Source organism: Idiotropiscis lumnitzeri, unplaced genomic scaffold (assembly GCF_059441095.1).
Source record: "Idiotropiscis lumnitzeri isolate Australia: NSW breed Sydney's pygmy pipehorse unplaced genomic scaffold, RoL_Ilum_1.0 HiC_scaffold_66, whole genome shotgun sequence".
Taxonomy (NCBI): domain Eukaryota; kingdom Metazoa; phylum Chordata; class Actinopteri; order Syngnathiformes; family Syngnathidae; genus Idiotropiscis; species Idiotropiscis lumnitzeri.
This window is the reverse complement of record NW_028283604.1, coordinates 85640-157728: the sequence shown is the minus strand read 5'-3', so window position 1 is coordinate 157728 and position 72089 is coordinate 85640. Positions and strand designations below refer to the sequence as shown.

Genomic DNA, 72089 nt, shown 5'->3' with positions numbered 1-72089 from the left:
CGTATTATTTTTTTATTCCCCAGCCATTCTTTTTGTATTTATTTAATTACTCCGACTTTTACCTGCTGGTACGCCGTCCGGTGTGCCCTGTGAAATGAAAGGTGGCATTCTTTATTTATTTATTCATTTATTCATTCATAACTGACAGCCTCGCGCTCCGCTCGTGCCCGGGCGGAAGAGGTGCTCCAATTCGGCTTAACTGTGACACACGCCCGCCCTCCTCCCCCGGAACTTCCATTCGGTTAAACTTAGGGTCCGCTTGGCACCGCCCGTGCCCGGGGAAGGTGCTCCTCTTCGGCTTACTGTGACGCGAGCATGCCCTCCTCCTCCGGAGCTTCCATTCAGTTAAACTTAGGGGCCGCTTGGAACCGCCCGTGCCCGGGGAAGGTGCTCCTCTTCGGCTTACTGTGACGCGAGCATGCCCTCCTCCTCCGGAGCTTCCATTCGGTTAAACTTAGGGGCCGCTTGGAACCGCCCGTGCCCGGGGAAGGTGCTCCTCTTCGGCTTACTGTGACGCGAGCATGCCCTCCTCCTCCGGAGCTTCCATTCGGTTAAACTTAGGGGCTGCTTGGCACCGCCCGTGCCCGGGGAAGGTGCTCCTCTACGGCTTAACTGCCACGCACGCCGGCCGGAGCTCTGGTACGGTCCGAACCGCGCGAAACGTCGCCACCGATCGTGTCCGGGAGAACGTGCTCTTCTTCGTCCACTCTCCTCTTCGCCCACGCTCTTCTTCGGCGCACGCCGGCCGTCTAACCGCTCCAGCGCCCCGTCGTGCCGCTCGGCGAAACTACAATGCCCCCGAATATTTTTTAGACCCGCGAAGCACTGAACCCGCGAAAGGTGAACCGCGAAGTAGCGAGGGTTCACTGTATGTATAAGACCAAGACCTACAAAAAAGTCTCTTGGAGCAATGAGCTAGGTTTTACAGGAAGTCGGCCATTTTGAATTTACTTAAAAGGGGGCGGGTCACCACAATGGACTTTGTGTAGAAATTATTATTGGGGCCCGAGCAGTGACGGCGGCGAGGTCCCTATTGTTTTTGTAGAAATTATTATTAGGGCCTGAGCAGCGACCGCTACGAGGTCCCCATTGTTTTTGTGGAAATTATTATTATTTTTATTATTATTATTATTAGGGCCCGAGCAGTGACCGCTGCGAGGTCCCTATTGTTTTTCTAGAAATTGTTATTAGGGCCCGAGCTGCGACGGCTGCGAGGTCCCTATTGTTTTTGTAGAAAATATTATTACTTTTATTATTATTAATATTATTATTATTATTATTAGGGCCTGAGCAGCGACCGCTGCGAAGTCCCTATTGTTTTTGTAGAAATTATTATTATTATTATTTTTCCGATTGTTCGATCGCATTTTTGACCCCCGAAACATGCACAAAAACTCACAAAACTTGGCAGTCTCATCGGGAATGGCGAAAAATTTGATATTTTAACGTCTAATATGAACAGGAAGTGAGTTATGAATTTTTGAAAGTCCGACTTTTGCCCTTTTTTGCATGTTTACAGGGGTCATTCTTTTGCACCCTGATCCTAAAGGCTTCATCTGATTGCCTTAAAATTCTGTCTGTAGCATCTGAAGACCTGGGACAAACACTGGGGCTAAAATTTTTTGTTTCCGAAATACTATATGACGGGGGCGGGGCTTCAAAGTTTTCACTTAAGATTTCCTTCGCCGCAATGGACAAAATGCTTAATAACTCTCCTGCACATGCTGCTAAAAATCCAAAACTTCACATGTACATAAAAAGTCTGTACCTGAAGACATCTATATGTTTATATTCAGTTATACACCTTGCGCCAATCAATATCATTTTTTACATTTTGACGTACTGCACGGTGCCCTTTTAACGAATCTGATTGAAAATTGGCTAGAAAAGACTCAAGACATTGATCTTACTCTATCCCTATTTTTGTGACTTTCCTTCGAAGGGCGTGGCTATTACGGTGCCGCAGAGTCTGATTATTCTCCGTGGCAACAAAAGTTCCTGCAAAATGATTCAGATGATCCATCTTCTCGAAATTTTTCACATTTGAGGATATTCAGGCCCTGAAGACGGCTGCCAACTTATTTTTGATCGCAGTGGTAGCGCCACCAACTGGTTAAAACAAATACAAATTATTTTCGTTGATGTTTTTCTCCGGGCAGGTGAACAAAATCTACCTTATATTTGCTTGGATGAGTGTTTAGGCCTTGAGCATGTCACAATACGAAAGTCTTTCGCCTTCTTCAGAGTGTCACATGATGCTGTCTTGTGACCCGTCTTTATCAGCTGATGTTCCATGAGGGCGTGACTTACCTGTCACAAGAATGAAGGCAAGTCACGCCCCCCGCTGTCCGTTCACTCCGCCAAGATGCTGGTCCAGGTGGTAGAGAGGATGAAGGCTCCCTTGTCTCTGTTCATGGTTTTTATGCCTCGCTTGCAGATCTCAATGGCCTCTCTGATCCAGCGCTGTTGTTTGTTCTCTTCTGTGCGGATGACCCTGCCCTTCTCCCGGTCCATGATGTGGTTTTCCCTTTTGCAGTGGTCAGTGATTGCTGATTTGTAATGTTCATGTTGTGCTTGTTCTTTTACTGCTCTGATTTTTCATTTTTTTGACAGGTAAGTCACACCCTCATGGAACATCAGCTGATAAAGACGGGTCTCAAGACACCATCATGCGACACTCTGAAGAAGGCGAAAGACTCGCCGAAACATGTCAGGTAAAAAATTAACCTAAAACATAATTGTCTGCTTTTAATGAATCAGTCAAATATCAATAATAAGAAGACAAAATGAACCTAATACAAATAAATGAATGCTTAATAACTCCCCTGCACATGCTCCTAAAAATCCAAACCTTCACCTGTAAATAAAACGTCCCGACCTGAAGACATCTTAATGTTATTATTTTGTTATACACACAGTGCCGCCAAGTGGAATCAAAAATTTGTTTTTATTTTAATTTTCACGTACTGCACGGTGCCCTTTTGACGAATCCGACTGAAAATTTGTCAGAAAAGACTCAAGACAATGATCTTACTCTCTGCCGAATTTTGTGACGTTTTGGCAAAAGGCGTGGCTATTAAGGTGCTGAAAAGTCCGATTGTACTTTGTGGCAACAAAAGCTCCGGCAACATGACTCAGATGATCCTATCTTCTCGAAGTTGTACACATTTGAGGATACTTCAGCCCTGAAGACATCTACCAACTTATTTTACATCGTAGTAGTAGCGCCACCAACTGGTAAAAGCTAATACAAGTTATTTTCTTGGATGTTTTTCTCCGTGCAACTCAACAAGGTCGCCCTCATATATGCTCGGATGACTGTTTCGGCCATGAGGATGTCACAATACGAAATTCGTGATTTTTCGTGAAAAGTTGTGGGAGTGGCATTGCACTGTTCGGCAATAAAACAAAGCTGATTATGAGGTTCTAAATATGAACGACAACTCGTAAAACTTTACACACACATCAGGCCGAGCAAATTTATCAATATTTTATAAGTTAGTTGTGCAGCTTTTTTGAAATGGCTCGCCATGGCCCTCGAGAAATGTTAAAAAAAAGCAGCTCTGGTTGAGTGTTTCACCTCGCTTTTTGTAAATTTTATGGAGTACAGTGAACCCTCGGTTATCGCGGTTAATGGGGACCGAGACCACCCGCGAAAACTGAAAATCCGCGAAGTAGCGGCGCACCTTCAAAAATGCTTAAAAAAAATATACAATATATATAATAAATATATATATATATATATATATATATATATATATATATATATATATATATATACGGGGAGAGAGAGAGTGAAATTCATTTTCCAACAAAAAAACCAAATTATTATTAAAACGTATTATTTTTTTATTCCCCAGCCATTCTTTTAGTATTTATTTAATTACTCCGACTTTTACCTGCTGGTACGCCGTCCGGTGTGCCCTGTTAAATGAAAGGTGGCATTCTTTATTTATTTATTCATTTATTCATTCATAACTGACAGCCTCGCGCTCCGCTCGTGCCCGGGCGGAAGAGGTGCTCCAATTCGGCTTAACTGTGACACACGCCCGCCCTCCTCCCCCGGAACTTCCATTCGGTTAAACTTAGGGGCCGCTTGGCACCGCCCGTGCCCGGGGAAGGTGCTCCTCTTCGGCTTACTGTGACGCGAGCATGCCCTCCTCCTCCGGAGCTTCCATTCAGTTAAACTTAGGGGCCGCTTGGAACCGCCCGTGCCCGGGGAAGGTGCTCCTCTTCGGCTTACTGTGACGCGAGCATGCCCTCCTCCTCCGGAGCTTCCATTCGGTTAACCTTAGGGGCCGCTTGGAACCGCCCGTGCCCGGGGAAGGTGCTCCTCTTCGGCTTACTGTGACGCGAGCATGCCCTCCTCCTCCGGAGCTTCCATTCGGTTAAACTTAGGGGCCGCTTGGCACCGCCCGTGCCCGGGGAAGGTGCTCCTCTACGGCTTAACTGCCAAGCACGCCGGCCGGAGCTCTGGTACGGTCCGAACCGCGCGAAACGTCGCCACCGATCGTGTCCGGGAGAACGTGCTCTTCTTCGTCCACTCTCCTCTTCGCCCACGCTCTTCTTCGGCGCACGCCGGCCGTCTAACCGCTCCAGCGCCCCGTCGCACCGCTCGGCGAAACTACAATGCCCCCGAATATTTTTTAGACCCGCGAAGCACTGAACCCGCGAAAGGTGAACCGCGAAGTAGCGAGGGTTCACTGTATGTATAAGACCAAGACCTACAAAAAAGTCTCTTGGAGCAATGAGCTAGGTTTTACAGGAAGTCGGCCATTTTGAATTTACTTAAAAGGGGGCGGGTCACCACAATGGACTTTGTGTAGAAATTATTATTGGGGCCCGAGCAGCGACGGCGGCGAGGTCCCTATTGTTTTTGTAGAAATTATTATTAGGGCCTGAGCAGCGACCGCTACGAGGTCCCCATTGTTTTTGTGGAAATTATTATTATTTTTATTATTATTATTATTAGGGCCCGAGCAGTGACCGCTGCGAGGTCCCTATTGTTTTTCTAGAAATTGTTATTAGGGCCCGAGCTGCGACGGCTGCGAGGTCCCTATTGTTTTTGTAGAAAATATTATTACTTTTATTATTATTAATATTATTATTATTATTATTAGGGCCTGAGCAGCGACCGCTGCGAAGTCCCTATTGTTTTTGTAGAAATTATTATTATTATTATTTTTCCGATTGTTCGATCGCATTTTTGACCCCGAAACATGCACAAAAACTCACCAAACTTGGCAGTCTCATCGGGCATGGCGAAAAATTTGATATTTTAACGTCTAATATGAACAGGAAGTGAGTTATGAATTTTTGAAAGTCCGACTTTTGCCCTTTTTTGCATGTTTACAGGGGTCATTCTTTTGCACCCTGATCCTAAAGGCTTCATCTGATTGCCTTAAAATTCTGTCTGTAGCATCTGAAGACCTGGGACAAACACTGGGGCTAAAATTTTTTGTTTCCGAAATACTATATGACGGGGGCGGGGCTTCAAAGTTTTCACTTAAGATTTCCTTCGCCGCAATGGACAAAATGCTTAATAACTCTCCTGCACATGCTGCTAAAAATCCAAAACTTCACATGTACATAAAAAGTCTGTACCTGAAGACATCTATATGTTTATATTCAGTTATACACCTTGCGCCAATCAATATCATTTTTTACATTTTGACGTACTGCACGGTGCCCTTTTAACGAATCTGATTGAAAATTGGCTACAAAAGACTCAAGACATTGATCTTACTCTATCCCTATTTTTGTGACTTTCCTTCGAAGGGCGTGGCTATTACGGTGCCGCAGAGTCTGATTATTCTCCGTGGCAACAAAAGTTCCTGCAAAATGATTCAGATGATCCATCTTCTCGAAATTTTTCACATTTGAGGATATTCAGGCCCTGAAGACGGCTGCCAACTTATTTTTGATCGCAGTGGTAGCGCCACCAACTGGTTAAAACAAATACAAATTATTTTCGTTGATGTTTTTCTCCGGGCAGGTGAACAAAATCTACCTTATATTTGCTCGGATGAGTGTTTAGGCCTTGAGCATGTCACAATACGAAAGTCTTTCGCCTTCTTCAGAGTGTCACATGATGCTGTCTTGTGACCCGTCTTTATCAGCTGATGTTCCATGAGGGCGTGACTTACCTGTCACAAGAATGAAGGCAAGTCACGCCCCCCGCTGTCCGTTCACTCCGCCAAGATGCTGGTCCAGGTGGTAGAGAGGATGAAGGCTCCCTTGTCTCTGTTCATGGTTTTTATGCCTCGCTTGCAGATCTCAATGGCCTCTCTGATCCAGCGCTGTTGTTTGTTCTCTTCTGTGCGGATGACCCTGCCCTTCTCCCGGTCCATGATGTGGTTTTCCCTTTTGCAGTGGTCAGTGATTGCTGATTTGTAATGTTCATGTTGTGCTTGTTCTTTTACTGCTCTGATTTTTTTCATTTTTTTGACAGGTAAGTCACACCCTCATGGAACATCAGCTCAAGACACCATCATGCGACACTCTGAAGAAGGCGAAAGACTCGCCGAAACATGTCAGGTAAAAAATTAACCTAAAACATAATTGTCTGCTTTTAATGAATCAGTCAAATATCAATAATAAGAAGACAAAATGAACCTAATACAAATAAATGAATGCTTAATAACTCCCCTGCACATGCTCCTAAAAATCCAAACCTTCACCTGTAAATAAAACGTCCCGACCTGAAGACATCGTAATGTTATTATTTTGTTATACACACAGTGCCGCCAAGTGGAATCAAAAATTTGTTTTTATTTTAATTTTCACGTACTGCACGGTGCCCTTTTGACGAATCCGACTGAAAATTAGTCAGAAAAGACTCAAGACAATGATCTTACTCTCTGCCGAATTTCTTGACGTTTTGGCAAAAGGCGTGGCTATTAAGGTGCTGAAAAGTCCGATTGTACTCTGTGGCAACAAAAGCTCCGGCAACATGACTCAGATGATCCTATCTTCTCGAAGTTGTACACATTTGAGGATACTTCAGCCCTGAAGACATCTACCAACTTATTTTACATCGTAGTAGTAGCGCCACCAACTGGTAAAAGCTAATACAAGTTATTTTCTTGGATGTTTTTCTCCGTGCAACTCAACAAGGTCGCCCTCATATATGCTCGGATGACTGTTTCGGCCATGAGGATGTCACAATACGAAATTCGTCCTTTTTCGTGAAAAGTTGTGGGAGTGGCATTACACTGTTCGGCAATAAAACAAAGCTGATTATGAGGTTCTAAATATGAACGACAACTCGTAAAACTTTACACACACATCAGGCCGAGCAAATTTATCAATATTTTATACGTTAGTTGTGCAGCTTTTTTGAAATGGCTCGCCATGGCCCTCGAGAAATGTTAAAAAAAGCAGCTCTGGTTGAGTGTTTCACCTCGCTTTTTGTAAATTTTATGGAGTACAGTGAACCCTCGGTTATCGCGGTTAATGGGGACCGAGACCACCCGCGAAAACTGAAAATCCGCGAAGTAGCGGCGCACCTTCAAAAATGCTAAAAAAAAATATACAATATATATAATAAATAATATATATATATATATATATATATATATATATATATATATATACGGGGAGAGAGAGAGTGAAATTCATGTTATAACAAAAAAAACAAATTATTATTAAAACGTATTATTTTTTTATTCCCCAGCCATTCTTTTAGTATTTATTTAATTACTCCGACTTTTACCTGCTGGTACGCCGTCCGGTGTGCCCTGTGAAATGAAAGGTGGCATTCTTTATTTATTTATTCATTTATTCATTCATAACTGACAGCCTCGCGCTCCGCTCGTGCCCGGGCAGAAGAGGTGCTCCAATTTGGCTTAACTGTGACACACGCCCGCCCTCCTCCCCCGGAGCTTCCATTCGGTTAAACTTAGGGGCCGCTTGGCACCGCCCGTGCCGGGGGAAGGTGCTCCTCTTCGGCTTACTGTGACGCGAGCATGCCCTCCTCCTCCGGAGCTTCCATTCGGTTAAACTTAGGGGCCGCTTGGAACCGCCCGTGCCCGGGGAAGGTGCTCCTCTACGGCTTAACTGCCACGCACGCCTGCCGGAGCTCTGGTACGGTCCGAACCGCGCGAAACGTCGCCACCGATCGTGTCCGGGGGAACGTGCTCTTCTTCGTCCACTCTCCTCTTCGCCCACGCTCTTCTTCGGCGCACGCCGGCCGTCTAACCGCTCCAGCGCCCCGTCGTGCCGCTCTGCGAAACTACAATGCCCCCGAATATTTTTTAGACCCGCGAAGCACTGAACCCGCGAAAGGTGAACCGCGAAGTAGCGAGGGTTCACTGTATGTATAAGACCAAGACCTACAAAAAAGTCTCTTGGAGCAATGAGCTAGGTTTTACAGGAAGTCGGCCATTTTGAATTTACTTAAAAGGGGGCGGGTCACCACAATGGACTTTGTGTAGAAATTATTATTGGGGCCCGAGCAGCGACCGCGGCGAGGTCCCTATTGTTTTTGTAGAAAACATTATTACTTTTATTATTATTATTATTATTATTATTAGGGCCTGAGCAGCGACCGCTGCGAAGTCCCTATTGTTTTTGTAGAAATTATTATTATTATTATTTTTCCGATTGTTCGATCGCATTTTTGACCCCCGAAACATGCACAAAAACTCACCAAACTTGGCAGTCTCATCGGGCATGGCGAAAAATTTGATATTTTAACGTCTAATATGAACAGGAAGTGAGTTATGAATTTTTGAAAGTCCGACTTTTGCCCTTTTTTGCATGTTTACAGGGGTCATTCTTTTGCACCCTGATCCTAAAGGCTTCATCTGATTGCCTTAAAATTCTGTCTGGAGCATCTTAAGACCTGGGACAAACACTGGGGCTAAAAATTTTTGTTTCCGAAATACTATATGACGGGGGCGGGGCTTCAAAGTTTTCACTTAAGATTTCCTTCGCCGCAATGGACAAAATGCTTAATAACTCTCCTTCACATGCTGCTAAAAATCCAAAACTTCACATGTACATAAAGAGTCTGTACCTGAAGACATCGATATGTTTATATTCAGTTATACACCTTGCGCCAATCAATATCATTTTTTACATTTTGACGTACTGCATGGTACCCTTTTAACGAATCCGATTGAAAATTGGCTAGAAAAGACTCAAGACATTGATCTTACTCTATCCCTATTTTTATGACTTTCCTTCAAAGGGCGTGGCTATTACGGTGCCGCAGAGTCTGATTATTCTCCGTGGCAACAAAAGTTCCTGCAAAATGATTCAGATGATCCATCTTCTGGAAATCTTTCACATTTGAGGATATTCAGGCCCTGAAGACGGCTGCCAACTTATTTTTGATCGCAGTGGTAGCGCCACCAACTGGTTAAAACAAATACAAATTATTTTCGTTGATGTTTTTCTCCGGGCAGGTGAACAAAATCTACCTTATATTTGCTCGGATGAGTGTTTAGGCCTTGAGCATGTCACAATACAAAAGTCTTTCGCCTTCTTCAGAGTGTCACATGATGCTGTCTTGTGACCCGTCTTTATCAGCTGATGTTCCATGAGGGCGTGACTTACCTGTCACAAGAATGAAGGCAAGTCACGCCCCCCGCTGTCCGTTCACTCCGCCAAGATGCTGGTCCAGGTGGTAGAGAGGATGAAGGCTCCCTTGTCTCTGTTCATGGTTTTTATGCCTCGCTTGCAGATCTCAATGGCCTCTCTGATCCAGCGCTGTTGTTTGTTCTCTTCTGTGCGGATGACCCTGCCCTTCTCCCGGTCCATGATGTGGTTTTCCCTTTTGCAGTGGTCAGTGATTGCTGATTTGTAATGTTCATGTTGTGCTTGTTCTTTTACTGCTCTGATTTTTTCATTTTTTTGACAGGTAAGTCACACCCTCATGGAACATCAGCTGATAAAGACGGGTCTCAAGACACCATCATGCGACACTCTGAAGAAGGCGAAAGACTCGCCGAAACATGTCAGGTAAAAAATTAACCTAAAACATAATTGTCTGCTTTTAATGAATCAGTCAAATATCAATAATAAGAAGACAAAATGAACCTAATACAAATAAATGAATGCTTAATAACTCCCCTGCACATGCTCCTAAAAATCCAAACCTTCACCTGTAAATAAAACGTCCCGACCTGAAGACATCTTAATGTTATTATTTTGTTATACACACAGTGCCGCCAAGTGGAATCAAAAATTTTTTTTTATTTTAATTTTCACGTACTGCACGGTGCCCTTTTGACGAATCCGACTGAAAATTAGTCAGAAAAGACTCAAGACAATGATCTTACTCTCTGCCGAATTTTGTGACGTTTTGGCAAAAGGCGTGGCTATTAAGGTGCTGAAAAGTCCGATTGTACTCTGTGGCAACAAAAGCTCCGGCAACATGACTCAGATGATCCTATCTTCTCGAAGTTGTACACATTTGAGGATACTTCAGCCCTGAAGACATCTACCAACTTATTTTACATCGTAGTAGTAGCGCCACCAACTGGTAAAAGCTAATACAAGTTATTTTCTTGGATGTTTTTCTCCGTGCAACTCAACAAGGTCGCCCTCATATATGCTCGGATGACTGTTTCGGCCATGAGGATGTCACAATACGAAATTAGTCCTTTTTCGTGAAAAGTTGTGGGAGTGGCATTGCACTGTTCGGCAATAAAACAACGCTGATTATGAGGTTCTAAATATGAACGACAACTCGTGAAACTTTACACACACATCAGGCCGAGCAAATTTATCAATATTTTATACGTTAGTTGTGCAGCTTTTTTGAAATGGCTCGCCATGGCCCTCGAGAAATGTTTTAAAAAAAGCAGCTCTGGTTGAGTGTTTCACCTCGCTTTTTGTAAATTTTATGGAGTACAGTGAACCCTCGGTTATCGCGGTTAATGGGGACCGAGACCACCCGCGAAAACTGAAAATCCGCGAAGTAGCGGCGCACCTTCAAAAATGCTTAAAAAAAATATACAATATATATAATAAATATATATATATATATATATATATATATATATATATATATATATATACGGGAAGAGAGAGAGTGAAATTCATGTTATAACAAAAAAAACTAATTATTATTAAAACGTATTATTTTTTTATTCCCCAGCCATTCTTTTTGTATTTATTTAATTACTCCGACTTTTACCTGCTGGTACGCCGTCCGGTGTGCCCTGTGAAATGAAAGGTGGCATTCTTTATTTATTTATTCATTTATTCATTCATAACTGACAGCCTCGCGCTCCGCTCGTGCCCGGGCAGAAGAGGTGCTCCAATTTGGCTTAACTGTGACACACGCCCGCCCTCCTCCCCCGGAGCTTCCATTCGGTTAAACTTAGGGGCCGCTTGGCACCGCCCGTGCCGGGGGAAGGTGCTCCTCTTCGGCTTACTGTGACGCGAGCATGCCCTCCTCCTCCGGAGCTTCCATTCGGTTAAACTTAGGGGCCGCTTGGAACCGCCCGTGCCCGGGGAAGGTGCTCCTCTACGGCTTAACTGCCACGCACGCCGGCCGGAGCTCTGGTACGGTCCGAACCGCGCGAAACGTCGCCACCGATCGTGTCCGGGGGAACGTGCTCTTCTTCGTCCACTCTCCTCTTCGCCCACGCTCTTCTTCGGCGCACGCCGGCCGTCTAACCGCTCCAGCGCCCCGTCGTGCCGCTCTGCGAAACTACAATGCCCCCGAATATTTTTTAGACCCGCGAAGCACTGAACCCGCGAAAGGTGAACCGCGAAGTAGCGAGGGTTCACTGTATGTATAAGACCAAGACCTACAAAAAAGTCTCTTGGAGCAATGAGCTAGGTTTTACAGGAAGTCGGCCATTTTGAATTTACTTAAAAGGGGGCGGGTCACCACAATGGACTTTGTGTAGAAATTATTATTGGGGCCCGAGCAGCGACCGCGGCGAGGTCCCTATTGTTTTTGTAGAAAACATTATTACTTTTATTATTATTATTATTATTATTATTAGGGCCTGAGCAGCGACCGCTGCGAAGTCCCTATTGTTTTTGTAGAAATTATTATTATTATTATTTTTCCGATTGTTCGATCGCATTTTTGACCCCCGAAACATGCACAAAAACTCACCAAACTTGGCAGTCTCATCGGGCATGGCGAAAAATTTGATATTTTAACGTCTAATATGAACAGGAAGTGAGTTATGAATTTTTGAAAGTCCGACTTTTGCCCTTTTTTGCATGTTTACAGGGGTCATTCTTTTGCACCCTGATCCTAAAGGCTTCATCTGATTGCCTTAAAATTCTGTCTGTAGCATCTGAAGACCTGGGACCAAACACTGGGGCTAAAACTTTTTGTTTCCGAAATACTATATGACGGGGGCGGGGCTTCAAAGTTTTCACTTAAAATTTCCTTCGCCGCAATGGACAAAATGCTTAATAACTCTCCTTCACATGCTGCTAAAAATCCAAAACTTCACATGTACATAAAGAGTCTGTACCTGAAGACATCGATATGTTTATATTCAGTTATACACCTTGCGCCAATCAATATCATTTTTTACATTTTGACGTACTGCATGGTACCCTTTTAACGAATCCGATTGAAAATTGGCTAGAAAAGACTCAAGACATTGATCTTACTCTATCCCTATTTTTATGACTTTCCTTCAAAGGGCGTGGCTATTACGGTGCCGCAGAGTCTGATTATTCTCCGTGGCAACAAAAGTTCCAGCAAAATGATTCAGATGATCCATCTTCTGGAAATCTTTCACATTTGAGGATATTCAGGCCCTGAAGACGGCTGCCAACTTATTTTTGATCGCAGTGGTAGCGCCACCAACTGGTTAAAACAAATACAAATTATTTTCGTTGATGTTTTTCTCCGGGCAGGTGAACAAAATCTACCTTATATTTGCTCGGATGAGTGTTTAGGCCTTGAGCATGTCACAATACAAAAGTCTTTCGCCTTCTTCAGAGTGTCACATGATGCTGTCTTGTGACCCGTCTTTATCAGCTGATGTTCCATGAGGGCGTGACTTACCTGTCACAAGAATGAAGGCAAGTCACGCCCCCCGCTGTCCGTTCACTCCGCCAAGATGCTGGTCCAGGTGGTAGAGAGGATGAAGGCTCCCTTGTCTCTGTTCATGGTTTTTATGCCTCGCTTGCAGATCTCAATGGCCTCTCTGATCCAGCGCTGTTGTTTGTTCTCTTCTGTGCGGATGACCCTGCCCTTCTCCCGGTCCATGATGTGGTTTTCCCTTTTGCAGTGGTCAGTGATTGCTGATTTGTAATGTTCATGTTGTGCTTGTTCTTTTACTGCTCTGATTTTTTCATTTTTTTGACAGGTAAGTCACACCCTCATGGAACATCAGCTGATAAAGACGGGTCTCAAGACACCATCATGCGACACTCTGAAGAAGGCGAAAGACTCGCCGAAACATGTCAGGTAAAAAATTAACCTAAAACATAATTGTCTGCTTTTAATGAATCAGTCAAATATCAATAATAAGAAGACAAAATGAACCTAATACAAATAAATGAATGCTTAATAACTCCCCTGCACATGCTCCTAAAAATCCAAACCTTCACCTGTAAATAAAACGTCCCGACCTGAAGACATCTTAATGTTATTATTTTGTTATACACACAGTGCCGCCAAGTGGAATCAAAAATTTTTTTTTATTTTAATTTTCACGTACTGCACGGTGCCCTTTTGACGAATCCGACTGAAAATTAGTCAGAAAAGACTCAAGACAATGATCTTACTCTCTGCCGAATTTTGTGACGTTTTGGCAAAAGGCGTGGCTATTAAGGTGCTGAAAAGTCCGATTGTACTCTGTGGCAACAAAAGCTCCGGCAACATGACTCAGATGATCCTATCTTCTCGAAGTTGTACACATTTGAGGATACTTCAGCCCTGAAGACATCTACCAACTTATTTTACATCGTAGTAGTAGCGCCACCAACTGGTAAAAGCTAATACAAGTTATTTTCTTGGATGTTTTTCTCCGTGCAACTCAACAAGGTCGCCCTCATATATGCTCGGATGACTGTTTCGGCCATGAGGATGTCACAATACGAAATTAGTCCTTTTTCGTGAAAAGTTGTGGGAGTGGCATTGCACTGTTCGGCAATAAAACAACGCTGATTATGAGGTTCTAAATATGAACGACAACTCGTGAAACTTTACACACACATCAGGCCGAGCAAATTTATCAATATTTTATACGTTAGTTGTGCAGCTTTTTTGAAATGGCTCGCCATGGCCCTCGAGAAATGTTTTAAAAAAAGCAGCTCTGGTTGAGTGTTTCACCTCGCTTTTTGTAAATTTTATGGAGTACAGTGAACCCTCGGTTATCGCGGTTAATGGGGACCGAGACCACCCGCGAAAACTGAAAATCCGCGAAGTAGCGGCGCACCTTCAAAAATGCTTAAAAAAAATATACAATATATATAATAAATATATATATATATATATATATATATATATATATATATATATATATACGGGAAGAGAGAGAGTGAAATTCATGTTATAACAAAAAAAACTAATTATTATTAAAACGTATTATTTTTTTATTCCCCAGCCATTCTTTTTGTATTTATTTAATTACTCCGACTTTTACCTGCTGGTACGCCGTCCGGTGTGCCCTGTGAAATGAAAGGTGGCATTCTTTATTTATTTATTCATTTATTCATTCATAACTGACAGCCTCGCGCTCCGCTCGTGCCCGGGCAGAAGAGGTGCTCCAATTTGGCTTAACTGTGACACACGCCCGCCCTCCTCCCCCGGAGCTTCCATTCGGTTAAACTTAGGGGCCGCTTGGCACCGCCCGTGCCCGGGGAAGGTGCTCCTCTTCGGCTTACTGTGACGCGAGCATGCCCTCCTCCTCCGGAGCTTCCATTCGGTTAAACTTAGGGGCCGCTTGGAACCGCCCGTGCCCGGGGAAGGTGCTCCTCTTCGGCTTACTGTGACGCGAGCATGCCCTCCTCCTCCGGAGCTTCCATTCGGTTAAAGTTAGGGGCCGCTTGGCACCGCCCGTGCCCGGGGAAGGTGCTCCTCTACGGCTTAACTGCCACGCACGCTGGCCGGAGCTCTGGTACGGTCCGAACCGCGCGAAACGTCGCCACCGATCGTGTCCGGGGGAACGTGCTCTTCTTCGTCCACTCTCCTCTTCGCCCACGCTCTTCTTCGGCGCACGCCGGCCGTCTAACCGCTCCAGCGCCCCGTCGTGCCGCTCGGCGAAACTACAATGCCCCCGAATATTTTTTAGACCCGCGAAGCACTGAACCCGCGAAAGGTGAACCGCGAAGTAGCGAGGGTTCACTGTATGTATAAGACCAAGACCTACAAAAAAGTCTCTTGGAGCAATGAGCTAGGTTTTACAGGAAGTCGGCCATTTTGAATTTACTTAAAAGGGGGCGGGTCACCACAATGGACTTTGTGTAGAAATTATTATTGGGGCCCGAGCAGCGACCGCGGCGAGGTCCCTATTGTTTTTGTAGAAAATATTATTACTTTTATTATTATTATTATTATTATTATTCGGGCCTGAGCAGCGACCGCTGCGAAGTCCCTATTGTTTTTGTAGAAATTATTATTATTATTATTTTTCCGATTGTTCGATCGCATTTTTGACCCCCGAAACATGCACAAAAACTCACCAAACTTGGCAGTCTCATCGGGCATGGCGAAAAATTTGATATTTTAACGTCTAATATGAACAGGAAGTGAGTTATGAAATTTTGAAAGTCCGACTTTTGCCCTTTTTTGCATGTTTACAGGGGTCATTCTTTTGCACCCTGTTCCTAAAGGCTTCATCTGATTGCCTTAAAATTCTGTCTGTAGCATCTGAAGACCTGGCACAAACACTGGGGCTAAAATTTTTTGTTTCCGAAATACTATATGACGGGGGCGGGGCATCAAAGTTTTCACTTAAGATTTCCTTCGCCGCAATGGACAAAATGCTTAATAACTCTCCTGCACATGCTGCTAAAAATCCAAAACTTCACATGTACATAAAGAGTCTGTACCTGAAGACATCTATATGTTTATATTCAGTTATACACCTTGCGCCAATCAATATCATTTTTTACATTTTGACGTACTGCACGGTGCCCTTTTAACGAATCTGATTGAAAATTGGCTAGAAAAGACTCAAGACATTGATCTTACTCTATCCCTATTTTTGTGACTTTCCTTCGAAGGGCGTGGCTATTACGGTGCCGCAGAGTCTGATTATTCTCCGTGGCAACAAAAGTTCCTGCAAAATGATTCAGATGATCCATCTTCTCGAAATTTTTCACATTTGAGGATATTCAGGCCCTGAAGACGGCTGCCAACTTATTTTTGATCGCAGTGGTAGCGCCACCAACTGGTTAAAACAAATACAAATTATTTTCGTTGATTTTTTTCTCCGGGCAGGTTAACAAAATCTACCTTACATTTGCTCGGATGAGTGTTTAGGCCTTGAGGATGTCACAATACGAAAGTCTTTCGCCTTCTTCAGAGTGTCACATGATGGTGTCTTGTGGCCCGTCTTTATCAGCTGATGTTCCATGAGGGCGTGACTTACCTGTCACAAGAACGAAGGCAAGTCACGCCCCCCGCTGTCCGTTCACTCCGCCAAAATGCTGCTCCAGGTGGTAGAGAGGATGAAGGCTCCCTTGTCTCTGTTCATGGTTTTTATGCCTCGCTTGCAGATCTCAATGGCCTCTCTGATCCAGCGCTGTTGTTTGTTCTCTTCGGTGCGGATGACCCTGCCCTTCTCCCGGTCCATGATGTGGTTTTCCCTTTTGCAGTGGTCAGTGATTGCTGATTTGTAATGTTCATGTTGTGCTTGTTCTTTTACTGCTCTGATTTTTCATTTTTTTGACAGGTAAGTCACACCCTCATGGAACATCAGCTGATAAAGACGGGTCTCAAGACACCATCATGCGACACTCTGAAGAAGGCGAAAGACTCGCCGAAACATGTCAGGTAAAAAATTAACCTAAAACATAATTGTCTGCTTTTAATGAATCAGTCAAATATCAATAATAAGAAGACAAAATGAACCTAATACAAATAAATGAATGCTTAATAATTCCCCTGCACATGCTCCTAAAAATCCAAACCTTCACCTGTAAATAAAACGTCCCGACCTGAAGACATCTTAATGTTATTATTTTGTTATACACACAGTGCCGCCAAGTGGAATCAAAAATGTGTTTTTATTTTAATTTTCACGTACTGCACGGTGCCCTTTTGACGAATCCGACTGAAAATTAGTCAGAAAAGACTCAAGACAATGATCTTACTCTCTGCCGAATTTTGTGACGTTTTGGCAAAAGGCGTGGCTATTAAGGTGCTGAAAAGTCCGATTGTACTCTGTGGCAACAAAAGCTCCGGCAACATGACTCAGATGATCCTATCTTCTCGAAGTTGTACACATTTGAGGATACTTCAGCCCTGAAGACATCTACCAACTTATTTTACATCGTAGTAGTAGCGCCACCAACTGGTAAAAGCTAATACAAGTTATTTTCTTGGATGTTTTTCTCCGTGCAACTCAACAAGGTCGCCCTCATATATGCTCGGATGACTGTTTCGGCCATGAGGATGTCACAATACGAAATTCGTGATTTTTCGTGAAAAGTTGTGGGAGTGGCATTGCACTGTTCGGCAATAAAACAAAGCTGATTATGAGGTTCTAAATATGAACGACATCTCGTAAAACTTTACACACACATCAGGCCGAGCAAATTTATCAATATTTTATACGTTAGTTGTGCAGCTTTTTTGAAATGGCTCGCCATGGCCCTCGAGAAATGTTAAAAAAAAGCAGCTCTGGTTGAGTGTTTCACCTCGCTTTTTGTAAATTTTATGGAGTACAGTGAACCCTCGGTTATCGCGGTTAATGGGGACCGAGACCACCCGCGAAAACTGAAAATCCGCGAAGTAGCGGCGCACCTTCAAAAATGCTTAAAAAAAATATACAATATATATAATAAATATATAAATATATATATATATATATATATATATATATATATATATATATATATATATATATATATATATACGGGGAGAGAGAGAGTGAAATTCATGTTATAACAAAAAAACCAAATTATTATTAAAACGTATTATTTTTTTATTCCCCAGCCATTCTTTTTGTATTTATGTAATTACTCCGACTTTTACCTGCTGGTACGCCGTCCGGTGTGCCCTGTGAAATGAAAGGTGGCATTCTTTATTTATTTATTCATTCATAACTGACAGCCTCGCGCTCCGCTCGTGCCCGGGCAGAAGAGGTGCTCCAATTTGGCTTAACTGTGACACACGCCCGTCCTCCTCCCCCGGAGATTCCATTCGGTTAAACTTAGGGGCCGCTTGGCACCGCCCGTGCCCGGGGAAGGTGCTCCTCTTCGGCTTACTGTGACGCGAGCATGCCCTCCTCCTCCGGAGCTTCCATTTGGTTAAACTTAGGGGCCGCTTGGAACCGCCCGTGCCCGGGGAAGGTGCTCCTCTTTGGCTTACTGTGACGCGAGCATGCCCTCCTCCTCCGGAGCTTCCATTCGGTTAAACTTAGGGGCCGCTTGGCACCGCCCGTGCCCGGGGAAGGTGCTCCTCTACGGCTTAACTGCCACGCACGCTGGCCGGAGCTCTGGTACGGTCCGAACCGCGCGAAACGTCGCCACCGATCGTGTCCGGGGGAACGTGCTCTTCTTCGTCCACTCTCCTCTTCGCCCACGCTCTTCTTCGGCGCACGCCGGCCGTCTAACCGCTCCAGCGCCCCGTCGTGCCGCTCGGCGAAACTACAATGCCCCCGAATATTTTTTAGACCCGCGAAGCACTGAACCCGCGAAAGGTGAACCGCGAAGTAGCGAGGGTTCACTGTATGTATAAGACCAAGACCTACAAAAAAGTCTCTTGGAGCAATGAGCTAGGTTTTACAGGAAGTCGGCCATTTTGAATTTACTTAAAAGGGGGCGGGTCACCACAATGGACTTTGTGTAGAAATTATTATTGGGGCCCGAGCAGCGACGGCGGCGAGGTCCCTATTGTTTTTCTAGAAATTGTTATTAGGGCCCGAGCTGCGACGGCTGCGAGGTCCCTATTGTTTTTGTAGAAAATATTATTACTTTTATTATTATTATTATTATTATTATTAGGGCCTGAGCAGCGACCGCTGCGAAGTCCCTATTGTTTTTGTAGAAATTATTATTATTATTATTTTTCCGATTGTTCGATCGCATTTTTGACCCCCGAAACATGCACAAAAACTCACCAAACTTGGCAGTCTCATCGGGCATGGCGAAAAATTTGATATTTTAACGTCTAATATGAACAGGAAGTGAGTTATGAATTTTTGAAAGTCCGACTTTTGCCCTTTTTTGCATGTTTACAGGGGTCATTCTTTTGCACCCTGATCCTAAAGGCTTCATCTGATTGCCTTAAAATTCTGTCTGTAGCATCTGAAGACCTGGCACAAACACTGGGGCTAAAATTTTTTGTTTCCGAAATACTATATGACGGGGGCGGGGCATCAAAGTTTTCACTTAAGATTTCCTTCGCCGCAATGGACAAAATGCTTAATAACTCTCCTGCACATGCTGCTAAAAATCCAAAACTTCACATGTACATAAAGAGTCTGGACCTGAAGACATCTATATGTTTATATTCAGTTATACACCTTGCGCCAATCAATATCATTTTTTACATTTTGACGTACTGCACGGTGCCCTTTTAACGAATCTGATTGAAAATTGGCTAGAAAAGACTCAAGACATTGATCTTACTCTATCCCTATTTTTGTGACTTTCCTTCGAAGGACGTGGGTATTACGGTGCCGCAGAGTCTGATTATTCTCCGTGGCAACAAAAGTTCCTGCAAAATGATTCAGATGATCCATCTTCTCAAAATTTTTCACATTTGAGGATATTCAGGCCCTGAAGACGGCTGCCAACTTATTTTTGATCGCAGTGGTAGCACCACCAACTGGTTAAAACAAATACAAATTATTTTCGTTGATTTTTTTCTCCGGGCAGGTTAACAAAATCTACCTTACATTTGCTCGGATGAGTGTTTAGGCCTTGAGGATGTCACAATACGAAAGTCTTTCGCCTTCTTCAGAGTGTCACATGATGGTGTCTTGTGGCCCGTCTTTATCAGCTGATGTTCCATGAGGGCGTGACTTACCTGTCACAAGAACGAAGGCAAGTCACGCCCCCCGCTGTCCGTTCACTCCGCCAAAATGCTGCTCCAGGTGGTAGAGAGGATGAAGGTTCCCTTGTCTCTGTTCATGGTTTTTATGCCTCGCTTGCAGATCTCAATGGCCTCTCTGATCCAGCGCTGTTGTTTGTTCTCTTCTGTGCGGATGACCCTGCCCTTCTCCCGGTCCATGATGTGGTTTTCCCTTTTGCAGTGGTCAGTGATTGCTGATTTGTAATGTTCATGTTGTGCTTGTTCTTTTACTGCTCTGATTTTTTAATTTTTTTGACAGGTAAGTCACACCCTCATGGAACATCAGCTGATAAAGACTGGTCTCAAGACACCATCATGCGACACTCTGAAGAAGGCGAAAGACTCGCCGAAACATGTCAGGTAAAAAATTAACCTAAAACATAAATGTCTGCTTTTAATGAATCAGTCAAATATCAATAATAAGAAGACAAAATGAACCTAATACAAATAAATGAATGCTTAATAACTCCCCTGCACATGCTCCTAAAAATCCAAACCTTCACCTGTAAATAAAACGTCCCGACCTGAAGACATCTTAATGTTATTATTTTGTTATACACACAGTGCCGCCAAGTGGAATAAAAAATTTGTTTTTATTTTAATTTTCACGTACTGCACGGTGCCCTTTTGACGAATCCGACTGAAAATTAGTCAGAAAAGACTCAAGACAATGATCTTACTCTCTGCCGAATTTTGTGACGTTTTGGCAAAAGGCGTGGCTATTAAGGTGCTGAAAAGTCCGATTGTACTTTGTGGCAACAAAAGCTCCGGCAACATGACTCAGATGATCCTATCTTCTCGAAGTTGTACACATTTGAGGATACTTCAGCCCTGAAGACATCTACCAACTTATTTTACATCGTAGTAGTAGCGCCACCAACTGGTAAAAGCTAATACAAGTTATTTTCTTGGATGTTTTTCTCCGTGCAACTCAACATGGTCGCCCTCATATATGCTCGGATGACTGTTTCGGCCATGAGGATGTCACAATACGAAATTCATGATTTTTCGTGAAAAGTTGTGGGAGTGGCATTGCACTGTTCGGCAATAAAACAAAGCTGATTATGAGGTTCTAAATATGAACGACAACTCGTAAAACTTTACACACACATCAGGCCGAGCAAATTTATCAATATTTTATAAGTTAGTTGTGCAGCTTTTTTGAAATGGCTCGCCATGGCCCTCGAGAAATGTTAAAAAAAAGCAGCTCTGGTTGAGTGTTTCACCTCGCTTTTTGTAAATTTTATGGAGTACAGTGAACCCTCGGTTATCGCGGTTAATGGGGACCGAGACCACCCGCGAAAACTGAAAATCCGCGAAGTAGCGCCGCACCTTCAAAAATGCTTAAAAAAAATATACAATATATATAATAAATATATATATATATATATATATATATATATATATATATATACGGGGAGAGAGAGAGTGAAATTCATTTTAGAACAAAAAAACCAAATTATTATTAAAACGTATTATTTTTTTATTCCCCAGCCATTCTTTTTGTATTTATTTAATTACTCCGACTTTTACCTGCTGGTACGCCGTCCGGTGTGCCCTGTGAAATGAAAGGTGGCATTCTTTATTTATTTATTCATTTATTCATTCATAACTGACAGCCTCGCGCTCCGCTCGTGCCCGGGCGGAAGAGGTGCTCCAATTCGGCTTAACTGTGACACACGCCCGCCCTCCTCCCCCGGAACTTCCATTCGGTTAAACTTAGGGGCCGCTTGGCACCGCCCGTGCCCGGGGAAGGTGCTCCTCTTCGGCTTACTGTGACGCGAGCATGCCCTCCTCCTCCGGAGCTTCCATTCAGTTAAACTTAGGGGCCGCTTGGAACCGCCCGTGCCCGGGGAAGGTGCTCCTCTTCGGCTTACTGTGACGCGAGCATGCCCTCCTCCTCCGGAGCTTCCATTCGGTTAAACTTAGGGGCCGCTTGGAACCGCCCGTGCCCGGGGAAGGTGCTCCTCTTCGGCTTACTGTGACGCGAGCATGCCCTCCTCCTCCGGAGCTTCCATTCGGTTAAACTTAGGGGCCGCTTGGCACCGCCCGTGCCCGGGGAAGGTGCTCCTCTACGGCTTAACTGCCACGCACGCCGGCCGGAGCTCTGGTACGGTCCGAACCGCGCGAAACGTCGCCACCGATCGTGTCCGGGAGAACGTGCTCTTCTTCGTCCACTCTCCTCTTCGCCCACGCTCTTCTTCGGCGCACGCCGGCCGTCTAACCGCTCCAGCGCCCCGTCGTGCCGCTCGGCGAAACTACAATGCCCCCGAATATTTTTTAGACCCGCGAAGCACTGAACCCGCGAAAGGTGAACCGCGAAGTAGCGAGGGTTCACTGTATGTATAAGACCAAGACCTACAAAAAAGTCTCTTGGAGCAATGAGCTAGGTTTTACAGGAAGTCGGCCATTTTGAATTTACTTAAAAGGGGGCGAGTCACCACAATGGACTTTGTGTAGAAATTATTATTGGGGCCCGAGCAGCGACGGCGGCGAGGTCCCTATTGTTTTTGTAGAAATTATTATTAGGGCCTGAGCAGCGACCGCTACGAGGTCCCCATTGTTTTTGTGGAAATTATTATTATTTTTATTATTATTATTATTAGGGCCCGAGCAGTGACCGCTGCGAGGTCCCTATTGTTTTTCTAGAAATTGTTATTAGGGCCCGAGCTGCGACGGCTGCGAGGTCCCTATTGTTTTTGTAGAAAATATTATTACTTTTATTATTATTAATATTATTATTATTATTATTAGGGCCTGAGCAGCGACCGCTGCAAAGTCCCTATTGTTTTTGTAGAAATTATTATTATTATTATTTTTCCGATTGTTCGATCGCATTTTTGACCCCCGAAACATGCACAAAAACTCACCAAACTTGGCAGTCTCATCGGGCATGGCGAAAAATTTGATATTTTAACGTCTAATATGAACAGGAAGTGAGTTATGAATTTTTGAAAGTCCGACTTTTGCCCTTTTTTGCATGTTTACAGGGGTCATTCTTTTGCACCCTTATCCTAAAGGCTTCATCTGATTGCCTTAAAATTCTGTCTGTAGCATCTGAAGACCTGGGACAAACACTGGGGCTAAAATTTTTTGTTTCCGAAATACTATATGACGGGGGCGGGGCTTCAAAGTTTTCACTTAAGATTTCCTTCGCCGCAATGGACAAAATGCTTAATAACTCTCCTGCACATGCTGCTAAAAATCCAAAACTTCACATGTACATAAAAAGTCTGTACCTGAAGACATCTATATGTTTATATTCAGTTATACACCTTGCGCCAATCAATATCATTTTTTACATTTTGACGTACTGCACGGTGCCCTTTTAACGAATCTGATTGAAAATTGGCTAGAAAAGACTCAAGACATTGATCTTACTCTATCCCTATTTTTGTGACTTTCCTTCGAAGGGCGTGGCTATTACGGTGCCGCAGAGTCTGATTATTCTCCGTGGCAACAAAAGTTCCTGCAAAATGATTCAGATGATCCATCTTCTCGAAATTTTTCACATTTGAGGATATTCAGGCCCTGAAGACGGCTGCCAATTTATTTTTGATCGCAGTGGTAGCGCCACCAACTGGTTAAAACAAATACAAATTATTTTCGTTGATGTTTTTCTCCGGGCAGGTGAACAAAATCTACCTTATATTTGCTCGGATGACTGTTTCGGCCATGAGGATGTCACAATACGAAATTCGTCCTTTTTCGTGAAAAGTTGTGGGAGTGGCATTGCACTGTTCGGCAATAAAACAAAGCTGATTATGAGGTTCTAAATATGAACGACAACTCGTAAAACTTTACACACACATCAGGCCGAGCAAATTTATCAATATTTTATACGTTAGTTGTGCAGCTTTTTTGAAATGGCTCGCCATGGCCCTCGAGAAATGTTAAAAAAAGCAGCTCTGGTTGAGTGTTTCACCTCGCTTTTTGTAAATTTTATGGAGTACAGTGAACCCTCGGTTATCGCGGTTAACGGGGACCGAGACCACCCGCGAAAACTGAAAATCCGCGAAGTAGCGGCGCCCCTTCAAAAATGCTTAAAAAAAATAAACAATATATATAATAAATATATATATATTTATATATATATATATATATATATATATATATATATATACGGGGAGAGAGAGAGTGAAATTCATGTTATAACAAAAAAACCAAATTATTATTAAAACGTATTATTTTTTTATTCCCCAGCCATTCTTTTAGTATTTATTTAATTACTCCGACTTTTACCTGCTGGTACGCCGTCCGGTGTGCCCTGTGAAATGAAAGGTGGCATTCTTTATTTATTTATTCATTTATTCATTCATAACTGACAGCCTCGCGCTCCGCTCGTGCCCGGGCAGAAGAGGTGCTCCAATTTGGCTTAACTGTGACACACGCCCGCCCTCCGCCCCCGGAGCTTCCATTCGGTTAAACTTAGGGGCCGCTTGGAACCGCCCGTGCCCGGGGAAGGTGCTCCTCTTCGGCTTATTGTGACGCGAGCATGCCCTCCTCCTCCGGAGCTTCCATTCGGTTAAACTTAGGGGCCGCTTGGCACCGCCCGTGCCCGGGGAAGGTGCTCCTCTACGGCTTAACTGCCACGCACGCTGGCCGGAGCTCTGGTACGGTCCGAACCGCGCGAAACGTCGCCACCGATCGTGTCCGGGAGAACGTGCTCTTCTTCGTCCACTCTCCTCTTCGCCCACGCTCTTCTTCGGCGCACGCCGGCCGTCTAACCGCTCCAGCGCCCCGTCGTGCCGCTCGGCGAAACTACAATGCCCCCGAATATTTTTTAGACCCGCGAAGCACTGAACCCGCGAAAGGTGAACCGCGAAGTAGCGAGGATTCACTGTATGTATAAGACCAAGACCTACAAAAAAGTCTCTTGGAGCAATGAGCTAGGTTTTACAGGAAGTCGGCCATTTTGAATTTACTTAAAAGGTGGCGGGTCACCACAATGGACTTTGTGTAGAAATTATTATTGGGGCCCGAGCCGCGACCGCGGCGAGGTCCCTATTGTTTTTGTAGAAAATATTATTACTTTTATTATTATTATTATTATTATTATTAGGGCCTGAGCAGCGACCGCTGCGAAGTCCCTATTGTTTTTGTAGAAATTATTATTATTATTATTTTTCCGATTGTTCGATCGCATTTTTGACCCCCGAAACATGCACAAAAACTCACCAAACTTGGCAGTCTCATCGGGCATGGCGAAAAATTTGATATTTTAACGTCTAATATGAACAGGAAGTGAGTTATGAATTTTTGAAAGTCCGACTTTTGCCCTTTTTTGCATGTTTACAGGGGTCATTCTTTTGCACCCTGATCCTAAAGGCTTCATCTGATTGCCTTAAAATTCTGTCTGTAGCATCTGAAGACCTGGGACAAACACTGGGGCTAAAATTTTTTGTTTCCGAAATACTATATGACGGGGGCGGGGCTTCAAAGTTTTCACTTAAGATTTCCTTCGCCGCAATGGACAAAATGCTTAATAACTCTCCTGCACATGCTGCTAAAAATCCAAAACTTCACATGTACATAAAGAGTCTGTACCTGAAGACATCTATATGTTTATATTCAGTTATACACCTTGCGCCAATCAATATCATTTTTTACATTTTGACGTACTGCATGGTGCCCTTTTAACGAATCCGATTGAAAATTGGCTAGAAAAGACTCAAGACATTGATCTTACTCTATCCCTATTTTTATGACTTTCCTTCAAAGGGCGTGGCTATTACGGTGCCGCAGAGTCTGATTATTCTCCGTGGCAACAAAAGTTCCTGCAAAATGATTCAGATGATCCATCTTCTGGAAATCTTTCACATTTCAGGATATTCAGGCCCTGAAGACGGCTGCCAACTTATTTTTGATCGCAGTGGTAGCGCCACCAACTGGTTAAAACAAATACAAATTATTTTCGTTGATGTTTTTCTCCGGGCAGGTGAACAAAATCTACCTTATATTTGCTCGGATGAGTGTTTAGGCCTTGAGCATGTCACAATACAAAAGTCTTTCGCCTTCTTCAGAGTGTCACATGATGCTGTCTTGTGACCCGTCTTTATCAGCTGATGTTCCATGAGGGCGTGACTTACCTGTCACAAGAATGAAGGCAAGTCACGCCCCCCGCTGTCCGTTCACTCCGCCAAGATGCTGGTCCAGGTGGTAGAGAGGATGAAGGCTCCCTTGTCTCTGTTCATGGTTTTTATGCCTCGCTTGCAGATCTCAATGGCCTCTCTGATCCAGCGCTGTTGTTTGTTCTCTTCTGTGCGGATGACCCTGCCCTTCTCCCGGTCCATGATGTGGTTTTCCCTTTTGCAGTGGTCAGTGATTGCTGATTTGTAATGTTCATGTTGTGCTTGTTCTTTTACTGCTCTGATTTTTTCATTTTTTTGACAGGTAAGTCACACCCTCATGGAACATCAGCTGATAAAGACGGGTCTCAAGACACCATCATGCGACACTCTGAAGAAGGCGAAAGACTCGCCGAAACATGTCAGGTAAAAAATTAACCTAAAACATAATTGTCTGCTTTTAATGAATCAGTCAAATATCAATAATAAGAAGACAAAATGAACCTAATACAAATAAATGAATGCTTAATAACTCCCCTGCACATGCTCCTAAAAATCCAAACCTTCACCTGTAAATAAAACGTCCCGACCTGAAGACATCTTAATGTTATTATTTTGTTATACACACAGTGCCGCCAAGTGGAATCAAAAATTAGTTTTTATTTTAATTTTCACGTACTGCACGGTGCCCTTTTGACGAATCCGACTGAAAATGAGTCAGAAAAGACTCAAGACAATGATCTTACTCTCTGCCGAATTTTGTGACGTTTTGGCAAAAGGCGTGGCTATTAAGGTGCTGAAAAGTCCGATTGTACTCTGTGGCAACAAAAGCTCCGGCAACATGACTCAGATGATCCTATCTTCTCGAAGTTGTACACATTTGAGGATACTTCAGCCCTGAAGACATCTACCAACTTATTTTCCATCGTAGTAGTAGCGCCACCAACTGGTAAAAGCTAATACAAGTTATTTTCTTGGATGTTTTTCTCCGTGCAACTCAACAAGGTCGCCCTCATATATGCTCGGATGACTGTTTCGGCCATGAGGATGTCACAATACGAAATTCGTCCTTTTTCATGAAAAGTTGTGGGAGTGGCATTGCACTGTTCGGCAATAAAACAAAGCTGATTATGAGGTTCTAAATATGAACGACAACTCGTATAACTTTACACACACATCAGGCCGAGCAAATTTATCAATATTTTATACGTTAGTTGTGCAGCTTTTTTTAAATGGCTCGCCATGGCCCTCGAGAAATGTTAAAAAAAGCAGCTCTGGTTGAGTGTTTCACCTCGCTTTTTGTAAATTTTATGGAGTACAGTGAACCCTCGGTTATCGCGGTTAACGGGGACCGAGACCACCCGCGAAAACTGAAAATCCGCGAAGTAGCGGCGCACCTTCAAAAATGCTTAAAAAAAATAAACAATATATATAATAAATATATATATATATATATATATATATATATATATATATATATATATACGGGGAGAGAGAGAGTGAAATTCATGTTATAACAAAAAAACCAAATTATTATTAAAACGTATTATTTTTTTATTCCCCAGCCATTCTTTTAGTATTTATTTAATTACTCCGACTTTTACCTGCTGGTACGCCGTCCGGTGTGCCCTGTGAAATGAAAGGTGGCATTCTTTATTTATTTATTCATTTATTCATTCATAACTGACAGCCTCGCGCTCCGCTCGTGCCCGGGCAGAAGAGGTGCTCCAATTTGGCTTAACTGTGACACACGCCCGCCCTCCTCCCCCGGAGCTTCCATTCGGTTAAACTTAGGGGCCGCTTGGCACCGCCCGTGCCCGGGGAAGGTGCTCCTCTTCGGCTTACTGTGACGCGAGCATGCCCTCCTCCTCCGGAGCTTCCATTCGGTTAAACTTAGGGGCCGCTTGGAACCGCCCGTGCCCGGGGAAGGTGCTCCTCTACGGCTTAACTGCCACGCACGCCGGCCGGAGCTCTGGTACGGTCCGAACCGCGCGAAACGTCGCCACCGATCGTGTCCGGGGGAACGTGCTCTTCTTCGTCCACTCTCCTCTTCGCCCACGCTCTTCTTCGGCGCACGCCGGCCGTCTAACCGCTCCAGCGCCCCGTCGTGCCGCTCGGCGAAACTACAATGCCCCCGAATATTTTTTAGACCCGCGAAGCACTGAACCCGCGAAAGGTGAACCGCGAAGTAGCGAGGGTTCACTGTATGTATAAGACCAAGACCTACAAAAAAGTCTCTTGGAGCAATGAGCTAGGTTTTACAGGAAGTCGGCCATTTTGAATTTACTTAAAAGGGGGCGGGTCACCACAATGGACTTTGTGTAGAAATTATTATTGGGCCCCGAGCAGCGACCGCGGCGAGGTCCCTATTGTTTTTGTAGAAAACATTATTACTTTTATTATTATTATTATTATTATTATTAGGGCCTGAGCAGCGACCGCTGCGAAGTCCCTATTGTTTTTGTAGAAATTATTATTATTATTATTTTTCCGATTGTTCGATCGCATTTTTGACCCCCGAAACATGCACAAAAACTCACCAAACTTGGCAGTCTCATCGGGCATGGCGAAAAATTTGATATTTTAACGTCTAATATGAACAGGAAGTGAGTTATGAATTTTTGAAAGTCCGACTTTTGCCCTTTTTTGCATGTTTACAGGGGTCATTCTTTTGCACCCTGATCCTAAAGGCTTCATCTGATTGCCTTAAAATTCTGTCTGTAGCATCTGAAGACCTGGGACAAACACTGGGGCTAAAATTTTTTGTTTCCGAAATACTATATGACGGGGGCGGGGCTTCAAAGTTTTCACTTAAGATTTCCTTCGCCGCAATGGACAAAATGCTTAGTAACATTCCTGCACATGCTGCTAAAAATCCAAAACTTCACATGTACATAAAGAGTCTGTACCTGAAGACATCTATATGTTTATATTCAGTTATACACCTTGCGCCAATCAATATCAATTTTTACATTTTGACGTACTGCACGGTGCCCTTTTAACGAATCTGATTGAAAATTGGCTAGAAAAGACTCAAGACATTGATCTTACTCTATCCCTATTTTTGTGACTTTCCTTCGAAGGGCGTGGCTATTACGGTGCCGCAGAGTCTGATTATTCTCCGTGGCAACAAAAGTTCCTGCAAAATGATTCAGATGATCCATCTTCTCGAAATTTTTCACATTTGAGGATATTCAGGCCCTGAAGACGGCTGCCAACTTATTTTTGATCGCAGTGGTAGCGCCACCAACTGGTTAAAACAAATACAAATTATTTTCGTTGATTTTTTTCTCCGGGCAGGTTTACAAAATCTACCTTACATTTGCTCGGATGAGTGTTTAGGCCTTGAGGATGTCACAATACGAAAGTCTTTCGCCTTCTTCAGAGTGTCACATGATGGTGTCTTGTGGCCCGTCTTTATCAGCTGATGTTCCATGAGGGCGTGACTTACCTGTCACAAGAATGAAGGCAAGTCACGCCCCCCGCTGTCCGTTCACTCCGCCAAAATGCTGCTACAGGTGGTAGAGAGGATGAAGGCTCCCTTGTCTCTGTTCATGGTTTTTATGCCTCGCTTGCAGATCTCAATGGCCTCTCTGATCCAGCGCTGTTGTTTGTTCTCTTCGGTGCGGATGACCCTGCCCTTCTCCCGGTCCATGATGTGGTTTTCCCTTTTGCAGTGGTCAGTGATTGCTGATTTGTAATGTTCATGTTGTGCTTGTTCTTTTACTGCTCTGATTTTTTCATTTTTTTGACAGGTAAGTCACACCCTCATGGAACATCAGCTGATAAAGACGGGTCTCAAGACACCATCATGCGACACTCTGAAGAAGGCAAAAGACTCGCCGAAACATGTCAGGTAAAAAATTAACCTAAAACATAATTGTCTGCTTTTAATGAATCAGTCAAATATCAATAATAAGAAGACAAAATGAACCTAATACAAATAAATGAATGCTTAATAACTCCCCTGCACATGCTCCTAAAAATCCAAACCTTCACCTGTAAATAAAACGTCCCGACCTGAAGACATCTTAATGTTATTATTTTGTTATACACACAGCGCCGCCAAGTGGAATCAAAAATTTGTTTTTATTTTAATTTTCACGTACTGCACGGTGCCCTTTTGACGAATCCGACTGAAAATTAGTCAGAAAAGACTCAAGACAATGATCTTACTCTCTGCCGAATTTTGTGACGTTTTGGCAAAAGGCGTGGCTATTACGGTGCTGAAAAGTCCGATTGTACTCTGTGGCAACAAAAGCTCCGGCAACATGACTCAGATGATCCTATCTTCTCGAAGTTGTACACATTTGAGGATACTTCAGCCCAGAAGACATCTACCAACTTATTTTACATCGTAGTAGTAGCGCCACCAACTGGTAAAAGCTAATACAAGTTATTTTCTTGGATGTTTTTCTCCGTGCAACTCAACAAGGTCGCCCTCATATATGCTCGGATGACTGTTTCGGCCATGAGGATGTCACAATACGAAATTAGTCCTTTTTCGTGAAAAGTTGTGGGAGTGGCATTGCACTGTTCGGAAATAAAACAACGCTGATTATGAGGTTCTAAATATGAACGACAACTCGTGAAACTTTACACACACATCAGGCCGAGCAAATTTATCAATATTTTATACGTTAGTTGTGCAGCTTTTTTGAAATGGCTCGCCATGGCCCTCGAGAAATGTTCAAAAAAGCAGCCCTGATTGAGTGTTTCACCTCGCTTTTTGTAAATTTTATGGAGTACAGTGAACCCTCGGTTATCGCGGTTAATGGGGACCGAGACCACCCGCGAAAACTGAAAATCCGCGAAGTAGCGGCGCACCTTCAAAAATGCTTAAAAAAAATATACAATATATATATATATAGATATATATATATATATATATATATATATATATACGGGGAGAGAGAGAGTGAAATTCATTTTATAACAAAAAAACCAAATTATTATTAAAACGTATTATTTTTTTATTCCCCAGCCATTCTTTTTGTATTTATTTAATTACTCCGACTTTTACCTGCTGGTACGCCGTCCGGTGTGCCCTGTGAAATGAAAGGTGGCATTCTTTATTTATTTATTCATTTATTCATTCATAACTGACAGCCTCGCGCTCCGCTCGTGCCCGGGCGGAAGAGGTGCTCCAATTCGGCTTAACTGTGACACACGCCCGCCCTCCTCCCCCGGAACTTCCATTCTGTTAAACTTAGGGGCCGCTTGGCACCGCCCGTGCCCGGGGAAGGTGCTCCTCTTCGGCTTACTGTGACGCGAGCATGCCCTCCTCCTCCGGAGCTTCCATTCAGTTAAACTTAGGGGCCGCTTGGAACCGCCCGTGCCCGGGGAAGGTGCTCCTCTTCGGCTTACTGTGACGCGAGCTTGCCCTCCTCCTCCGGAGCTTCCATTCGGTTAAACTTAGGGGCCGCTTGGAACCGCCCGTGCCCGGGGAAGGTGCTCCTCTTCGGCTTACTGTGACGCGAGCATGCCCTCCTCCTCCGGAGCTTCCATTCGGTTAAACTTAGGGGCCGCTTGGCACCGCCCGTGCCCGGGGAAGGTGCTCCTCTACGGCTTAACTGCCACGCACGCCGGCCGGAGCTCTGGTACGGTCCGAACCGCGCGAAACGTCGCCACCGATCGTGTCCGGGAGAACGTGCTCTTCTTCGTCCACTCTCCTCTTCGCCCACGCTCTTCTTCGGCGCACGCCGGCCGTCTAGCCGCTCCAGCGCCCCATTTGAGGATATTCAGGCCCTGAAGACGGCTGCCAACTTATTTTTGATCGCAGTGGTAGCGCCACCAACTGGTTAAAACAAATACAAATTATTTTCGCTCGGCGAAACTACAATGCCCCCGAATATTTTTTAGACCCGCGAAGCACTGAACCCGCGAAAGGTGAACCGCGAAGTAGCGAGGGTTCACTGTATGTATAAGACCAAGACCTACAAAAAAGTCTCTTGGAGCAATGAGCTAGGTTTTACAGGAAGTCGGCCATTTTGAATTTATTTAAAAGGGGGCGGGTCACCACAATGGACTTTGTGTAGAAATTATTATTGGGGCCCGAGCAGCGACGGCGGCGAGGTCCCTATTGTTTTTGTAGAAATTATTATTAGGGCCTGAGCAGCGACCGCTACGAGGTCCCCATTGTTTTTGTGGAAATTATTATTATTTTTATTATTATTATTATTAGGGCCCGAGCAGTGACCGCTGCGAGGTCCCTATTGTTTTTCTAGAAATTGTTATTAGGGCCCGAGCTGCGACGGCTGCGAGGTCCCTATTGTTTTTGTAGAAAATATTATTACTTTTATTATTATTAATATTATTATTATTATTATTAGGGCCTGAGCAGCGACCGCTGCGAAGTCCCTATTGTTTTTGTAGAAATTATTATTATTATTATTTTTCCGATTGTTCGATCGCATTTTTGACCCCCGAAACATGCACAAAAACTCACCAAACTTGGCAGTCTCATCGGGCATGGCGAAAAATTTGATATTTTAACGTCTAATATGAACAGGAAGTGAGTTATGAATTTTTGAAAGTCCGACTTTTGCCCTTTTTTGCATGTTTACAGGGGTCATTCTTTTGCACCCTGATCCTAAAGGCTTCATCTGATTGCCTTAAAATTCTGTCTGTAGCATCTGAAGACCTGGGACAAACACTGGGGCTAAAATTTTTTGTTTCCGAAATACTATATGACGGGGGCGGGTCTTCAAAGTTTTCACTTAAGATTTCCTTCGCCGCAATGGACAAAATGCTTAATAACTCTCCTGCACATGCTGCTAAAAATCCAAAACTTCACATGTACATAAAAAGTCTGTACCTGAAGACATCTATATGTTTATATTCAGTTATACACCTTGCGCCAATCAATATCATTTTTTACATTTTGACGTACTGCACGGTGCCCTTTTAACGAATCTGATTGAAAATTGGCTAGAAAAGACTCAAGACATTGATCTTACTCTATCCCTATTTTTGTGACTTTCCTTCGAAGGGCGTGGCTATTACGGTGCCGCAGAGTCTGATTATTCTCAGTGGCAACAAAAGTTCCTGCAAAATGATTCAGATGATCCATCTTCTCGAAATTTTTCACATTTGAGGATATTCAGGCCCTGAAGACGGCTGCCAACTTATTTTTGATCGCAGTGGTAGCGCCACCAACTGGTTAAAACAAATACAAATTATTTTCGTTGATGTTTTTCTCCGGGCAGGTGAACAAAATCTACCTTATATTTGCTCGGATGAGTGTTTAGGCCTTGAGCATGTCACAATACGAAAGTCTTTCGCCTTCTTCAGAGTGTCACATGATGCTGTCTTGTGACCCGTCTTTATCAGCTGATGTTCCATGAGGGCGTGACTTACCTGTCACAAGAATGAAGGCAAGTCACGCCCCCCGCTGTCCGTTCACTCCGCCAAAATGCTGCTCCAGGTGGTAGAGAGGATGAAGGCTCCCTTGTCTCTGTTCATGGTTTTTATGCCTCGCTTGCAGATCTCAATGGCCTCTCTGATCCAGCGCTGTTGTTTGTTCTCTTCGGTGCGGATGACCCTGCCCTTCTCCCGGTCCATGATGTGGTTTTCCCTTTTGCAGTGGTCAGTGATTGCTGATTTGTAATGTTCATGTTGTGCTTGTTCTTTTACTGCTCTGATTTTTTCATTTTTTTGACAGGTAAGTCACACCCTCATGGAACATCAGCTGATAAAGACGGGTCTCAAGACACCATCATGCGACACTCTGAAGAAGGCAAAAGACTCGCCGAAACATGTCAGGTAAAAAATTAACCTAAAACATAATTGTCTGCTTTTAATGAATCAGTCAAATATCAATAATAAGAAGACAAAATGAACCTAATACAAATAAATGAATGCTTAATAACTCCCCTGCACATGCTCCTAAAAATCCAAACCTTCACCTGTAAATAAAACGTCCCGACCTGAAGACATCTTAATGTTATTATTTTGTTATACACACAGCGCCGCCAAGTGGAATCAAAAATTTGTTTTTATTTTAATTTTCACGTACTGCACGGTGCCCTTTTGACGAATCCGACTGAAAATTAGTCAGAAAAGACTCAAGACAATGATCTTACTTTCTGCCGAATTTTGTGACGTTTTGGCAAAAGGCGTGGCTATTACGGTGCTGAAAAGTCCGATTGTACTCTGTGGCAACAAAAGCTCCGGCAACATGACTCAGATGATCCTATCTTCTCGAAGTTGTACACATTTGAGGATACTTCAGCCCAGAAGACATCTACCAACTTATTTTACATCGTAGTAGTAGCGCCACCAACTGGTAAAAGCTAATACAAGTTATTTTCTTGGATGTTTTTCTCCGTGCAACTCAACAAGGTCGCCCTCATATATGCTCGGATGACTGTTTCGGCCATGAGGATGTCACAATACGAAATTAGTCCTTTTTCGTGAAAAGTTGTGGGAGTGGCATTGCACTGTTCGGCAATAAAACAACGCTGATTATGAGGTTCTAAATATGAACGACAACTCGTGAAACTTTACAGACACATCAGGCCGAGCAAATTTATCAATATTTTATACGTTAGTTGTGCAGCTTTTTTGAAATGGCTCGCCATGGCCCTCGAGAAATGTTCAAAAAAGCAGCCCTGATTGAGTGTTTCACCTCGCTTTTTGTAAATTTTATGGAGTACAGTGAACCCTCGGTTATCGCGGTTAATGGGGACCGAGACCACCCGCGAAAACTGAAAATCCGCGAAGTAGCGGCGCACCTTCAAAAATGCTTAAAAAAAATATACAATATATATATATATAGATATATATATATATATATATATATATATATATATATATACGGGGAGAGAGAGAGTGAAATTCATTTTATAACAAAAAAACCAAATTATTATTAAAACGTATTATTTTTTTATTCCCCAGCCATTCTTTTTGTATTTATTTAATTACTCCGACTTTTACCTGCTGGTACGCCGTCCGGTGTGCCCTGTGAAATGAAAGGTGGCATTCTTTATTTATTTATTCATTTATTCATTCATAACTGACAGCCTCGCGCTCCGCTCGTGCCCGGGCGGAAGAGGTGCTCCAATTCGGCTTAACTGTGACACACGCCCGCCCTCCTCCCCCGGAACTTCCATTCTGTTAAACTTAGGGGCCGCTTGGCACCGCCCGTGCCCGGGGAAGGTGCTCCTCTTCGGCTTACTGTGACGCGAGCATGCCCTCCTCCTCCGGAGCTTCCATTCAGTTAAACTTAGGGGCCGCTTGGAACCGCCCGTGCCCGGGGAAGGTGCTCCTCTTCGGCTTACTGTGACGCGAGCATGCCCTCCTCCTCCGGAGCTTCCATTCGGTTAAACTTAGGGGCCGCTTGGAACCGCCCGTGCCCGGGGAAGGTGCTCCTCTTCGGCTTACTGTGACGCGAGCATGCCCTCCTCCTCCGGAGCTTCCATTCGGTTAAACTTAGGGGCCGCTTGGCACCGCCCGTGCCCGGGGAAGGTGCTCCTCTACGGCTTAACTGCCACGCACGCCGGCCGGAGCTCTGGTACGGTCCGAACCGCGCGAAACGTCGCCACCGATCGTGTCCGGGAGAACGTGCTCTTCTTCGTCCACTCTCCTCTTCGCCCACGCTCTTCTTCGGCGCACGCCGGCCGTCTAACCGCTCCAGCGCCCCGTCGTGCCGCTCGGCGAAACTACAATGCCCCCGAATATTTTTTAGACCCGCGAAGCACTGAACCCGCGAAAGGTGAACCGCGAAGTAGCGAGGGTTCACTGTATGTATAAGACCAAGACCTACAAAAAAGTCTCTTGGAGCAATGAGCTAGGTTTTACAGGAAGTCGGCCATTTTGAATTTACTTAAAAGGGGGCGGGTCACCACAATGGACTTTGTGTAGAAATTATTATTGGGGCCCGAGCAGCGACGGCGGCGAGGTCCCTATTGTTTTTGTAGAAATTATTAATAGGGCCTGAGCAGCGACCGCTACGAGGTCCCCATTGTTTTTGTGGAAATTATTATTATTTTTATTATTATTATTATTAGGGCCCGAGCAGTGACCGCTGCGAGGTCCCTATTGTTTTTCTAGAAATTGTTATTAGGGCCCGAGCTGCGACGGCTGCGAGGTCCCTATTGTTTTTGTAGAAAATATTATTACTTTTATTATTATTAATATTATTATTATTATTATTAGGGCCTGAGCAGCGACCGCTGCGAAGTCCCTATTGTTTTTGTAGAAATTATTATTATTATTATTTTTCCGATTGTTCGATCGCATTTTTGACCCCCGAAACATGCACAAAAACTCACCAAACTTGGCAGTCTCATCGGGCATGGCGAAAAATTTGATATTTTAACGTCTAATATGAACAGGAAGTGAGTTATGAATTTTTGAAAGTCCGACTTTTGCCCTTTTTTGCATGTTTACAGGGGTCATTCTTTTGCACCCTGATCCTAAAGGCTTCATCTGATTGCCTTAAAGTTCTGTCTGGAGCATCTGAAGACCTGGGACAAACACTGGGGCTAAAATTTTTTGTTTCCGAAATACTATATGACGGGGGCGGGGCTTCAAAGTTTTCACTTAAGATTTCCTTCGCCGCAATGGACAAAATGCTTAATAACTCTCCTGCACGTGCTGCTAAAAATCCAAAACTTCACATGTACATAAAGAGTCGGTACCTGAAGACATCTATATGTTTATATTCAGTTATACACCTTGCGCCAATCAATATAAATTTTTACATTTTGACGTACTGCACGGTGCCCTTTTAACGAATCCGATTGAAAATTGGCTAGAAAAGACTCAAGACATTGATCTTACTCTATCCCTATTTTTATGACTTTCCTTCAAAGGGCGTGGCTATTACGGTGCCGCAGAGTCTGATTATTCTCCGTGGCAACAAAAGTTCCTGCAAAATGATTCAGATGATCCATCTTCTGGAAATCTTTCACATTTGAGGATATTCAGGCCCTGAAGACGGCTGCCAACTTATTTTTGATCGCAGTGGTAGCGCCACCAACTGGTTAAAACAAATACAAATTATTTTCGTTGATGTTTTTCTCCGGGCAGGTTAACAAAATCTACCTTATATTTGCTCGGATGAGTGTTTAGGCCTTGAGCATGTCACAATACGAAAGTCTTTCGCCTTCTTCAGAGTGTCACATGATGGTGTCTTGTGACCCGTCTTTATCAGTTGATGTTCCATGAGGGCGTGACTTACCTGTCACAAGAATGAAGGCAAGTCACGCCCCCCGCTGTCCGTTCACTCCGCCAAGATGCTGGTCCAGGTGGTAGAGAGGATGAAGGCTCCCTTGTCTCTGTTCATGGTTTTTATGCCTCGCTTGCAGATCTCAATGGCCTCTCTGATCCAGCGCTGTTGTTTGTTCTCTTCTGTGCGGATGACCCTGCCCTTCTCCCGGTCCATGATGTGGTTTTCCCTTTTGCAGTGGTCAGTGATTGCTGATTTGTAATGTTCATGTTGTGCTTGTTCTTTTACTGCTCTGATTTTTTCATTTTTTTGACAGGTAAGTCACACCCTCATGGAACATCAGCTCAAGACACCATCATGCGACACTCTGAAGAAGGCGAAAGACTCGCCGAAACATGTCAGGTAAAAAATTAACCTAAAACATAATTGTCTGCTTTTAATGAATCAGTCAAATATCAATAATAAGAAGACAAAATGAACCTAATACAAATAAATGAATGCTTAATAACTCCCCTGCACATGCTCCTAAAAATCCAAACCTTCACCTGTAAATAAAACGTCCCGACCTGAAGACATCTTAATGTTATTATTTTGTTATACACACAGTGCCGCCAAGTGGAATCAAAAATGTGTTTTTATTTTAATTTTCACGTACTGCACGGTGCCCTTTTGACGAATCCGACTGAAAATTAGTCAGAAAAGACTCAAGACAATGATCTTACTCTCTGCCGAATTTTGTGACGTTTTGGCAAAAGGCGTGGCTATTAAGGTGCTGAAAAGTCCGATTGTACTCTGTGGCAACAAAAGCTCCGGCAACATGACTCAGATGATCCTATCTTCTCGAAGTTGTACACATTTGAGGATACTTCAGCCCTGAAGACATCTACCAACTTATTTTACATCGTAGTAGTAGCGCCACCAACTGGTAAAAGCTAATACAAGTTATTTTCTTGGATGTTTTTCTCCGTGCAACTCAACAAGGTCGCCCTCATATATGCTCGGATGACTGTTTCGGCCATGAGGATGTCACAATACGAAATTCGTCCTTTTTCGTGAAAAGTTGTGGGAGTGGCATTGCACTGTTCGGCAATAAAACAAAGCTGATTATGAGGTTCTAAATATGAACGACAACTCGTAAAACTTTACACACACATCAGGCCGAGCAAATTTATCAATATTTTATACGTTAGTTGTGCAGCTTTTTTGAAATGGCTCGCCATGGCCCTCGAGAAATGTTAAAAAAAAGCAGCTCTGGTTGAGTGTTTCACCTCGCTTTTTGTAAATTTTATGGAGTACAGTGAACCCTCGGTTATCGCGGTTAATGGGGACCGAGACCACCCGCGAAAACTGAAAATCCGCGAAGTAGCGGCGCACCTTCAAAAATGCTTAAAAAAAATATACAATATATATAATAAATATATATATATATAATAAATATATATATATATATATATATATATATATATATATATATATATATACGGGGAGAGAGAGAGTGAAATTCATGTTATAACAAAAAAAACAAATTATTATTAAAACGTATTATTTTTTTATTCCCCAGCCATTCTTTTTGTATTTATTTAATTACTCCGACTTTTACCTGCTGGTACGCCGTCCGGTGTGCCCTGTGAAATGAAAGGTGGCATTCTTTATTTATTTATTCATTTATTCATTCATAACTGACAGCCTCGCGCTCCGCTCGTGCCCGGGCAGAAGAGGTGCTCCAATTTGGCTTAACTGTGACACACGCCCGCCCTCCTCCCCCGGAGCTTCCATTCGGTTAAACTTAGGGGCCGCTTGGCACCGCCCGTGCCCGGGGAAGGTGCTCCTCTTCGGCTTACTGTGACGCGAGCATGCCCTCCTCCTGCGGAGCTTCCATTCGGTTAAACTTAGGGGCCGCTTGGAACCGCCCGTGCCCGGGGAAGGTGCTCCTCTTCGGCTTACTGTGACGCGAGCATGCCCTCCTCCTCCGGAGCTTCCATTCGGTTAAACTTAGGGGCCGCTTGGCACCGCCCGTGCCCGGGGAAGGTGCTCCTCTACGGCTTAACTGCCACGCACGCCGGCCGGAGCTCTGGTACGGTCCGAACCGCGCGAAACGTCGCCACCGATCGTGTCCGGGGGAACGTGCTCTTCTTCGTCCACTCTCCTCTTCGCCCACGCTCTTCTTCGGCGCACGCCGGCCGTCTAACCGCTCCAGCGCCCCGTCGTGCCGCTCGGCGAAACTACAATGCCCCCGAATATTTTTTAGACCCGCGAAGCACTGAACCCGCGAAAGGTGAACCGCGAAGTAGCGAGGGTTCACTGTATGTATAAGACCAAGACCTACAAAAAAGTCTCTTGGAGCAATGAGCTAGGTTTTACAGGAAGTCGGCCATTTTGAATTTACTTAAAAGGGGGCGGGTCACCACAATGGACTTTGTGTAGAAATTATTATTGGGGCCCGAGCAGCGACCGCGGCGAGGTCCCTATTGTTTTTGTAGAAAATATTATTACTTTTATTATTATTATTATTAGGGCCTGAGCAGCGACCGCTGCGAAGTCCCTATTGTTTTTGTAGAAATTATTATTATTATTATTTTTCCGATTGTTCGATCGCATTTTTGACCCCCGAAACATGCACAAAAACTCACCAAACTTGGCAGTCTCATCGGGCATGGCGAAAATTTTTTTATTTTAACGTCTAATATGAACAGGAAGTGAGTTATGAATTTTTGAAAGTCCGACTTTTGCCCTTTTTTGCATGTTTACAGGGGTCATTCTTTTGCACCCTGATCCTAAAGGCTTCATCTGATTGCCTTAAAATTCTGTCTGTAGCATCTGAAGACCTGGGACAAACACTGGGGCTAAAATATTTTGTTTCCGAAATACTATATGACGGGGGCGGGGCTTCAAAGTTTTCACTTAAGATTTCCTTCGCCGCAATGGACAAAATGCTTAATAACTCTCCTGCACATGCTGCTAAAAATCCAAAACTTCACATGTACATAAAAAGTCTGTACCTGAAGACATCTATATGTTTATATTCAGTTATACACCTTGCGCCAATCAATATCATTTTTTACATTTTGACTTACTGCACGGTGCCCTTTTAACGAATCTGATTGAAAATTGGCTAGAAAAGACTCAAGACATTGATCTTACTCTATCCCTATTTTTGTGACTTTCCTTCGAAGGGCGTGGCTATTACGGTGCCGCAGAGTCTGATTATTCTCCGTGGCAACAAAAGTTCCTGCAAAATGATTCAGATGATCCATCTTCTCGAAATTTTTCACATTTGAGGATATTCAGGCCCTGAAGACGGCTGCCAACTTATTTTTGATCGCAGTGGTAGCGCCACCAACTGGTTAAAACAAATACAAATTATTTTCGTTGATGTTTTTCTCCGGGCAGGTGAACAAAATCTACCTTATATTTGCTCGGATGAGTGTTTAGGCCTTGAGCATGTCACAATACGAAAGTCTTTCGCCTTCTTCAGAGTGTCACATGATGCTGTCTTGTGACCCGTCTTTATCAGCTGATGTTCCATGAGGGCGTGACTTACCTGTCACAAGAATGAAGGCAAGTCACGCCCCCGCTGTCCGTTCACTCCGCCAAGATGCTGGTCCAGGTGGTAGAGAGGATGAAGGCTCCCTTGTCTCTGTTCATGGTTTTTATGCCTCGCTTGCAGATCTCAATGGCCTCTCTGATCCAGCGCTGTTGTTTGTTCTCTTCTGTGCGGATGACCCTGCCCTTCTCCCGGTCCATGATGTAGTTTTCCCTTTTGCAGTGGTCAGTGATTGCTGATTTGTAATGTTCATGTTGTGCTTGTTCTTTTACTGCTCTGATTTTTTTCATTTTTTTGACAGGTAAGTCACACCCTCATGGAACATCAGCTCAAGACACCATCATGCGACACTCTGAAGAAGGCGAAAGACTCGCCGAAAGATGTCAGGTAAAAAATTTACCTAAAACATAATTGTCTGCTTTTAATGAATCAGTCAAATATCAATAATAAGAAGACAAAATGAACCTAATACAAATAAATGAATGCTTAATAACTCCCCTGCACATGCTCCTAAAAATCCAAACCTTCACCTGTAAATAAAACGTCCCGACCTGAAGACATCGTAATGTTATTATTTTGTTATACACACAGTGCCGCCAAGTGGAATCAAAAATTTGTTTTTATTTTAATTTTCACGTACTGCACGGTGCCCTTTTGACGAATCCGACTGAAAATTAGTCAGAAAAGACTCAAGACAATGATCTTACTCTCTGCCGAATTTTGTGACGTTTTGGCAAAAGGCGTGGCTATTAAGGTGCTGAAAAGTCCGATTGTACTCTGTGGCAACAAAAGCTCCGGCAACATGATTCAGATGATCCTATCTTCTCGAAGTTGTACACATTTGAGGATACTTCAGCCCTGAAGACATCTACCAACTTATTTTACATCGTAGTAGTAGCGCCACCAACTGGTAAAAGCTAATACAAGTTATTTTCTTGGATGTTTTTCTCCGTGCAACTCAACAAGGTCGCCCTCATATATGCTCGGATGACTGTTTCGGCCATGAGGATGTCACAATACGAAATTCGTCCTTTTTCGTGAAAAGTTGTGGGAGTGGCATTGCACTGTTCGGCAATAAAACAAAGCTGATTATGAGGTTCTAAATATGAACGACAACTCGTAAAACTTTACACACACATCAGGCCGAGCAAATTTATCAATATTTTATACGTTAGTTGTGCAGCTTTTTTGAAATGGCTCGCCATGGCCCTCGAGAAATGTTAAAAAAAGCAGCTCTGGTTGAGTGTTTCACCTCGCTTTTTGTAAATTTTATGGAGTACAGTGAACCCTCGGTTATCGCGGTTAATGGGGACCGAGACCACCCGCGAAAACTGAAAATCCGCGAAGTAGCGGCGCACCTTCAAAAATGCTTAAAAAAAATATACAATATATATAATAAATATATATATATATATATATATACGGGGAGAGAGAGAGTGAAATTCATGTTATAACAAAAAAACCAAATTATTATTAAAACGTATTATTTTTTTATTCCCCAGCCATTCTTTTTGTATTTATTTAATTACTCCGACTTTTACCTGCTGGTACGCCGTCCGGTGTGCCCTGTGAAATGAAAGGTGGCATTCTTTATTTATTTATTCATTTATTCATTCATAACTGACAGCCTCGCGCTCCGCTCGTGCCCGGGCAGAAGAGGTGCTCCAATTTGGCTTAACTGTGACACACGCCCGCCCTCCTCCCCCGGAGCTTCCATTCGGTTAAACTTAGGGGCCGCTTGGCACCGCCCGTGCCCGGGGAAGGTGCTCCTCTTCGGCTTACTGTGACGCGAGCATGCCCTCCTCCTGCGGAGCTTCCATTCGGTTAAACTTAGGGGCCGCTTGGAACCGCCCGTGCCCGGGGAAGGTGCTCCTCTACGGCTTAACTGCCACGCACGCTGGCTGGAGCTCTGGTACGGTCCGAACCGCGCGAAACGTCGCCACCGATCGTGTCCGGGGGAACGTGCTCTTCTTCGTCCACTCTCCTCTTCGCCCACGCTCTTCTTCGGCGCACGCCGGCCGTCTAACCGCTCCAGCGCCCCGTTGTGTCGCTCGGCGAAACTACAATGCCCCCGAATATTTTTTAGACCCGCGAAGCACTGAACCCGCGAAAGGTGAACCGCGAAGTAGCGAGGGTTCACTGTATGTATAAGACCAAGACCTACAAAATAGTCTCTTGGAGCAATGAGCTAGGTTTTACAGGAAGTCGGCCATTTTGAATTTACTTAAAAGGGGGCGGGTCACCACAATGGACTTTGTGTAGAAATTATTATTGGGGCCCGAGCAGCGACCGCGGCGAGGTCCCTATTGTTTTTGTAGAAATTGTTATTAGGGCCCGAGCTGCGACGGCTGCGAGGTCCCTATTGTTTTTGTAGAAAATATTATTACTTTTATTATTATTATTATTATTATTATTATTAGGGCCTGAGCAGCGACCACCTTGCACCACCCAGTGGTGACAAAAATGATAATTTTTTACATTTTGACGTACTGCACGGTGCCCTTTTAACGAATCTGATTGAAAATTGGCCAAAAATGACTTTAGACATTGATCTTGTTGAATCCTTTTGGGCAATTTATCGATACTCATAGTGGTGTCTTTGAAAAAGGTACCGATGACGCGCTGGTCCAATGATCAGCATCTCGGTTTTATCTGAGTTAAGACGCAAAAAATTGAAAGACATTCATAGTTTAATTTCGGCAAGGCATGCCTCTAATTTATAGCAATCACACGGATTCGTTATATCCAACGGCATGTATAATTGCGTATCATCAGCATAGTGTCCCCCAAAATGGGTCTGATATCACGATAGCTCGAGGGTATTTTGAAATGATTATTTTAAAATCAGTGTTGATGACAATGAAATGTGCATATTTCAGGTGTTTTTTTTTTTATTGTGAAATTACACCAGATTTTGATGGGACCACTTTTGATGAACAGCTGGGGTCGTCGAGTGTCCAACAAAACTAGTCTGGTATTACGACAGCTCCAGCTCTTTTATTTTAAAATGCCTCCTTACATTTTGATGGGACTACTTTTGGTGGAAAGCTGTGTTGTCTAGTGTCCTCCAAACCTGGTTTGGTATTACCATAGCTAGAGGATATTTTTTAATGAAATTTTAAAGTCAGGCATGATGACAGTGAAATGTGCAGATTTCAGGCAACTTTTAGTTTGAAATTACAAATTAGATTTCAATGGGACCACTTTTTATGGACAGCTGGGGTAGTCTCGTGTCCCACAAAACTGGTCTGGTATCACGAAAGCTCGAGCTATGTTTTTTTTTAACTCAGTGGTGATGACCGTGAAATAAGCGAATTTCAGGCTACTTTTATTTTGAAGTGCCACATCACATTTTGATGTGACCACTTTTGGTGGACAGCCGGTGTGGTCTAGTATCCCCAGTCCTGGTTTGGTATCACGATAGTTTGAGGATATTTTTTAAAGATTTTTCTTTTAAATCAGTGTTGATCACAGTGCATATTTCAGGTGATTTTTTTATTTTGAAATGCCACATCAAATTTTGAAGTGACCACTTTTTGTGGACAACTGGGGTGGTCTGGTGTCCCGCAGAACTCGTCTGGTATCACGATAGCTTGAGGATTTTGTAATGATTTTAATTTTTTTAATCATTGGTGACGACAGACAAATAAGCAAATTTTCACGCTTTTATTTTTAAATATCCAATCAGATTTTGATGGGACCACATTTGTTTTTCCGGTTCCGTCGCCACGCGAGTGGCTACCTGCTAGAGCAGCACGGCTCACTATTTGAGCCTTTTTCGCGTGTTTTTCCCTTTACCCAGTTTTATTTATTTTACCTCATCGCAGCAATGGACATCCAAATTGCGGTGGTTTTATTGCTGCTGAGGGCTGTTTTTTGCGTGATCGTGTCCGGAGATGTCACTGGGAGCTACGGATCAATCGTTTACACAAGAGATCAGCTGTTAGCACTTCGTGCTAACCCCGTGCCGACTCCCGGAGCGAGACCCGATATCCCCCACGAGTTGAGGAGGAAGAGACGGGGGATGTCGCGCGGGGGCGAAACGCCAGGCAAAGAGGAGGCGTGACCACCCCGTCCTCCCGTCCGTTTTTATGGGAAATGTTAGATACCTTCCCAAGAAAATGGACGAGCTAACAGCGCTAACGCGGCACGAGAGGAACTTCCAATGAGCTAGCTTGCTGATGTTCACGGATTCATGGCTAACAGAGCTAACGCCGGACACCGTTGTGGAATTTGACGGCTTCCAAATACTACTTGCGGACAGGACACTGGAAAGCGGTAAGAGGAAAGAGGAGGGCTGGCTGTGTTTGTTAATGATAGATAGTGTAACCCTAGGCACATCACAGCTAAGGAGCAACTTTCCAGTCGGGACAATGAGCTGCTAGCTGTTAGCATGCGTCCATACTTGACAAGCATCGCGAGTTAACAAGGACGCGCACGTAACAGGTGCGTGAGTAAACTGCTTAAAACTTTGATCGTCATTCGGCTGACCTACAAATTGAGACGCTACAGTCAGTTTGACGTTTTTGTTTGCTTCATTGTGGATTGACATGGAGGAACAAGACAGTGGAAAGCGGACATTAAAAATGACGGAGAAAAGCTGTAGAAGATCACAAGCCTAAACGGATGCAGGCACGCAGCTGCAAATTTGCTCAATTGACCTCCATGCAACGTCAAATTGAACAATTGATGGAGGATGATGCAAATGTTGACGCTGTAAAAAACTGAGGTTCGTGTTTGCTTTAGCGGCATGGAGCAAGAATTTGTGGACCTCAATTCCGGTCTGCAAAATTTAAAGACTGAAGAGGATTTTGCCGATGACCAAAATAACTGGTTTGATCCAAAAAATTTAATTAATGGAAATGTGAGCAATGGAAGAAGGACGTTTTGAAACGTGCAGAGGAAGGATGCAATAAACAAATATCACCTGCTGATAGTAGATCTGCATCAACTAACTACACCCATAGAAGTAGAAGTAAAGAATCTAACAGACAGAAGCTCACTTCTGTCAACGTCTTCAATTAAATTAAAGGCTCAAATGGAACGAGCATGTTTAAAGGCAAAGGCTGCTGATTTACAACAAAGGTTGGCACTTGAGCAAGAAGAAGCTGCAATTAAAGCAAAGAAGGAAATGCATGCAATGCAAACGGCACTCCCTGAGTCTGATGCTAAATTGGATGTCTTGAGAAGATATGAAAATACCCAGGAGGATGGTATCCACATTCCTGATGAGTGTGTTACAATTTAAACAAGGAAAAACATTCAATTACCATCACAGCCTATCAGAGCAACAAGCAGTGTTGACCTGAAATGCTCCCACTTCGACTATTCCAATGGCTAGATTTCCACATCAGACAGAAAGTAGAGAACAACAGGGACATGTGCTTGATGGCCTTTGCCACGCAATCTCACAGCAAGCCAGTGTCGCAGAATACTTAGCAAAGAGTCAAAAAGCATCGCTTCTTCCCGAACTTTCCATTCCTACGTTTTACAGGCAACCCTCTGCATTATAAAACCTGTATAGGTGCCATTGAACATGGGATTGAAGGCCGTACAAGTGATAACCGTGATCATCTTCAATTTTAGCTGCAGTATACTAGTGAACAACCACATGAGTTGGTGAAGAGCTGCATCCATATGGAACCTCTGACAGGATATACCAAAGCAAAACAAATCTTGAAGGAGTTTTATGGTGATGACTTCATGATAGCAGAAGCATATTTAAAGGAAGCCATGGATTGGCCAACAATCAAGTCTGAAGATGGTGTTGCACTTCAGTCTTTCACATTATTCCTTATGGGCTGTTCGAACATAATGGCAGATGTTAATTACATGGAGGACTTGGACAACATGGCTAATATAAAGGCATTGGCAAACAAACTTCCATACAGACTTATAGAATCTTGGAGAAAATTTGCCTGCAATCTCCAAGAAAGAACAAATAGAAGAGTGAAGTTTAAGGATTTTGTTGACAAGCACGAAAGATTTCTATAAAACAGAAAACAAAATCACAACACACAGAAACAACAAAATCAAAGAAAGTCTTCACAACAGTCATTGTGCCCGCCAAGATGGAAAACAACAAAACCACCACGCCAAAGGCAGAACCTGTTTCAGTGGATGCTATTGCCAAACCATGTGCTAATTGTAATGGAGAGCAACACAGTCTCACAATTGGTAAGGAATTTAGGAGAAAGCATCACAAGGATAAGATTGACTTCTTGAGGAGCAAGGGTCTGTGTTTTGCATGTTTGATGCACGGTCGCATTAGCAGTTGCTGGAAACAAAAGCTTCAATGTCAAGAATGCTCTAGACTGCATCCTACAGCACTACACATTGTCCATAAACTTCTGCAAAGAAACAGCCTAAGACGATTGTGAATAGCAGTACCTATTAAGCGCCCTCGTACAAACAACAGAAACCTGGGGTGTCACTGGGGCCTGTAAATAGGACTGCATCCTTTCAATAATTCCGGTATGGGTCAAGGCACAAAAAGGAACCAAGACAGTGGCGACTTACTGTCCGGTTTAAAAATGCCCTGACGCCTTTTTTAGACTGAAATAACTTACTAAAGTTTTCGTTTTGTGCCATTCAGAATGGGAGAGGGAGCCAGGAGGTGAAACAGCCGTCTTGCCAGTTCAATCCCGCACACCCTCTGACTCTCACCCTCCGTTCTGCCTTTTTATTGAAACTAACTCATCAATAACTAATCACCAGAAGACAGAAAAGCATCAACAACTAATCACCAAGAGACAGAAAACATCAATAACTCACGGTATAAAGGTCAGTTTAACTAAAGCATCAATAACTAATCACCAGGGACTCCAGCAGGCAGAAAATCATAACCCAAGGTCAGTTTAACTAAACACATCTTCAGGATACGGTGTCTGTGTGTGTGTGTGTTAAAATAACAAGTAAGTGTCTCTGTGTGTGTTCAACATTAATGAGTGTATAAAAACATGATTATGAATACACAAACTGATTACCTATCCTCAGCCCATCTTACATTTCCCCCCTGTTGTGGATTTAAAAATCATGTCCTTACGGCTTTAAGACAGATCATCATAATGAAATCATACAACAGTGTGATCATCAGTGGAGGAGCGAAAACCTCACATTAGGGAAAAATTCCCCTCCTCCCTTCCGGCGTAGAATGAGATCCTCATAATTTGATGACCATCAGGGAATAAAACTTGTCCCTGGGGTGACTTGGTGGAGGCCCTTGCCTCGTTGTAGGAGAGATAAGATAAGATAAGATAAGATAAGATGTCCTTTATTAGTCCCACAATGGGGAAATTTGAGGTGTTACAGCAGCAAAGATATAGATCACACAGAGTCGGCGGCGTAATGTAGCCGTTAATGTATAACATTAGCAGCAGACATTCAGAAAAAGCATGCAAATATACACAGTATAAACGTATCTAAGTGTAAGGAAACACTCCTAATGTTTGTCCATTATACGGAGGGGGAAACGCTGTAATGATAAAAACTACTGAATGATTGAAAATACTGCAATCATAAAAATATTCCAATGATAAAAGTACTGTAATGGTAAGAGTACTGAAATGATAGAAAAGTACTGCATGATAGAAAATACTGCAATGGTAAAAGTACTGTAATAGTAAAAGTACTGCAACGATAGAAAAATACTGCAATGATGAAAGTACTGCAATGGTAAAAGTACTGCAATGGTAAAAGTACTGTAATAGTAAAAGTACCGCAATGATAGAAAAATACTGCAATGATAAAAGTACTGCAATGATAAAAGTACTGTAATAGTGAACATCCTGCAGTGGTAGAAATACTACAGTGATAGAAGTATTGTAATAAGAATACTGTAATGGTAAACAAAATACATCATTGGTCAATATTTAAGTACACCCTTGGCTGAAAGTACAGTAGTAGTTAATATTGCATCCTAGGACTGCACAATTGCACTAATGCCCTCCCGTTTGTAGGCCTGACCCAATGTTCTTGTTAAAAAGTCTGACAGCAGTTGGCAGGAAGGAGCGGCGAAATCTCTCTTTGGTACAGCGAGGGTGTAAAAGTCTGTCACTGAAGGAGCTGTAAAGTGTTCTCAGAGTGTCATTGAATGGGTGGGCTGGTTTGTCCAGCATTGATGACAGTTTTGCCGTCATCCTTCTGCCCCCCACTGAGTCCACAGAGTCCAGGGAGCAGCCCAGGACAGAGCTGGCCCTCCTCACCAGTTTGTCCAGTCTCTTTTTGTCTCGGCCCGAGATGCCTCCTGCCCAGGAGACCACTCCATAGAAGATGACTGATGAAACCACCGAGTCATAGAAGTTCCTGAGGAGTGTTCCCCGAACGCCAAAGGACCTCAGCCGCCTGAGTAGGAAGAGTCTGCTCTGACCCTTCCTATAGAGAGCGTCTGTGTTGTCGCTCCAGTCCAGTTTATTGTTCAGATGAACACCCAGGTACTTGTAAGTTGAGACCCTCTCAACGTCTGTTCCCTGGATATTCACTGGTGCAGGTGGAGAGTGCCGACGCTTGCGGAAATCCACCACCAGCTCTTTGGATTTCCCAGCGTTGATTTGGAGGCGGTTCTGCTGACACCAGTCCACGAACCCCTGCGTAACCCCTCTGTACTCCCGATCGTCATCGTCAGTGATGAGGCCGACAATCGCAGAGTCATCAGAGAACTTCTGCAGGTGACAGGTTGTGGAATTGTATTTGTAGTCCGAGGTGTAGAGGGTGAACAGGAAGGGAGCCAGCACAGTTCCCTGCGGCGCTCCCGTGCTGCAGAGGAGCACGTCAGACACACAGTCCTGTGTTCTCACGTACTGTGGCCGGTTTGTGAGGTAGTTGTGAATCCATGTGATGAGGTGGTGGGCCACTCCCGCCTGCTCCAGCTTGTCTCCCAATAAGGCGGGCTGGATGGTGTTGAAAGCACTTGAGAAATCAAAGAACATGATCCTCACCGTGCCCCCCGCCTTCTCCAGGTGGAAGAGTGAAGTGTGGAGCAGGTAGATGATGGCATCATCCACATTGATGCCAGGCTGGTATGCAAATTGGAGTGGGTCCATTGAGGAGCTGACCAGGGGGCGCAGATGGACGAGGACCAGTCTCTCCAGGGTCTTCATCAGATGAGACGTCAGCGCCACTGGTCTGAAGTTGTTGAGCTCCTTCGGATGGGGTGTCTTTGGAACCGGAACCAGGCAGGATGTTTTCCACAGCTGGGGGACTCTGCCCAGCTTCAAGCTCAGGTTGAACATGTGCTGGACGATTCCACACAGCTGGTCTGCGCAGGATTTGAGGAGCTGGGAGCTGGTCCCATCTGGGCCTGCCGCCTTCCTCGCCTTCATCTTCCTCAGCTGGTTCTTCACCTGAGATGTTGTGAGGAACAAGGCTGAGCAGGAGGAAGTGGTGGTTGTCTGATGAGGCTGGGAACTGGAGCCTGTGGAGAGAGAGAGGGGCGAGAGAGGGGGAGAGAGGGTCTTGTTCGCAGTGGCAGGAGGGGTGGGTGGGGGCTGCATCAGGGAAGCCTGAGCGGGGTCAGACATTTGATCAAACCTATTGAAAAATAGGTTCAACTCATTTGCCCACTGAAGCCCCCCCCCCCTTCTGGGTCTTACCTGCTTGTCCGTGGCCTGAGATGGTCTTCAGGCCCCTCCAGACATCCCTGGCATTGTTCCGCTGCAGTTGTTCTTCCATCCGCATCCTGTAGGACAGCCGTCCTTACCTCCCGGATCTTCGTGTATGGTGTGTGTGTGTGTGCACGTGTGAGGACAGGGGCAAGAAGTCCATGTGTTTTTACGTTTCAGTGTCCAGTTTGAGTTCGTCATTCTCAACATTAATCAGGTTGTAATGGTACATTTGGGCAACAAACCTACGATTAACCATCGTCTTTGTCATAAAAATAATGCAACATGAACAGACTACACATAACAAAATGAAAACTATAATTATCCCTATATATTGTTTTTTAAATTCTTCATAGTGGTCATAACATCAATAATTGTTTCATTTTTATTAAAAATTTAAATGCAGTAATGTACTCCAATCAAGGCTGATATTCCTTTATGTACGTCATTAATTTCCAAACAATATCTAATCTTTTTGTTCTGTGGCTTCAACATATTTATCATCTCATCAATATTAGCACCACAGAGTACTGAGTTTCGAGATCCTCACAATAGTCGTTCTCAAAATGATATTTTATTTTTATCAATTTAGCTTTGTTAAGGTAAGATATTTTATTGACAATCTAACATTAATATGCAAAGAACATGTACATTAGTACGAAATGTAAAAGAAAATTGTGGTGGGGGGGTGCGAATTGTTTTCTTCTTGGTAGGGGGGGCATGACAGGAAATAATTGAGAACCACTGGTCTAGTCACACACCAGCTCGGGTTCATTCCCTACCAGAGAAATGACATTCCATGTCCCCAGAGCTAGGCGCTTTATGTTGCCGGGGATTGGACTGCCTTTGACTGCCTCCTAGCTCAAAGGAAACCCAAATTCTTTGGTCCCGCCCACTGGTAGTGAGCCGAAGCCCTTGTATTAAATAATAAATAAATACATAAAATAAAAAAATTAATAAATTTAAAAAACGGACCGATCCACTGCTTGGGTTAGTTTGACCCACCTTGAGATCCGTTCCCACTCAGTGACAGTGTCTACAAGCCACTGCCACCAGGCCAGTGAACCCAACGTCCAGGCAGTGACAAAAAACGTGATCAAATTACATTGCTCATCATAAGGTGTTTGTGAGACGCTCTTTGTATGTTTCCTCAATTAAGACCTGTTTTCCATTGGTGTATTTGAAAAAAGTGGTGAACCTGTTAAATTCACTACAAAACGTTAAGAAGATGAAAGTAATGTTTGAAGGAATATTATTTTTCTATCGACGTGCCGGCGGGCGGGCACAGATAGAGAGTGATAAAGCAGCACCACCCGCGCGGGGCGTGCTGACGAAAAGGCAAGCGCTCCTCCTCTCATCGCGTCCTTATTAAGACAGAAAAAAGACGCTGTTGAATTTGACCTATTCGCAGTTCGAGCAGGTGCTTAACGCTGGAGAATATCACCACTTCGAAGTTCGAACTGCTGTTGAAACGGAGAGGTAAGTGTTTTTCGTTGGGGTTTTTTCAAAACATGCGTCGAGTGCATTTGTTCATAGTTAGAGATAGTTGTGTGGAAAACACTATACAAAGTAGCACCATGGATGTGGGCCTACAACACTGGCCTAGCAAACATGTGCTCCTACATCGACATAATTGACGAGCTCCAGTTAAGCATTGAATAATTATAAAACGTCATGGTGCTTTTACTCATTTAAAGAACTAAACCGACGCGTATTGTCATCCGGTGGTCAGGTTTGCATTGAATGTGAGCACGAGGGACGCTAGCTTGTTGCGTTAGCTTTGCGGAGCTAACAGCTTGCACTTTTGTTATAGAACCACAGAATGCAAGTACCATGATAATTTCTGTCATTAATTTTTGTGTAAGACACGATGTTCACTGGTTAATTACATGATTCTTAAAGCAAAGGTTACTGTGAATGCAATTTTGGTAAGATTTTTGTAGTCACACTGCATAAATCTGTCTGTGTCTGTTGTTTAAACTTCAATATAAACTATTATGGTTGAAATCGTTAATTGGGATGGAGGAATTGATATTTTTTTAATTTATAATTTATTTTTCTTACACTGATATTGTTAAAACTCCATTTAGCCCATAGTATTAATAATTCTCAACACAATACTGTCTTTTTTCTTTATAGAATAAACAATGCCTTCCCTGAGATGCAGGAAGTCCCCAAAGCAGGATACTATTGAACATGCAGTCAAGGGTCTGGACAAGACTGCAGAGTTAGAAGCGAAGTATATAAACTAATTTAAAGGTATGATGTTAACGCTTTTGCTAAGATATATTATTGTTTTCTGATAACCAAGCTGACATCGTTTTTTAAGTGGTTATTTTACATTAAGAGTGTCTTGACCTTTTCTTTTGCCACTTTTGTCAGTTTCAAGTTATTTCAGTGAGTGTGAAACCTGATGGTAGGAGTTCTATCTAAATTAAGGCTGTACTTGATGACGCCCTCCGGCATTTTTATACCACAATAGACCGGTGAACAAGTCCGATATTGATAGTCTAGTGTAAAGCACGTAATACGTCACAGAGATCACGTGACGCGATCCAATATGACTGTGTACAGTGTATGTCATTGTTTTGAAACTAAATAATCTTAAAGTTTTTTTTTACGTAACCAGGTGCAATTGACATTTGTACTTTCAGTCCTAATACATACTGGCTAATGCAATGCTGGAAAATGAATTTTGGCTGGTCTGTTCCTTTAAAATCATAAAGAAGGGCTCTGCTCTATCCCTCACAAGAAGCAATGTTTCAAACCACCCTACATTAGTATAGTGGCCCAAATGAATATGATGACTCCTTATTTGTGTGCTTAAAAATATGACGAAGCTAACTTGATTTCCCTGTTAACTAGGTCGAGGAGTATTTACCAAGGCCCCTTTCAGGAAAGACGACTTTATTCTTTATTATGGAGTACAGAGGAAAATTGATAGATTCTGATGAATCTCAACGCAGGAAGATGGATGGAAGAGGCACTGTCTTTTTGTTTGACTTCCGCCGGCAAGAAAAAACTTGGAGGTGAGGCAAAGATTGAGATGTTATCTTATTTTTGTTTTTATTTAAAAAAATAAACACATACTCATCCCATAAGTGTTAGGGGAAAAATCATTCTCTAAGCAAAAATGTATAATTACTTTTATTCATGCGTTGAATCTGTACAAATGAAAATATAGATCATGAAGTCTCAAAGACAAGCTGTTAATAGGGTCTGATTCCAATAGAAATTTCTTGTATGATTTGATTTAGATTTAAAAATTGTGGATTTCCTATTTTTATGTTTTGTGTACACAAGATTGTCTCAAAGATTAATTTCTGACATTGATTGAATAATTGTTTTTTTTTTTTTTAATCTATTTTAAGTGTTGATGCAGCTCAAGAAGATGGCAGTCTGGGAAGACTGGTTAATGATGACCACATGCACCCCAACTGTAAAATGAAGAAGATGACAACAGAGGACAGACCACACCTCTGTCTGTTTGCGCTCCGAGACATTGATGTTGGCGAAGAAATAACTTAAGACTATGGACCAGCTGGCCTTGGAGAACACAGGTTTGTAAGATGCATCTTTAAGTACAATAACAGAGCCCACTTGTGGTGTTCTGGTGATGTAGTTTCCAATTAGTTTGGCAATCTAATAAATGTATGTGAAGTTTCTATGGAAGTTGAACATGATGACTGACTGGGGGAGTTCTCCATTGTCCACTATCTGTAATTCAAATTTGTGGGTCTGAGTCAAAGTTTGGCTCTGCAGGAACAACGAACTGGTCAGGGAGTGACAGTATTACAAAGTTCTGCGTTACTCCTTTCTGGGCGGTGGCCCTGTTAGGCCATCATATGCCATATTGCAAATATCCCCATTGTGGGACTAATTAAGGACATCTTTATGTTGTGGTTTCCCTACCAGAACCAGCACCAACCCTGTATATTCATGATATAAAACACTGTTTCAATTTGATATTTAGCCTTTCTATACTGTAAAAATAGAAGACCCCAGGCTTTCCTGCGCGCCCTTGCCCAATTGGTGGTGTTCAGGAGACAACCTGGGACTGAAATATCAGTCACAACCAGTGTTGTTTTCGTCACTGATGACTATGACGAAAATACTTCGTTAACGCCCCTTTTTTAATGACGATGACAAGCTATACGAGGTTCTTTTATGACGAAAACATGACGTGATGTACATGAATTTTTTTCGTTGACTAGACAAAATTGTTAGCATGTGGTTCATAAATTATTTTATGTTGCTTTTAGTGAAATAAAGCCACAACAGTTGCCCAACAAAATGTTTTGCTTCTCTGCTTATTTTGGAGCAGTGAGTATTGATTCCACTGTTGCCACTTTTTTCTGTTTGTAATGAAGAATCCTTAGTAGTCCATCCAAAAGTCTTTGTTATTGGGTGGAAACCTTGAATGCCTTGTTTTAACTCAAATGGACTTAAACCCATCCATCCATCCATCCATCCGTTATCTGTACCGCTTCTCCTCACTAGGGTCGCGGGGGGTGTTGGAGCCTATCCCAGCTGTCTTCGGCAGTAGGCGAGGTACACCCTGAATTGGTGTCCAGCCAATCGCAGGACATGCATAGACGAACAACCATCCACGCTCACACTCATGCCTCGGGGCAATTAGAGTGTCCAAGCAACTTGCCATGCATGTTTTAAGAATATGGGAGGAAACCGGATTACCCAGAGGAAACCCACGCAGGAAGGCCGGAGCCAGAATCGTACCTACGACCTCAATATTGTGAGGCCATCATGCTAACCAGTTGGGCCACCGTGCCGCTTGGACTAAAACCTTTGTGAATAAATTGACGAAAACTAGGGTAAAACTTTTTTTGCGTTTCCGTCGATTAAAACTGGACTAAAACCCTTTTTTTAGTTTTCGTTGACTAAAACTGGACTAAAACTATAACGAATTGGGATGACTAAATGTGATGTAAACAAATCAGCACTTTGTCCAAATGACTTGGACAAAATCTAAAATGCCTGCCAAAAACAACACTGGTCACAACACGTGTCTACAGAAGATTAATTGGCATGGGCGAAATTAATTAGTTTTATTTCATTCATGAGCTTATGTTTTGTTTTGGGTGGCTAAGGCTTAAAATGTGTAAAAATCTAATCCAACCTCAAATATAATTAATTCAATAAATTTATGATGCTACTAAAACATCGAAGCAGCCTCCTCCAGGCTTTACAGACTCAGAAATGGAGGTATGCGTATCGTGTGCTCATCCTGTCGTGTCTCGAGATGTTAAAATTGCAGTTAGATAGACGTGTGCTGATTAGACAAGACTTCTAATATATCTGGTGTCACAGGATATTTGTCAGTGAATGTGTATGTCTGGTTTGAGGCTCACTCAGCTTTTTCTTGTGTTGTGGGGTCCAGTTGAGTTGAATTGCGAGTCAGGTATGTTGGCCATCTGACACCCAACTGTCAGGTTTGCGTTCGTGGGGACCCCGTAGAGCCATTTTTATTGTTGACATAAATCATAGCTAATCATCTTTTCCTTCATTATCATATGAAATACAGTTAGGAGTTGTATGTGCCTTTACTATGTTATAATCTTAGAACCTACCAGCCACTACAGCTGTCCGACAAGAAGACTTTTGGCTGTCCTGTGCTCCATTGCGGCCCTGGTGGCGTTCAAAAGACAACCTGTGACTGAAATATCAGTCACAACATATCTCTACTGAAGATTAATTGTCATGCGCTAAAGTAATTGGTTTTGTTTCATTCGTGAACTTGTTCGTTAAAATGTGTAAAATTCTGATCCATTTTCTTTTTTTTAATTCATTAAATTAATATTCAACTTGTTCATTAGGATGGAGGACAACCGACAATGACTGAATCGGCTGAGGTTGATGCCACCAGAACATCGAAGCAGCCTTCTCAAGGTTTGACAGACTCTGAAAAGGAGGTATGCGTATCATGTGGTCATCCTGTCGTGTCTTGAGATGTTAAAATTACAGTTAGATAGACCTGTGCTGGTTGGACAAGTTTTCTAATATATCTGGACATAAATCGTAGCTAATAATATTTTCCCTCATCATCATATGATATACAGTTATGCGTAGTGTATGTCTTTACTATGTTACAATCTAAGAACCTACCAGCCACTACAGTTCTCTCATTGGGAGACTTAAGCTTTCGTCAGGCTGTCGACTGCTGCATTGCCCTCTTATTGGCTTTAAGTACACAACCTGTAACTGAATTATCTGTCAGAACAGAACCTATGTGTCCACAGCAGGTGATTTGGCATGTGGATTCTTCAGATTTTTAGAAAATAGGTAAAATTGTGATCAAAAGTTTAAAATGTATAAAATTCTGGTATAGTTTGCAATAGTATATCTATTAAATCATTTCAAAACTTCTTAACAAGGATGGAGAACATTGGCTGTGACCGAATTGGTTGAGGTTTACATTACCAGGACCATTGAGCAGCCTCCTCGGGATCTACAAATTTAGGAATGAAGATATGCATCCCATGTTACAATCCTGTTATGGCCCGAGGTTTTGAAGTTGCAGTTACATATTGGGCTGGGCGATATGGCTGATAAGTACATAGCGATATAAGTATTTCATATGGGTCCATCGATACACATTGAATTCTTTTTTCATATTATTTTATTCATTATTTTTTTTATTTTCCAATATTTTCACTGCCCTGTTAAAAAAACATTTAATGTAGTTTTCCTCCCGGGAGCTTTTTGTTACGGTCAATTAAGTGTTTTTGTTAAATATAGCTGCGTAGAATAATTATATGCATTATTATCGTACCACAATGTTTTGGTTTTGCAAATAATTTCCTAAAATCATTCTAATTTTGTTATTACATTATTTTGTCATAATATCATTCATCAATATTTTAGTTTTTTTTTTTTTCAAATAGAATTAAGACCTTTTTCTGTGCAGATTCCTCTGGGGATTAAGTATTTAATGGGTTCTCAATTTTCTCTTGGACTCTGATGCAACCCAGTCTCCTCCCTTGGACAAAAAATATGGGCTGAATCTTCCTTGGAATAACGACACAGATTCTGACGAATCATTGTCAAATCCTGCCCCTGAACTTTGTGCCTCAGACCCAGACCATATTACTATCCCAAGGCTCAGGAGGACCAAAAGTATACAGGTAAACAACCCATATAGATTTCAGGGAATCTTACAAGCAAATTGCATATATTTTATTGGTCTCCTGCCTTCTATCCTTTATATTTCGTTGTTGTTGTTGTTTTTTAGATTAAAAAAACAGGCTGACTTTGGAATGGATAAGCATTATTACTCCAACTCAGATGACAGTGGAGATGAATATATTCCGGATACAAGTGAGGCCTCTGATTCAGACGGAAGTGAATCTTTGAAAATTGTGGACCCTCTCTTGAAGTCTAAGAATGCCTTCAGAGATTTTTCTCCCACACCACGAATCTCAAAAGCCACCTCAACGCAGGTTGTTAATCAAGGGCGTTCACCCGTTCGGAGGAGTAGCAGCACTGGTGTGATTCTTGAATTCTATGGCTCTTCAAATATTTGTGCAGTTTAACACAAATCATCCAAAATAGAATTCAAGCACATCTGTGACAGAAATTCAAATTCAGAAGTCAAAGAGAGAGAACAAAAAAAAAAATCTAATGCTGCGCTTCTTCCGAAGACATATACTGTAAACATTAAATGTATGTTAGGACAATCTTGAAAAAAGTATTAGAACACCCTTTACTTTTATTTCTTGTTAATTTTATTAACCAAAATATGTCCATTTTTATTACAGATTAATGAATACAAAATTAAAACTCTAATCAGCTACTTTTTAATCGTTATATTTGTATAAACAAATGTTATACATCTGTGTGTTAACTTATACAAGAAATGACGGAAAAGCAAGGGTGGTTTAGTATTTTTTTATCGTATATAGTCTGTATAATATCTTTAACCTATGCTGATGCTGTTTAATACTGATTTAAATAATAATAATAATGTCATAATCTGTTGGTTTTACATGAACAAAACCTTTCAAGCACTTTTTAAAATTCTAAATACTACCTCTTGTCAGTAAGTTGGTTCACAGCACTGCCTTGGAGTGAAAGTGTGTAGTGCTGAGACAGTCGGTATGTGCTGAGTCGTCTGACGTTTGTGTGACTGGTACCCAGGAAGGTAGCAAAACCAGGCAGTGTGTATGTCGTACCCAGGAAGGCAGAGAAACCAAGCAATATGTATGTGGTACCCACGAAGGCAGAGAAACTAAGCAGTGTGTATGTGGTACCCGGGAAGGTAGCAAAACCAGGGAGTGTGCATAGATACAGACCCCAAAAGTGATTAAAACCAAATAAAGTCCCCAGAAGATCATCTGTAGTCAGGTGAAGGACCCTGTACTTTGTTCAACTCATTTACTCCCTTAGACGTACAAAGACGTCTTTTAATGCAATGGCGCCCTCTACCAAAGACGTATAAGTACGTTTCCTGTCTTTTTTACGTCATAGTGTACATAAGGGTCTGATGCAACCTCTGACTGAGAATCAGCCTTGTCCGCATTGTGAATCATGTAAAAATCACCCAGCAGGGGGCAGAGGTGCAAAAGATCCGCCTTGAATCTGCGCCAGAGGTACAAATGGGGGGGCGGGATCCTGGGGTAGACTTATAAGTGTGGAGAGCAGCGTGGGTAGCAGCAGCATCGGCAGCACTAGCAGCAGTCGCATTAGTAGCGTTAGCAATGAAATCCTCCAAGCAAATGACGATCGAGGAATGCTTTTTTGTAAAAAAAAAAGCTTCCTAAAAGCATCAAGGCGATGGAGACGCTTTGGTTGAGAGGATGACGCTTCGTCGTCGTCACAACAAAACGGCGTCTAAAGAGGGTGCGCGTGCCTTGCGGCCTGCATCGCCTGCCTTCGGACAATAGCCAAAGCAGCTGAGAGTCCTCACCAGATCCCCCCGAACGAGGAGGTAAGCGCTCGCAAGTTACCATTGAACATGTGGTTTTACCCCTCATGCTTTTATTGTACATATCATGCATCTTGCGGGCAGAAAATGTCGCGTAAATGTGCAGTTAGACGCGAGCTTGCTCGCTGACTTCCTCATCCGGCCGCCTCTATTGCACAATTACACGCGAGCGTAAGTCCTCGCCGACGAGGAAGTAAACGCTCGCAAGTTACCATTAAACATGTGGTTTTAGCCCTCATGCTTTTATTGTACATATCATGCATCTTGCGGGCAGAAAATGTCGCGTAAATGTGCAGTTAGACGCAAGCTTGCTCGCTGACTTTCTCGTCCGGGCGCCTATTGCACAATTACACGCGAGCGTAAGTCCTCGCCGACGAGGAAGTAAACGCTCGCAAGTTACCATTGAACATGTGGTTTTAGCCCTCATGCTTTTATTGTACATATCATGCATCTTGCGGGCAGAAAATGTCGCGTAAATGTGCAGTTACGCGCGAGCGCATCTCCTCCCCGACGAGGAAACAACAATACTGAATGGTGTGGTAATCATGCATACTTTCTAAAATTCACAGATTGTGCATCCCGCGGCAAGAAAGTTCCTCCTCGTCTTGTTGGTGTAAAGAAAGGTAAATTATAATATGAAACTTCACACGCCAGCAATAAAATGCAGCAATAAATATATATTTCCAATTGTTTGTATTTCTGTAATTTACAGGTTGTGCATCAGGAAGCAGTGGTTCCGGATGGCGTCACACTGGATGGCAACCGAGGAAAATCGACTTTACAGCAACCCCTGGACCACTGAATGCCGCTGCCCATTTGGAGTCTGAGGAGCCAGCTGATTTCCTGCAGCTGTTTCTCACGGATGAGCTTCTGCAGCACATCGCGGATGCCAGCAATCACTTCCCAGACAATTATTTTCACACAAACCCCAGTGGACAAACACAAGCTCGCCTATTTTCCACGGACCAGCAAAGCCAGACCATAACGAAAGTGTCGGGTCTGTTTGTGCAAAGGCAAACGGAGTGAAACAAGAATGTGGTGTGAACTATGTTGTGTGCCCTTGCATCAAGGCAACTGTTTTATTTTATATCACACAAAAAAAAAGTATGTATGACACTGATGTATTTCATTTTTGTACATAGTTCAGCAGTTCAGTCGTTTAGTGTTATGTGCAAATAAATTTATTTTATCAAAAACATTTTTTGTGCTTTTTTTTGTTATTTTATAGAAGGCATGCATTATTTAGATGTTAGAGGTGTCATAAAAGCCATAAATAATAGTGTCAAAATTCAAATTATGGTCAAAATGCATCAGTTTACAAAAAGCTCATTTTCTCAGTTTTTTCCCCAGGGATTGGAGTTTTCATGAAATTTAGCTATTTTCAAATGCCGATTGCTCAAGAATGGAAAAAGATAGGAACAAACATTTTTTTCTGTTGAAAGAAGAGAGTCTCATCTTTCTTCGGGTGTGCTCCATGTCTATATAGCATTAGAATACTATATTCTGTGGGCCTTGCAATATTAGTCAAAACCCAGGAAAACGCTGGGATTGAGCGGGTTGCTCCAGTGAAAATGGCTGGTATTTAATGAGTTAAGACTGGTTAGGACATCCGGCTCGCAGTCCCAAGGTGCAGGGTTCGATCCCGGGACCCAGCTTTCCTGTGTGGAGGTTGCATTTGTGAGTGAGTTTGAGCGCAGATGGTTGTTCGTCTTTGCGTGCCCTGCGATTGGCTGGCAACCACTTCAGGGTGTGCCCCGCCTACTGTCCGTTGACAGCTGGGTAGGCTCCAGCACGCTATCCTTGTGAGAATAAGCGGATTGGATATTACATGTATGTGTTTATGCCCTAGGCCAGGGGAGGGCAAACTACGGCCCGGGGGCCACATGCGGCCCGTTAAGTTTTAATCCGGGCCGCCGAACTTGAAAAAAATTTAATGAATAAACCTTGTTAATGTTTTATTTTCTAAACACTGTGGTTTTCAAAGACAAATATTATTGTTGGAATGCTTTTATTCACTTTCATTTAAAATTAAATGTATTTTTTTTCTCAGATGAGGTGAGGTTTCCAAAACACTCCATCCATCTGCTCCTGGTCCGGCCCCTCTGTCATATTTTAGAACCCATTGTGGTCCTCCAATCAAAAAGTTTGCCCGCCCCTGCCCTAGGCTTTGTGTCTTTGCTTGGTTGACTGTGTAATGAGTGTATGAATGCATTTCTTTCTACCAGACACCTTGGACTTCCCATGGCAGATTAATAATCTATTTTATCTATCCATCAGGGTCACGAATGTCATTTGATGAGTAGAGAATTTAGAGTCTCCAATTAACCTAATATACATGGATTTGCGCATGGAAACCTGAGAAAAAGCCCTTAGTCCTACTTTTCCATCTGAACCACTTTATCCTCACGAGGGTCACAGCCGTGACATCCCAGCTGACTTCAGAAAGTAAGTGGGCGACGACTCATGATCTCTTGGTTGAATAATATTGTTAGGGGCTCAAAATGGCCCTCTACAATAAAATGGCAGAAGAATATTACATACTCTCTGGCAGAAGAATATTGCGTTTTTTTTGTTTTGTCCAATTAACTTAAATAAAACTTGGGAAAATTTAATGATTACATGTAAACCAGCTGGTCTTCCCCATACCAAGCCCTGGCTAAAACTGACTGAAAAATGCATGATGTGTGCCTTTTAAACTCCTCGGCCCATCCACTATGCCAGGGATGGGCAAACTTTTTGATTGGGAGGGGGGGGGCACAATGAGTCCTAAAATACATTTAATTTTAAACGAAAGTGAACAAAAGCATTACAACAATATATATGTCTTTGAAAAACCACAGTATTTAGAAAATAAACCATTAACAAGGCTTATTCATTTAATTTTTTTCAAGTTTGGGGGGCTGGATTGAAACGTTTAACGGGCCACAAGTGGCCCCCGGGCCGTAGTTTGCCCAAGTGCCCTAAGCCAATTGATTCTAAAAAATAACAGTTTTCTTCATCAAAACAACATTTTATGATCAACATAAATGTTAGTGAGTACATAAAGGTATACTCATTCGATCTATCATAACCCCATGCACTTAGACTGTACAAAAAAAAGAAAATTTTTATTTTAAAACCTAGTATTTCGCCATGACGTCACACGCTAGCGTCAAGTGCTTGGCGCTAAAAACCCGGAAGTAACAGCGGCGCTCGGTTTGAAAGTGGAGAGTTGTGCATGGTAGGCGAATTCGGGAGAAATGTTTGTTGAACACGAGGACTGTGGCGTAGAAGATGGTTTAACAGCGATCTAGTGCGCACCCAACCGTGATGGCTGACCAACGAAATAAATGCGGACCGACGGAGTGGACTGACAGGACGTGGAAAACAGGTGTGTGGCATGTGTGCGTGTGCACGAATGTGGGAGCGCGTTCACTATGGTGGCAGCGATCGCAAAGCAGCAGCACCACTCCTTGACAAAAGTATTGTACTTTCTCTGATGTTTTGGGTTTGCTCTGCTTTGGGGTTTGTAGTTCTGGCCACGCAAAAGTAACAAAGCAAGTTCTTGGATGTCTGCTTTTTTCTTGAACTGTTAATTGGTTAACATCGTGGCTCTTATTTTTATCTAATGTATGGAGTTTGGTGGCTATCTATATGCACAACTATATTAGTTGCACTTGAAATTGCATACAGAAAATTAGTATAAATAGGTTACGCTATAAAGTATAACAATATTAACAATCGTTATTGTTGTTACTGTTTATTTATTTTATTTTGCAATAACTGTGCTCCAAGCTTAGCTGTTGTGCCAGCTGCCAAGTAAAAATATGTAATCTCACTCAATAATAGGAATAAATACTTAACTAACATCTCAATTTTTCGGGTTGGGCTGTGGGGGAGGGGAGGGTGGCTGCCTGACATAAAGCAGACTGTCCTGCACATGCGCAGACCAGCCGAGTGTGTGAAGTGTGCGTAAGTGCAGTACCGGGACCGACCACTAGACAGCGATCCTGAGTAATTTTTCCGCACACACATTTCTAGCACACTCGTCTTGTTTTTGTGACCTTCCTGGGAAGCCCTGAAACTTTGACAGGACCTCCCCCTGAGCTTCTTATCACTGAATTCAATGCTCTTTTTTGTGGGGCCCAGATTTTTGGTCCCCACAAAAATTTTGGTCCCCTACAGTGGGTGTGCTGTCCGATGTTGGTCCCCAACATGTAGCTTATACAAACACACACACACACCCCTACTTGTTTTTGTGACATTGTTGGGCCACCTGAGCAAAACTCACATTGTGGGAACCACCCTTTCTAGTGGTTGTACAGCTCTGAAAAAAATCAGGCAGTGTCCAGGAATTTAGTTAAACACAAAAACCACTTCAAATTACCAATTAATGACCTGGAGGTCAAATGAGTGACTCAAGTGCATGTAATTCAGTCACTGTAGCCCAAAGATTCTCTGGGCCAGTGGATGAACCATTATTCGTCTTGGACAGCATTGAAGCAGGCCGTAGCCTGGTTTCTAAAGCTGAAAGACTTACTGACAGAGTAAAGGAAAATAGAAAGGAGTTAATCACATTAGGTGAAGAAGGCAAGATGAATTTATTCAAGAGAACTGTCAAAGGAAAGTATTTGACCTGCGACGACTTGGATAAAGCAGAAAGAGAACTTGTGAAATACTGTCAAAGGCGAAGTTTCAAAAAAAGATTTAGCCATATTTGAAAAACAAAAAAGGGTGAAGAAAAGTAGCCCACTTTACAAGTTCAATATAGTACTTCAAGATGGTGTCATGAGGGTTGGTGGACAGTTGAGCCACGCAGCCATGCCTGAAACAGCAAAACAGCAAGCCATCTTGCCAAGGATTCACATAACACAAAGCTAGTCCTGAGATACATTCATGAGATTACAGCTCACGCTGGAAGGAACCACATGATGGCTAATCTGCATCAACAGTTTTGGATACCTCGAGCTGCTAGAGTCATCAGAAGAGTGCTACCTGACGATCCGCCTTTCAAGAGAATTGGCGTTGATTATTTTGGTCCATTCTAAGTAAGTAGGGTTAGAGGACAAGTAAAGAGATACGGCGTGATTTTTACATGTCTCGCTGTACGAGCCGTACATCTGGAAATTGCATCTTCACGTGACACAGATGCTTGTCTCAACGCAATCCGAAGATTTCTTGTCAGAAGAGGACAAGTGAGAGAGATGTATTCTGATAACGGAACCAACTTTAGATCAGCTGACAGTGAAATGAAGAAATCAATCAAAGAATGGAACACTAAGTAAATCGAGAAACACTTGCTGCAAAAAGGTATTCAGTGGCATAGCAATCCCCCAGCAGGTTCCCACCACGGAGGAAGCTGTGAGCGACTTATTTGGTCTGTGAGAAAAATCCTGAATGTCACTGTAAAAGAACAAATTTCGGGTGAAGAAAGTCAATATACCTTGCTTGGTGAGGCTGAAGCAGTTATAAACAGCAGGCCTATCACAAGGACATCTTCCGACCTCAACGACTTGGAAGCACTCACACCCAACACTCTGTTGTGGCTGAAGGTCAAACCTGAGTTACCTCCTGGAGTCTTCTGTAAAGACGACCAATACGCCCCAATACGTACCTCTGGGAATGAGCTGGTCAGCTCTTTAAAGAGTATTATGTAAGTTGAAATACATTAATCCATTTTTCTTTTTTGGACCATCTTTAACTGTGTAGTGTGTAATGTCTAAAATACAAAATGATCAGATTTTAGGGTGCAGTTGACGACTGTGGCACAGGTCCTCGCTCTACAAGTGCTAATAGTCTTCGGCAAAGAGAAAAATCTGCCATAAGGTACAGAAAACATTGGCATCAGAGTAAATGGATGCATGTTTTTGCAATGTGCGAGGAAACTGGCGAACTTAGAGAAAACTACGCAGGCTTGGGAGAACATGCAAACTCTACACAGGAAGGCCGGAGCCGGAATCGATCCCACAACCTCTGCATTGTGAGACCATCGTGCTCACAAGTCGCCCACCGTGGCGGCCGTCCATTATGAATGCCATCCCACCATCCATTATCTGTACGGCTTCTCCTCACAAGGGTTGCGGGGGGTGCTGGAGCCTATCCCAGCTATCTTGGGGCAGTAGGTGGGGTACACCCTAAACTGGTTGCCAGCCAATCGCAGGTCACACAAAGACAAACAACCATCCGCGCTCACACTCACACCAATTTAGGGTGTCCAAACAACCTGCCATGCATGTGTTTGGAATGTGGGAGGAAACCGGAGAACCCACGCAGGCGTGTGGGAAACATGCAAACTCCAAACAGGAAAGCCGGAATCAATCCCGCGACCTCTGCATTGTGAGACCATCGTGCTAACAAGTCGCCCACCATGCATCCCTGCTAAATAAATGATTAATTTTTACATTTTAGTATTTGTAAGCGATCTTGTGTTCATGACAGCATTTTCAACAGTGTGGGTGTTTGTATGAAAGCATTTCACTCGTGTATGGGCATGAGCATGTTTCAGTTGTATTTATGAATAACAATAATTTCACAATTGTGCCTGAGCGCCTTTCACTGGTGTGTATGAGAATGTTTCACCTATGTGTATGAGCGCATTTGACGAGTGTATGAGCAACAACTATTTCACTAGTGTGTATGAGAGCGTTTCACTCGTATGTATGATAGCGTTTCATAAGTATGCATGAGCAACAACAATTTCACTGGTGTGTAAGAGTGCATTTCAGAAGTGTGAAGCGATTCCTGACTTTTGTCCCCAACGGCACCTCATACTCCCCATCTCCCGCTCACTTCTCCTGACCCCATGAGCCATCCCCGTTGCTACTACATGGAGATTTGATGTGTTTTTTTGTTTTTTTTTGTTATTAGCTTCTTCAACATCTCTTCTGATTCTCATCTCTTCTCTGGCGCTCGTCTCCGCCTGTCTGATTTGAAGTCGACCTCAGAATTTGCACTATTTTGACATGACTTCTGTGGTAATCACTACTGACATATTGTGTCATTTGCTCAATAATACATTAAAATTATAATAAATAATTAAAATGGGTCCGGTGCCGAGCTCTGGCTTCATATCTTTAAAAGTGGTCTTCTCAAATCTGTTACTAATGGCCTCTAAATCAGTTGTGGTAGAGAAGGGGCAAATTAGACCTTATGGCATCTTAATTTGGTCAAGTCTTGTACCCATTTTCAAGGCCAGCGACTATTGCTTTAGCTATATACAAGAAAAGGATTACTCTGAATATACACAACAACAAATCCCAGATGTCCAACCCAAATGTTGTTTCAAAATAATCCAGTTCAGATGATAAACAAATGTATTGGTATGTTGAGGTCATTATTTCAAATCAAAATATACACTTCTTTTTCAGACAATGGGGAGGATCGAAGAAGTGGAAAAGTTGCAGGAGTAACTTCAAAACAATGCAAAGAGACAGAATCTGGAAGAATGTCAAGTTTGTCCATGTTTATATTTCTGGAATTTAGTGGGCGTGCATCTCGAAATGTTTGGGGATGGTTCGGGCTGCCAGACAAGACTTTCACTGCGAGCGCTGGACCACTGGATGCTGCGGCAAACAGCGGACTTCTTGCAGCTATTTATTACCAACAAGCTACTCCTGCACATCAATGATGCGGATGGCACAGACTGCTTTGCAGACAATTATTTTGAGGCAAAACCAAGAGGTCTGTAAGCACTCTGAAAACAAAGTAAAATATTTGACACCCACGGCAAAAAAAGCCATGCTACAGCATAGGGCTGGGCGATAAACCGAAAATTTACCGTTACCGAAATTTATTACAATGACCGAAATCATTTTGCCCATGTCGGTAAATTCGATGAATAAAAAAAGAAAAGCCTTTTGTCTGCGGCAATGTTCATGCCCCTTTAAGACCGCTACAGCGCCTCTAGTCATGTGACTCCACCCGTCTGTCGCTCTCGTTGCTGGCGATTCAAATCCAGAAGCTTTCTCACCACCCACAACACAACCATGCTGTGCTGAAAGTTCAAAGTGAGAAGCAAGGTTCGACAAGTGACAACAGCCCATGAACGGAGGCGACACCATACGAGAGAACGTCTCAGAGGTGGACGCGATAGCTTAGCACATAGCTAAAGATAAAGCTCCTCTAGTTACGTGGCGCGCACAGGATTTAAACGCTTCATGAAAGCCGTATTTCCCGATATGGACTACATCGGGCCGGGAGCTTAGACATGTCAAGCATTTTGCATCTACATCCGACTTGTGGTCGGGTCGCAACATGGATCCCTGATTGAGCCTAACTGTGCATTACATAGATGACAAGTGGCGACTGCGCAGCAGAGTACTCGAGACGGCACATTTTCCCCGATAATACCCACTTGTTTATTTGGCTTGCATTGACATTTTCTTTCATTTTATTTAGCGTTTTTTTATTTGCCATTATTTACATCATGAGAGCATCTTGGCGCAATCTATTTGCAGAAAAAGATTTCGCAAGAGGTACCCTTTTTCTTTGTGACATTGTTCAAGTCATGCAAAGCAAGCTCAGGGTTCGCGGTTAACCGCTTCCCGATTGCCCGGGGCAAGTGAAATTTGGCCACGGGCAAGGTAAAATTATGGGCAACTTGCCCGACCGGGCAAGCATTTTTTAAAGCAGCCAAATATCTTTAATTTTGACGAAAACGGTGGTGTGATCTGTTTGTGTGCACTGTATGGTGATGGTTTAACCCAGACAACCCCTTATGTTTTGGTATGGTCCATTGGCCTTATCGGGGGCAATGGGCGGGCGCTACGGGGATCAGTTAGTTCAGTGAATGTCGAGTTAAAGTGGACGTCAATAAATCCCGCAGTATTGGAACTCGCTGTCGTAGCATCCTCATTTGAAGTTTGAAAAACACAACAAAAACCTACGATATTTTGGCCGAAAATTGGCGACGAGTTCGTTCAAATCCGAACATTTCGGATTCCTCTGACATGACTAAAATAGCTCGAATATTTTTAAGTAGACAATTCAGTTGTGAGTAAGGAAGGGAGTAATATTTGATTATTGGCTGTTAATTCATTAGCTCCATGATGTGACCTGACATAGTGTCAGTGACTGTGTTCTGTTTATGCTATGAAACTTATGGAGGCAGCACCACAGGCACTGGTCTTAAAGGAATACACAAATTTGCCACACTCATAATTTACTCATGTGATTCCTCAATTAATACGCTCTCCTGGACTTAAAATTGATCATCTGGATTGCTGTAATATCATTTTCCCAATTTAACATGCAGATTTGTTAATTATTAAAACTACAATTAACATTTTCAATAACTGCACAGGATGATACATTTGCTCTTGTGAGTAGGGTTTCATGGTTGACGATGAAAACAAGATTAATTTATGCTTATCAGATTATATGTTTATTTACATTTGTGGCGCACATTTTACAACCATAAACATTTTATTCTTAGAGAAAAAAAATTGTCACTTGCCCAAGTCGGGCAAGTAATTTGGCCACTCGGGCAAGGCAAATTTTAGTGGCACTTGCCCTATGGGCAAGCAGTTTTTAAAGTTAACCGCGAACCCTGCAAGCTATTTGGAATGTTCATACAAATGATTTTTGTACTTTTATTTTTCATTGAAAGTAAAGTGTACCAGTTGGTCAATAAAAAAAACAGTCAATATGCAATTCCTGCATTTATTTTGATTTTAGTCCACGTGGGAATTTATTGTGCATTTATCGTTATCGAGGTAAAATTGCTCGATTTCTCGCGATATTGATTTGAGGTCATATCGCCCAGCCCTTCTACAGCATGTATACAGTGTGAGACGTGTTGTGTTCACTTGCTCCAAGGCAATTGTTTTTAAGTGTATACCACATACCCAACGAATTGTGTAATTTGTATGGCGGGGTGTACACATGCGTTGCAAAAACACATGCACACACTGTCACTCACGCACTTCCGTATATAGTTTATTTCAGCACCTTTTGTCATGCTGTTTTTATTTTATAGAAGGAAAGCATTATTTTGATGTCTGAGCTGTCACAAAAGAAAAAATAGAACTGTTGAAGTCAAGTCAAGCTTGTGCTTGAAATGTTTGTTCTTAGTTTCTCAGTTTTTCGTGAGCAATGGGAATTCAGTTATATTCAAACGCTGTCAGGTAAAGGCTCCATATTTTTATAGCATTATAGCACACTATTCTGTGGGCGCTAGAATTGAAGGGTTTGCGTTAGTAAAAATAGGTGGGATTAAATGAGCTGAAGTGTATCTCTTGAGTGCTCCTTAAATATTTGCCTGTGTTGGTATATTTTATTTTGGTCGTGTCATGTTTATTCTTACGCTGAAAGAGACATGAGGTGTTCGAAAAAAATAAATGATTTTTTTTTCCCGGTCAAAACTACCAATGGTGTCTGTTTTTTTTCCCTCCGTGAAATGTACGAGTTATCACTTTGACGCGCATGATGTCACGTGGCTGGAGGACTGGAAACTTGCACGAACAACATTTACGTTGAAATGTAACAATGACACATATATCGACATCTAACAAACATGCATGGGCATCTAACATTGACACTTACATTGACGTCTATAACATAAACCATTACAATCACATCTAACAAACACGGACATCTAACAGACACATCGACATCCATCATAAACATTTACATAGACATCGACATCTAACCAACCTTTACATAGACATCTTACACACATCGACATCTAACAAACATTTACATAGACATCTAACATAAACACATCTAATATAGACACATAGATTGACATCTAACATCGACACATTGAGATCTAACATAGACATACATTGACATCTAACAAAGACTGTTACATCGACAACTAACATCGACACAAGGCTTTGTCAAATGACACGTCATGACGACATATACAGAGACACAAGGCACAACAGCATATTTTTGGTACAAATTGAACCCGATATGTTAGCTACCTCGTTCGACTTAAAGGGTTAGCGAACTTGTTATGGTGGTTGAGGCGTGGTGGCTACCCAGCTCGTGTAGTGTATATTAAACTTAAGTTAATAATTTATGACCAGTAAACACGGATGTTGTAACGCAAAACAATGTTCAAATGTTAGTTTTTTTTCAACACATTTCATGAGAAAAAGCTCTACTTGTCTGTGAGAAATGTATGTTGTAGACCCATTATATAACACAATATTACACAATTTTACATTGGAATTTCATTTAATAAAACATTGACAATTATCTTTACAAACACTGTGTATGATTCATCTTTTCATTTGTTGTTCAATGAGCAAAACAGTGGCGATCAAAACAGTGCAAATTAAATGACATTTTATAGGTATCTGGCTGCAATACAGTGAACCCTCGCTACTTCGCGGTTCACCTTTCGCGGGTTCAGTGCTTCGCGGGTCTAAAAAATATTCGGGGGCATTGTAGTTTCGCCGAGCGGCACGACGGGGCGCTGGAGTGGTTAGACGGCCGGCGTGCGCCGAAGAAGAACGTGGGCGAAGAGGAGAGTGGACAAAGAAGAGCACGTTCCCCCGGGCACGATTTGGGGCGACGTTTCGCGCGGTTCGGACCGTACCAGAGCTCCGGCCAGCGTGCGTGGCAGTTAAGCCGAAGAGGAACAACTTCCGCCCGGGCACTAGCGGGGTGACATTTCGCTCCGTTCGGGACCGTGCGAGAGCTCCGGAGGAGACCGGCCGGCGTGCGTGGTTGTTAAGCCGAAGAGGAACACCTTCCGCCCGGGCATGAGCGGAGCGCGAGGCTGTCAGTTATGAATGAATAAATGAATAAATAAATGAAGAATGCCAGGGCACACCGGACGGCGTACCAGCAGGTAAAAGTCGAAGTAATTAAATAAATACAAAAAGAAGTAATTGAATAAATACAAAAATAATGGCTGGGGAATAAAAAAATGTTTTAATAATTTTTTTTTTTGTTATAACATGAATTTCACCCTCTCTCTCTCTACCCGTATATATATATATATATATATATATATATATATATATATATTATTTTATTTATTTATTTTTTTAAGCATTTTTGAAGGTGCGCCGCTACTTCGCACTTTTTTTTTTTAAGCATTTTTGAAGGTGCGCCGCTACTTCGCACTTTTTTTTTTTAAGCATTTTTGAAGGTGCGCCGCTACTTCGCGGATTTTCAGTTTTCGCGGGTGGTCTCGGTCCCCATTAACCGCGATAACCGAGGGTTCACTGTAGTAAGTTACATTCTAATTTACATTTACAGGTAATGGAAATGACTACTGGTAACCTCAATTTAACTGTATTTCAGTCAGAATGCCTCAAACATCATAAAAAAATAAAACGTTGAGTATTATTTCTCCTTCAAAATGTCAGAAGAAATACTCTATAATGGCCTGACGACATTAACATAGTTTATAGTATATAGCAGGGGTGGGAAAACTTTTTTATTGGCGGGCCACAATGGGTTCTAAAATTTGACAGAGGGGCTGGACCAGGAGCAGATGGATGGAGTGTTTTGGTAACCTCATCTCATCTGAGAAAAAAAAAACATTTAATTTTAAATGAAAGTGAACAAAAGCTTGTCTTTGAAAAACCACACTATTTTGAAAATAAAACATTAACAAGGTTTATTTTTTTTTTTTTCAAATTCGGCGGG

At 42.9% G+C, this 72089-nt stretch overlaps 1 long non-coding RNA gene across 3 annotated transcripts; it reads left to right on the top strand.

Moving 5' to 3' along the window:
• Nucleotides 1-37747: 37747 nt before the first annotated feature.
• On the top strand, nt 37748-67067 carry LOC148315654 (uncharacterized). Of its 3 annotated transcripts, XR_015840714.1 has the most exons (5): nt 37748-37822; nt 41088-41188; nt 41266-41351; nt 52703-52822; nt 53429-53525. It is a non-coding gene; the product is annotated as an uncharacterized LOC148315654 (long non-coding RNA). The 3 variants fall into 3 exon arrangements; XR_015840715.1 differs by lacking the exons at nt 52703-52822; nt 53429-53525 and adding an exon at nt 66851-67067; XR_015840716.1 differs by lacking the exons at nt 52703-52822; nt 53429-53525 and adding an exon at nt 47560-47669.
• The last annotated feature ends 5022 nt before the right edge of the window (nt 67068-72089 follow it).